Source organism: Malania oleifera, chromosome 7 (genome assembly GCF_029873635.1).
Source record: "Malania oleifera isolate guangnan ecotype guangnan chromosome 7, ASM2987363v1, whole genome shotgun sequence".
Taxonomy (NCBI): domain Eukaryota; kingdom Viridiplantae; phylum Streptophyta; class Magnoliopsida; order Santalales; family Ximeniaceae; genus Malania; species Malania oleifera.
Window position 1 is genome coordinate 87,223,127 of NC_080423.1, and position 72,089 is coordinate 87,295,215.

General features: G+C 36.2%; 3 protein-coding genes across 3 annotated transcripts; 2 read left to right on the top strand and 1 right to left on the bottom strand.

Annotated features, from left to right (window-relative positions):
* Window positions 1–10,253: 10,253 nt before the first annotated feature.
* Window positions 10,254–35,424, top strand: LOC131159516 (probable proteasome inhibitor). Its single transcript, XM_058114493.1, has 9 exons — window positions 10,254–10,645; window positions 11,721–11,892; window positions 12,006–12,152; window positions 17,601–17,690; window positions 33,575–33,652; window positions 33,792–33,826; window positions 33,917–33,977; window positions 34,092–34,169; window positions 34,935–35,424. Exons 1-9 carry the CDS (start codon window positions 10,468–10,470, stop codon window positions 35,005–35,007), a joined length of 912 nt encoding a protein of 303 aa, XP_057970476.1. The 5' UTR covers window positions 10,254–10,467; the 3' UTR covers window positions 35,008–35,424.
* Window positions 35,425–46,735: 11,311 nt separating this feature from the next.
* On the top strand, window positions 46,736–47,575 carry LOC131159517 (uncharacterized). The gene is made up of 2 exons (XM_058114495.1): window positions 46,736–46,954; window positions 47,300–47,575. The coding sequence occupies exons 1-2, from the start codon at window positions 46,816–46,818 to the stop codon at window positions 47,491–47,493; spliced, it is 333 nt and encodes a 110-aa protein (XP_057970478.1). The 5' UTR covers window positions 46,736–46,815; the 3' UTR covers window positions 47,494–47,575.
* A 3,249-nt stretch (window positions 47,576–50,824) lies between these two features.
* LOC131159518 (putative pentatricopeptide repeat-containing protein At3g08820) lies at window positions 50,825–53,103 on the bottom strand. The gene has a single exon (XM_058114496.1). The coding sequence runs from the start codon at window positions 53,060–53,062 to the stop codon at window positions 50,996–50,998; it is 2,067 nt and encodes a 688-aa protein (XP_057970479.1). The 5' UTR covers window positions 53,063–53,103; the 3' UTR covers window positions 50,825–50,995.
* Window positions 53,104–72,089: the final 18,986 nt, after the last annotated feature.

Below are 72,089 nucleotides of genomic sequence, written 5' to 3' on the forward strand. Positions count from 1 at the left end.
TATGTCCTACTTGCTTACAATTATAACAGGTAGGGGGTTCATTTTTTGTTTCTCGCATACTTGTTTCACCCTTATCTGTTTTTGACCCTCTAAATCTCTTAGCAAATCTTTTAATATTATTAAATAATTTTCCTAAACATCTAGTGAATAGGGCTAGATCATTGTTATCAGTTTCATTGTCTTCTTCCTCACCAGAGCTCTCCTTTGAGGCTTTTAGAGCTATTGTCTTTTTTTGTTTACTTCCCTCAGCAGTTCTTTCATTTATTGTCATCTCGTACGTGAGAAGCGATCCTATTAGTTCATCTAGGGAAGTATTTTTCAGATTTCTGCCTTCGGTTATGGCAGTGACCTTAGGTTCCCAAACAGAAGGAAGTCCTCTAAGGATTTTCCTAATCATCTCGTAGGTGGAGTAGTTCTTACCTAGTGCATTAAGGGAATTTATTATGTGTGTGGACCTAGTATGCATACTAGTGATAGATTCCTCAGGGTTCATCTTTAAAGGCCTCATACTCGCTAGTGAGCATGTCAATCCTTCTATCCCTAACATCTACTATTCCCTCATAAGTAACCTCTAACTTGTCCCAAATCTCCTTAGAGGATTTACAACCCATAATTCTATTGAATTCGTTGGCATCTAATGCACATTATAGTGCATTCATTGCACTAGAATTAACTTGTAGTTGTTTCATGTCTATGTCATTCAATTCTTTTTCTTCTTTAGGGACTTCTTTATTATCTACATTTTTTTGTAGGAATCAAGTCACCATGTGTGACTACTTTCCATACCTTCCAGTCCATGGTATGCAAAAATATCCTCATTCGTTGTTTCCAAAAGGTGTAGTTTACACCGTAGAATATGGGAGGTCTCGATGAAGATTGACCTTCACCAAAAGGGGATACACCTAAGTGTGCCATAAGGATCTTTATATAGCTACTTGTTAGGATTTACTACAACCTACGCTCTGATACCAATTGAAATTATGATGTATTTCCAAGAGGGGGGTGAATTGGGTTATTAAAAATTTATTTGCAGAATTTCTATTTACTTTAACCCTTAGTTATTTTAACTTTCTACAATTACACAAACAAGATATCTAAGCAGCGACCGTACTATACCAATCGGGAGTCCTAAATATGAATATGAATATGTATATGATATCTATAATTATATTACAAGATTAAGTTTCAATTTACTCAGCTGGATAATTTATTAGAGTGCAATTTACAGCAATACTCAATAACATTTTCAAATACAATCTTAGTAGTGAAGTAGGTGATGTACTTGGTGTATTTTCAAGAGAAGGGAGTGAATTGGGTATTTAAAAACAAATTTTGTCCTAAGTCAAATTCAAATCACATTCAGTATAGAATAACCTAGGGTCTTTCTAAGCAGTCTCAATTTCCCCAAGTAATCAAGTATGCAATTATTTAGAATAGATATGAAAATTAAATATTTGCATACAAACATCACATCATATCCCATTTAAATTTAAATGTGTGCATGTAAAAATAAATTTTCAATTAATGCAAACATACACGAGTGTAGCATATCTCATTTAAATTAAATGTGTCCATGCAAATAGTTTTATCAGTGAATAAACAAGCATACACAAATGGAAATTAAAGTGCAAAAGTAAATGAGATAAAGAGAAATAGACATATTGTTGACCTTATTGGTCACGCCCGGTTTTGATTATGACAAATACTCATTGTATCTAATGAGTGTTTGGGGTTTTGTGCAGGAACCAAGAGTGTTCAGATCAAGATGTGCACAAAGCAAGCAAAGCTTGAAGATCAATTTATAATTCAGCATTGTAATATATTTATATTGGTCTGTAATAGTAAATAGGTATTTGGTTTGTAATAAGCTCACACACATCACATGTATGATTTATTACGTAAGCTCAAACAAACCATGAATGAGAAAGGACCTTAGAAAGACCTTAGGGTGTACCCTTCGATTGACCAAAGGTCGACCGACACCGAACTTTTTTGGTGTCTTCAAATTGGACCCCAAGTGCCCCTAGGACACACACACTTTCACATATATTTGTTAGGCACTTGAATAGGGCTTGTTTGTTTTGATACGGGACTGAAATGCACACATAGTGCACTTTCGGTCGACCAACCAAGCCAGTTCATTTTGGCCTGGTCGACCGAAACTCCCTGGGGTCAAAAGTTTGACCACCTGGTCGACCGAACTAGATAGTTCAAAAGGCCATGGTCGACCAAAACCCCCTGGGGTCAAAAGTTTGACCACCTGGTCAACCGAACAAGGTAGTTCAAAAGGCCCTGGTCGACCGAAACGCCCTGGGGTCAAAAGTTTGACCATCTGGTCGATCGACCATTTTTGTACTACAACTACCTGGTCGACCGAAGGGTTCTTGGGAGAAATCCCAGCAGTCTGGTCAACTGAACTAGGCAGTTCAAAATGCCCTGGTCGACCGAAACTCAGAAAATTGGGAAATCGCCTCTCTTGGTCGACCATGCCCTTAGTTCAATATTTCCTGGTCGATCGAACCATTTGAAACTTGGTCGACTGAAACATTTCTGGTCGACTAGACCTCTCGGGTTGCCCTAATTTTTTACCGCAGTTAATATTTTTTAGACAGGGTTAAAATGCTTTAAACATCATTAAACTTTTCTAATAATACCCAATAGGTCCCCAACGGTCATATTTTCTCCCATGCCTATATATATAAGTTCATTTGAGAAAATTAGGGGTAATTAGCCACCTTGATTAGGGAAGAATTCTCTAAAAAATAAAAACCCTATACTACTCATTTTCTTACTCAAATCACTTAAGCTTACCTTCTATCATTGCCTACATCATTTGTAAGTGGATTGAGTGTGTTTGGAAAGGTTTGCTTTCCTTGTTCTATTTTGCTTGACACGATTTTATTTGAGAGCAAAACCTAAGGATTCTTAGGGGACTTTGTTGATAAGTCTATCCTAAGAAGACCTTGTTAGATCTTCTAAGCTTGCACCTTCATTGCAATATCCTGAGAAGATCGTAGAGTATTTTGTTTGCAAAATCTTTTCAAAATCATCTTCAAATATCTAGTGTGCTTTATATTGATAAATACATTTGAAGAGATATTTTTTTTTGTGATAGTGGTCTTTGTAGCAATATTCATTCACTCATATATTATTTGTCGAATACAAAGATTACACATCTTTTGCAAACCAAGCATATACATCATTTAATACTTACATGCTTGAGTTATCTTACTGATTGAAATACTGGGGACTTGACATCTTTGTGTGAACTTATTTGTCAAATATTGTGTGATACAAAGATTGCTTGTTTGCCACTCTCACGTACACATTACACATATAGAAAATACTTTTGAGAGTTGAACCATTTAGACCACATTGAGCTTACATAGTGAATCATATTGTGGTATATGTTATTGTGCGCATTTGGGTACATATATGCTTTACATAAAAGCACAATCACTATACCATTTGATTATATACACATTTGTTGTATATCCAGACACGGGCCTGAAGAGGGAGACTAGCCCTGGAATAGTCCCGGATTGGCTTAGACCCGGTTAGGAAAGCTAGGTGAGTCGTCCTGTTAAGGCCTGTAGGTTGAGGTCAGCCCCGCTAATTGACCTGATTAAGGTTGAGGTCAGCCCTGTGTTAATTTGACCTGGTTGTAAACGGTGACTCCACCCTTAAGTGAGCTTCTAGTGGAATCCTCCGACTTGCGAGTGAGAGGCGGGGACGTAGGCACAGTTGGCGAACCCCGATAACATATCGTGTGTTTGCTTATATTTATGCATTTTATATTTACCACACATGTATGATATGGGTGAATGATGCGTATGACTTAATTTCCACATTATATTTATTTACGCGTTTGGAAATTGTATAGACTGACCCTAGGTTATGTATATACTGTTGTTGCATAGATCAACCTAGGTGAAAAAGTTTTAAAATTCCAATTCACCCCTCCTCTTGTGAGTACACCAATTCTAACACATATGATATTTGTTATTGAGGTTCGGCCAAACCAGCCTACGTCCCCACTTTGGGCATACCCCCCAAGGATTCCACTAACCCTGCTCACTTAAACGGGTGGAGCAGAAACCGTTACAACCTCTCCTTACGGGGCGAGGTAAACCCCAGCTCAATTACAGGGTTAAGCCACAACCATACAACCTCTCCTTACGAGGCATGGAATACCCCAACTCAATTACAGGCTGAGTCCAACTAGTCTCCCTTACGGGACGAAGACACCCCAGTTCAATTTACCAAACTGAACCAAACCGGTCTCCTTTACGGGGCAGAGACTTCCTAGCTCAATCAACAAGCTGAGCCACACTGGTACATAAAACAATTTTTGTACATAAAAATGCTTCTAAACATAAGCAGAGATGTACACAATAAAGCTCTAAAATACACTCTCATATGATATGAAATATGCTCAAGAGAGTAAGGGTGTTTTTCTCAAAATAAATTTGCAATCTTTGAAAATGATATATTTGATAAATACTTCAAAGATTTTAACCCTATAAAATATTTTTCCAAAAATATTTTCAATAAGAAGTAGGAGAACCTAGGGTTTTTAGTTCAAAAAGATTTTGCCAATAAACACAAGTGAGCTTGTGAATTTTACAATGTATGTGCAAAGATTCACAACCTATAAAAAATTTCTCCACAAAAATATTTATCAAAACAAAAACAATGTGGAGAACCTTTAATCTTATTCTCAAAGATTATTTTTTTATAAGTAAAAGCGTGAGAGAGTAAGTGCATTTGAATAAACTAAATGTCTAAGTAAAATGCTCTCTTCTATAGGATTTTTCAAATGAATAGAAAGGAAAGAAAGTAGAAGAGTGTAAAAGAATTTTACCCCAAAGAATTTTTGGTAATAAAATGTGTTTGGAGGAACTTTGATTAAGAAAAAACCCGAAATATTTAAGAGAAAATTTTTGCCTAATCAAAGTTACTAATTTAGCTAATTGAAGGGGTATTTATAGAGTTTTTGAAAATATGACCGTTTGGGGGCACACTCGGTATTTTTCAAATTATTTAAATAAAAATTAAACGTGATTAGTGCTGAAAAATAATCGGAACCTGAGAGGTTCAGTCGGTTGACCCTAACGTCGGTCAGCTAACCTCGCACACCAAATTTGAATTTCTCAATGGGTTTAGTCGGCTGAGCAAAGGGCTGATTAGTTGACCTAAGGCAATTTTCCTTTCTTCGTAAGTTTGGTCGCTAGCTAAATAATCGGTCGGCCAAGCCTTAAAGGCCGGTTGGCTGAGGCTATTTTGATCTAAAAGGTTTGTCAGGCGAGGAAGGTAAAAGTCAAGTTCAGAGGTTGGTCTACTGTGGAATCTAAGTTCAAAAAATGGTCGATAGACTAAGCTTAGTCAAACTTTGACTTCTGGCCTAAGGTGTAGTCGGTTGACTAAGGCACTTTGAACATGCAAGGGATGGTCGACCGAGGTCAGTGAAAAACTTAAGGTTAGCCCAATTTTTGACCTTAAATGATTTAAAAACCTTGTATAGTTTTAGCTTTTTATGAAAAAGGTTTTTTGTGAAAGTGTTGGGTGCCCTAAGGTCAGTCTATGATTCGTCTTGAGCATTAAGTCATGTCATGCAAAGACATGCATTATTACATACCAAATATAAAAAATTAAATGTAATACAAATTAAAATAGATGTCTTCTTCTTCTTCTTTGCTTTTCAGTCTTCATGGAATACGCCAGATCGTATAGGTTTTAAGTCCTTCAGACTTTTATTTCCGTTCCCTTATGTGTGTGTTAAATTATGGACCTGTTCACATGCTAAATACACACATAAGAAACTTATGCTTTGTCAGCAATAAAAATAAGGTTCGGACTCAAAAAGTCAATAGTTGGTTTATCTTTGCATATATGCTTCAATTGAATGTTTGATTACAAAACCTTTTTCCTTAGCTCAATTATTCAAGAATTCAGAACTTTATACTTGTTTGAATTTTCAATCTAACAATCAAATCAAAATCAATATAGATTTAATCACAACCAAAATCAATATTTAGCTATTTTCCAATGTTCTACAAGTTTCAATATGCAACAAGAATCAATATTTAACAAGTGTCAATATTCAGAAAAATCTTAATGAAAATAAAATCATGCTCACAGTTTATATCTTGTGGAAATTTAAAAGAGTAAGGGGAGAAAAGCTGAACAACGTATTTTTGCAAGGTTCGACTGCAACCTATGTCCTTGCCTCAAGCAACCCACTGTGAGGATTCCTTTACCACTTCATTACCAGGTGAAGTAAACCTCTCTCCGTTCAAGGTGGAGTTCACCTCTCTAGTGAGAACACCCCTCTCACTAGGCAATAATTCAAAATCCTTGAATCGTCAAAAACACCACAGACAAAGCAATATTACTTGTACAAAAGAATACTCCTCGAAAGAGCATATTAGTACACGTTAGAATCACAATACTTCAAATAAATTAATACAGAAGTTTAAGCTCGAAAGTATATCACCAAAAATCTGATTAAAAGATTGTGAGTTTCGAAAGATCAAATCATAATTTCGTGAGTTTATAGCAAGAACATAGCAACCTCTTCAGAAAAATATTTTAGCAGTATAACCAGAAAGTTTAAAAAGAGTATGTGCGTGTCGTTCTCTCTTATTGCCCTAATGTGCGAGAATATTAAGTTTAAATAGTGCTCTAGCGTATCAAAAAGTTTCCCCTTAAAATTTTTTTCGATTTGGAAACCAATCATGCAAGTTTTTGAAACAAGATCAGCACTGTTAATCGTTTAAACATACACATCAGTTGACTAGACTCGAAGGGTTAGTTGCCTGAACTCTTTTAAAAGTAGCACATTTTGAAAGTCAAAATGGGGTCTGTCGATTGGTCCTAATAGGTTAGTCATCTGTGCCTATTCTGTTTGCATATTTTCAAAGTCAGTAACACTTCAGTCGCTTGATAAAATATCATCAGTCGCCTTACCTTTCAGCAATACTTGTTTTTTGATGTTTTGGTTCTAAACTTAAATTCATACCTTGGAAAACTAAATTTGGACTTTGAGAAAATATTTTCCATGTGTAAAATCAGGTATCTAAGTCCATGATATATCCTAGGAGCTCCAATCACCAGTATTGAAATTTGAAATACTTACATAAGACTTTTGACATGATAAATCTATCTAAGTTTCTAAGTTTTCATGTTGTGAAGCTTCCAATGTTCTTCTGAGCTTTAATCACGTCTTTAGTGAAACTTCATGTCCCTCATTACTTGATGCTTTCATATCCATCTTGACTCATAACTTTAAGTGTAAATATCATTCAAGCTCTTCAAACATGTCCAATTGATTTTATAACAACACTTGAGCCCTGAAATTTAACTCAACCAAACATGTTAAGTAACCTTGATTTGTTATCATCAAAACGAGATTAAGTCTTGTTAGGCCAACAATCTGCACCTTGAAAAAAAAAAAAAACGAAGAGTTCGCACAGTGCTATGTTTCATCCATTGGAAGGTGAAACATGGTGAAATTGCCTAATCTCCCAACTTTTGGTTGCATCTCGCTAAAAAGAAAAATAAAAATAAAAGTAAAGTTGTACATATCACATGTCACTAGTTGAAGGTAACATGTGACATCATTGCAGCGGGTTCTTGTCTGTTAGGTGAAGTCATTGCGACATCATTGACCATGTGGTAAATGCAAAATGCATTGCAAAAAAAAAAAAAAAAAGGTTTGGTGGGCTATATTTCACCCCAAATAAGTGGCACGTGGCATGATTTGGCGCACTAGGCACCAACTAGGGTGACGTTAGCATGGTATCACCCTGCTATGCATCCTGTTTTGATTTGATAAAAAAATAAAAAAATAAAAAAATTTTAATTGATTAATCTTGGCCGTCTGTAGTAGGTCACGTGTCATAATCTCGTGATGACATGTAACACATTTCTAGCAATTAGATTTGTGTTTTCTCTGAACAGTTAGATTTCTACTATGTTAGCGGCCTATATGTTGTATGAACCAAGCACCTTGCGCCACGTGGTGCACTATGGGCTTGGTTAGTAACGTCATGCTCATATCACCTGCCATATGTCATTTATGAGGTTTCAAAAAAAGTGATAATGTGACATGTGTCACTCTCTAGTTGTGACACATGGCAGGATCTTGAGCGCCCATTTTGTGTTTCCCCTAGATGGTTGAATCGTTATCTTAGCAATATAGGGAAGTTTTTTTGTACCAATCAAGAGATGTCATGTGGTGCCTTTTTATGAGTCAGAGTGACGTTACTTGTGTCATGCGACACTTTCCCTCACCTCCCTTTTTGACTAGGTTGACCTAGTTTGACCTGGGTAAACTTAGGTTGACCTTGACTAGTTTATCCGATTTAGACTAGTTTGCCTAGTTGAAACTAATTAATTTATTTTATTTTATTTTTCAAAAATGTTTTCAAAATTCTCAATAAATAATTAAAATTCATAAAAATAGTAAAAATTATAGAAAGAGTAGTAAATATTATGAAAAATTTAGGAATCATTTTGGGACTTTTTGAATAAGAAATGGAAAAATCACAAAAATAAGGAAAAATTGAAGAAAATTCTTTAAAAATCTTTTAAAATTGTAGAAAATTATCAAACAAATAGAGAAAAATTTAGAAAATTATGGGAACGCTTGTATATTTTTGAGCATGAGGAACTTAATAAATGAGAAAATGTAATTCTCAATCATCACATAAGGACGAAGAATTTAAGGGGTTGTTTCGTATCAATGTCAAAATTAAAGAAATAAAAATTAGAAATGAAAACCAAAAACTAAAAACATAAACTAAAAACTAGAAATGAACAATCTTTTTGATTAACATTTATAAAACTAAAACAAATTTAAAATTTAATTAAAAAATAATCATTTTCATCTTTAAATAAAAAAATATAATCAAAATATGATCAAAAATAATAAAATCACAAATAGTTCACATTAAAGAATGACTCTAATAAAAATAAAATTTATTATAATTATTTTACTTAATTATTATACTTTCAAAATTTACTTTACAATAAAAAATTTATTGAACATAACAATTAGAAAACTGTAAAAGTATTTTGTAATTGGATTTATTATTATTTTCTAGGAAGCTTGACCCACAGCTTGCATCTACCATCCATGGAGATATCATGGATGAGGATTACATCAACCCTTGATTCACAGATCCTCATATTGAAAGATTGGTTGCTTGCATCTACCATCCACAGTGTCTTCATCCTGCACAAACCGTATTTCTATAACTCCAACAGGAATCTCCTCTGGTCACAGAATTAGACCTATGAATGGGACACTCTTTATGACTTCCCTAGTTCATGGCCGAACTATAAACTTCCATTGCTCCAGTATCTCTGTGAGATGAATGATTTCAAGTTCTACTCTGAAATCCTCCATGCCATTCCAGACATCATCCCAACACCTGAACCACAATCGTACAAAGATACTATGCAAGACTCTCAAGATCCAATGGACACCAATGATTATCCTTTTGATCCACCAACATATCACCATCCAATTCATGGAGATATCACGGATGAGAATTACATCAACCTCAACCTCTCACCATCACATCATATGTAGCCCCATATGCCTCTTACTCTGTTTGATATTCAACATCCAAAGTCTATAATAGTGTGTTATTTGGAAGTTTGTGTGTAAGTCAAAAAGTTTTAGTGTGATTAAAGGTGGCGGGTCACTCCCGCACAAATGCAGCCGCCCATGTGCTGTCACTTTTTGTCGCGTCATCTGTCAGTCGTCACCACAAAGTCTTCACCCACTTTCATCTTTATATCATTATCTACTTTAAGTCTTTGTCTACCTTTACTTTATGTTATGTCAAGAGAAAGTTTTGCGCTTGTGCTTATCCCTGAGACTCTATATACGGGACTATCTTTCCATTTGTAAGAGAGAATGCATCAGAACAAGTTTGAGAAATAAAATCTCTTGTGTGCTTATCTATGACTTTTTAAGTTTTCTCTTTTCCTAGAGCTATTTTGTCCAAAAGGCTTTTAAGTCTCACTTCTATGAGTTTGTAATGTTCTCATGATTTCATGAAAGATAACTGAATACCCGTAACTTAGTCCTAAAATTTTGTAACCTTACTCCATTGTGATTTTATTATACTTTTTGATTATGATACGCTTATGTTATATATGTTTTGCATGTATGTTGGTATGCACTGGCCCACATGTTTAATTAAGGGCTATATGGTAATTTGAGGGCATTTTTGGTTTTAAAAAGTAGGTTCCCTTGCCAGCCCATGGTAGCATCCGGATTCCTTCAGTAGCGTGTAGAGCAGAGCATTCGTGGTCTTCCGAAGGTAGCTTGATAACCAAGTCACCGCTTCCCACTCCCGGTGCGCAGGTTAAACTTTTGAAAATTGCTCCCTTCGGATTCCGTAGGAACCCTAGTCGGGAATCGAAGAAAGAATCATCGGATCGACGGAGGAAATGAAAGCTGATGAAAAAACAGTGATGACCCTAATTAGGGCATCGAGGCCATCTTTCAGAAACGATCACGACAAGATTGCTTTCGCCGTTCATGCTACCTTTCTCGCCTCCGGCTACGTCCTCACGGCCACTGGAACCCCCGCTTTCTCCAATTCTGCTCTTTCTTCAACCTCTTCCGGTAACTGTGTCTATTCATCTTTCCTTCTTTTATCTTATGTGTGGCAAAATTTGGAACCAGGGAAAACATTGAGGCAGCTTTTGAAATAAAAAAAATTAAAAAAAGAAATTATGAAAAAGAACAGATATGGTGGATTAGGTAGAAAATTTAGTTTTTATACAGAATTGACATTTGATTTTTCTCAACAACAACTAACCAGGCCTTAATTCTCGATATTCCAAAAAGATAAAAATAAAAAATGAAAATGGATTTTTATTTACAAAAATTTGTTGTGTACATTTGGATTAAGGATTCTCTTTGGAGGAAGAATAAAAAAAAGTAGTGAATTTATTTTTCAACATATAATCTCTCTATCAAATTCTATTTAAGTTGAAAATTTTATTCTGATATAATTAAAAATTAAGAAATCATGTGTAAAATTAAATTTTTATTTTTTTGCTCACTTTTCTTGATAGTCGAACATAAAAAAGAGGATTCCTTTTTTTTTTTTTTTTTTTCTTAATGCCTTTTAAATTCTGAACTGGGCTATATAAACAGCCTACTGGGCTATATAAACAGCCTAGTAAAAGAAAGAAAAATAATGAAAATTCATTTTTTATATTTGGTTATAAAAAAGCAAGTGAATAACAAGAAGCCTTAAGTCCTGGGATCAATTACATGAATTCTTTTCGGCCAATTCACTCAAGAAGATTTTCCTCTACTAGATTAAGAGCTACCTCATTTTATGCCAGAAACAACAACTAACTCGCTCCTCCTGATTAGTACGCCACTAGACTTGCATTTCAAATGCCCAAACCATTCAAGCCACCCCTCCCGTATCTTGTCTTCAAGCAATGCTATCTCTCGTTTGTAAAAAAAGAAATGAAAATATTTGATGATGAGTTATTGTTCTTTAATTTTTTATTCTCACGTAACAAATTTTCATTCTTAAATGTATTTGATATAGAAAAAAAAATACATTGAAAAATTATTTCATTCTTATTTTATTATTTTTTTCAAACAAAAATGCTCAAATTGAGCTAGTGTGTGTTTTTGAATATGCATTTCTAGAAATTGATGTGTTTGGTGTGGGCAGATGAGGTGGGAATTGATCACTGGAACCAGCAAGATGGAGAGTATGCATTTGTCTACACAAACCCCGAAAAAGATTCAAAGAAAGTGTTGTTGAAGTGCATTGTCATGAACAATAAATTGCTAGTTGATGCTTTGTGCGAGGGTGGTTCTGAGCCTGTACATCTTGAAATCAAGTAGGGCCCCTCTCTTTGATATGTCCCTGTTTGTGCAATTGGTTAATTTTTTCTTAGTTAGATTTGTGTTTGTTGAAATTTTAATTGCGGATAATTTTTGGTGTATCTGGCAGTGTTGAGGACTATGTTGGGGAAAACAATGGGCCCAATTATGCTACACAGTTCAAGAATTTGGATAAGCTTGTGAAGAGCTTGCAAAAGGAAATATTTTCTAAAATGCATAATTTTTCAACCGGCCGTCCATCTGATAAACCTTCAAGGTATCTGTTTTTTAGCCTTGAGTTGAATGTTATATCTTTTTGCTATTTGGTACACTGACATTATATTGTTTTTGTAAGAGTACTGTTGGCCTTTTATATGTGATCATAAATGAATGTATATTCTGGCTAGAATTGTATTGGCTGAAACTGCGCTTGGGAGCATGGACGTGAGCCTTGGATTTGGATTTGGGTGGATTTGGACAAAATTCAATACAATTTTGTATCATATTTTGTCTAAATCTACACAAATCCAAATCCAAAGCCTCTCCCAAACGTAAGGTGGTAGTTATTTATTTCAGAGGAAAAAAAGGAAGAACCACCACAACATTCTCCATCTTTTCCTCCTCTGCCTTTTGCTGAACACCACTTGTTTTGTGTATGGATAATTGAGTTATTGTATTCTATAGGCATGCTATAAAGGAGCTGTGCTTTTCACACATGTGTAGGACTTGAATTTTTTTTGGCTCTAGGTAAATTTCAAAAAACACATTAAAAAGCTGGGGATAGGCCTTGTTTGCCCCCCAATATTCCAATTCTAACTGCTGTTAATTTTGGAAAAAATATTAATTTTAAGAAGATTTAAGAGGTCATTGTCTTTTTGTCAAACCTAAGGGGAGATTAGCATCTTTTGCCTTGTTTATTATAATTTAAAAAGAAGGCTTTCTACCAATTATTTGTTTTCATTTTGAACCTCTTAACAAATAAATTTTGGAGAATAATAATAATAATAAAATTTTTTAGCTTGAGAAGGTACGCATTCAAATTCATGCACTCTCATTGAAAGTTAATATACTTTCATTCGCTCTGTAAAGACTGCCTCCACCTTCTCAAACACGCAAAGCGATAAACTTGAATAAGAAAATAATAAATTTTAGCGCAATTGAAAATATTTTTTATTTTTTCTAATTTAAAATATTTGTTACTTGGGCTATGTTTTTGTTTAATTATAATTTTTTTTTTGTTGTAAAGTAGGAAAAATGTTTGTTTTGTGGTTTATGATTTATTATTTGGTAAATAGGTTTGACTTACAATATTTTGCGCATAAAACATGTGCTTACACTGGCATAGTTTGAGAAACATGCAAATGGTTGGTATTGACATTTGTGAAATTTGAAATTAAATGTTGCGGTTTTTGGGTGGATGCAAGATCTTAAATTTCAATTTCCAACTCAAATTTCGAAGCTCCAAGAGTATGGAAACTTCGATGTCAATTTTGATTTTGATTTGAAAAAATAGTGGAAATCAGTAGTAAAGCATGAAATTCTTTTATGAAACTTTAGAAATGGTTAATAAACATAATAATGTAAGCTTAAGGAGTAATATATTACAAGTTAAAAGCATCTATGTTGTGTATGAGGTGGAAAAGTTGTAATATAATAAGTGTTTCAAACATATTTGTAAGATAATGTGCATTAAACTATTCATTAATACAAATGAAATTCATAAATTATTTAAATGTTGTTTATTATACAAATAATGACAATTTAGACATGAATGGTTAAATGAAATGTTGTTGTAAGTTTATTTTTTCATATAATTTCAAAAGCCCTCATAATAATCTTTTGTTTCAATAAAAAAAAAATTAAGAGACAATCCTAAATCTCTCATTTCAATTTTGAGGAAATTTCATTCTATAGTTAAAATTTTGACAAGTTTGACTAAAATTTTGAAATTTTGACAAATTTCGAATGATTCATTCAAATTTCTAATGGAAATTATGTAAGATGGAAATTGACTGCTATTTTAATTTTGAGGGTGATGGAAACCAGAAATTACAATGGAAATTTCCACAATTTGGTGGAAATTTTAGACCATGGGTGGAAGTTAGGCTTGAATAATATAGAATTGTGTTTGAATTTTTGAGCTTAAACCATATGTGCAATGTCTAAAAAATTAAGGAGATACCCTAAAAATATTTTGGTAGCTCAATTGATAGTGTGGATTAACATACAATTGAATTTTCCTGTTTTAAGAAATGGTCTAGTGATTAATAAACTTCTTTATTACTTAGGGTTGATACAAGTCTGTGCTTAGCGTGGGGCACTGTTAGTATATTGATCACTTGACAATGTTCGAACACTTCTCTCACATACCATGGATGCATGAAACATCGAAGTATGTGGATTCTCATTATCTTATGTATTAATGAATATTTTTGATGAAGAAGATAAAGCAATAATAATGGTCAATGATGATAAAAAATCACTTCTTTACACGTGGGATGGATGGACTGTCTACAAAATTGTGTTGTGATATTGAATTGTAAAATAGAGTGATTTTGTAAATATGTAAACTAACATTCAGAAAATGTAAACACATTAGTAAAAATCATAAATAAGCTTTGTGAAAGCACTGTGTTATTAAGCATAAACTTAAAAACAGCTACCTTGAAAAGTATCATATCCTTGTGACTAACATTGAATAAGTAGAGAACTTAATATTAAGCCCTTGAGGCCTAGCTTACAGTAAAGGGTTGGGATGGGCTTGGGAGATCCAAGGTTCAAATTTTACCAATAGAAAAAACGTAACTTAATTGTTGATGCAGGTTGCTATGACAGTGGCAAAAGAAAAAAAAATGTGTAATTGCTTTTTAGCTTTTCTTTGGAGAGTGTCCTTTTCACCACAGCTTGTACTTTTCACTCAGTGATGAATTTATTTTCTTTAAAAACAAAGAAAAATGAGTAAGAAGAAGAATAGCAATAGAGTCTAAACCAATGAAATAGAGAGATTGCACATGCACAGGTGAAAACCCTTTTGTCCCAATCTACCTTTTTACCTTTTTTTTTTCTCCCCAGTACTCCAAGAAATAAACACTGTTAGTATAAAGTGTAATTTTGGCATTGGACAACTATTAGACCTGCAATACTGTATGTATCCTAGTTTTGAGCAACTAAGAAACAGCTTGTATTCTTTCTTTCACTCAGTGATGAATTTCTTTTTCTATAAAAAAAATGAAAAGTGAGTAAGAAGAATAAAAATAGAGTCTAAACCAATGAAGGAGGGAGATTGCACTTGCACTGGTGAAAACCCTTTTGTCTCAATCTACCTTTTGATTTTTTTTTTTTTTTTCAGTTTTCCAACAAATAAAACACTGTTCCATAATTAATATATATATTTGATAAAGCGTAATCTTGGCATTGGGTGACTATTAGACCCGCCATGCTGTATGTATCCTAATTTTGGGCAACTAAGAAACAACATATCCAAAAGTAAAAGTTTCCAAAATGAGAATTCTAAGGTGTATGAGTTGTATCACTCCATAAATTGAGGAATGAACACATTCATGGTAAATTAGGCATAGCGTGTGTAATGTGGGCCAAGTAATGCATGAGTGAGGAGTGAGTTGGCTATTGCTTGTGGTACTAGGTGGGGGAGGGGTAGATCCAAAATCACATAGATTGTGATTGTAGGAAGGATTTGACAGTCCTTCATTTTTAAGAGGATATTGCCTTGGTTTATGTAGAATGGTGGAAGATGTTCAGCTTGATTTGTTTGCTGCTTTGTATTAATTGTTTTGTTTTTCTATAACTTTTTTTAGAGGTTCCTTATGCTCCTGTCTTATACATCCTTCCTCTATGAATGTACTTATTCTTTTTTGATAAAAAAATGTAGAATGGTGGAAGAGGATTCATGACTCGGTGCTTGTTTGTTGTTGTATGTTTCTTGCATTGTGCTTCATTAGCCAAAAATAAAAAGTCATAAAATAGTTTAGAAAAGGCCTAAGAGAGCTTAAAACCTAAAACGATAAAAATATAAGTGGGTAGCAGTGTTGGAGTCAACAAGCAAGTTTAATGCAATTCTGCCTCTGGGGTGGGCGTGGGGGGTGGGGGGACTTATTTTTCACTTTGTTTGAAATGTTTAGAGTGTGTGGAAAGGGTCAAGGTTGACAAAATTGCCCCTTTCACATGGGATTTGGTGGAGGTTTATAAGATTTGATTGTCATATTGAATTGTAAAGTAGAAAGATCTAACAGACCACGTAAAATGAGTTTCAAGAAATACATAGTTACATACACTTGTAAAAAGTCATAAGGAGCTTTTTTGTGAAAAAATATACCCACAACTAACATCATTAATATGAAAATAACTTCTTATAACTAGTCAAAAACTTAATTCAAATTCTCTTAACTTAAAAAAAAAAACAAAAGAAAAAAACAAAAGGTTAATGACAGTTGAAAAGTGAAATGAAAAAGAAAGTGAACAGTTTCAACTGAAGACAGAGTGTGTGCTCATAGACATGCACACATGCTCTGACACAGAGAGAGACCACAACATCTTGCTTTTGGAAACAAGAAAAATGGCTTATAAACTAAACAATTTTTACAACTAAGATGTTAACTATATCAAGAGAGAGGTGCAGACAGATAGATAAATAGATGCGCTCATGTAGATACTGACACTCAAGCTAACACATGGTGGCCATCTTATCCCACTTTGAACCACAATAGTAGTGGTTTATAAATTAAATATTTTTACCAGAAACTGTAAGCTATGTCAAGAGTTTCTAGGGAGCAGGGGGTTATATGGCTATAATTGTGATCTATGTTGCATTGAACATGCATCCGTGCTTCATAGCCAGAGGTTGTGGGCAAAGTGACTGTCAACAGTACAATTTGTATTTGAATTTAATTTGTGCTATAAGAGTTTCTTAATTTATTAAGAGTTGTGTGATCCAATGACTCAGTATGATAGATTTCTAAATCAGAACATGGATATAGGTATTGAGATATACATGGTGATATAGATGTTGATATAGATTATCTGTATTTTCTTCCATCTCTAGTTCAATATTGGACTATTGGCTCATCAAACTTTATGAGTTGTATATAGATAGATAGCATAGGAATAAACACATTTGTGGAAAGTTATGTGTAGCACCTGTTGAAGATAAGATAAAGGGTAGGGCAGGTAAGATGGTTTGAACACTTGGAATGGAAGCCAAATAACGCGTATGTGAGGAGCTAGTTAATGTTAGTGTCACAAGGTGGTACAGAACAGCGGAAGATATTGCCCTGAACTTTCAGAGGATTTTTTCCTATATTGGACTGAATAGTGGAAGATGATTCATGTAGCTGACCCTACATTGTAGGACTAAGATTTGGTTGCTTTTGCTATATATATTGTTTCTAATTTTTTTTTTAAAATCTTTGCCCTGAATCTCTAATGCTTGATGATGATTCAAAGATGAAGGCAAGAGAAACTGCGGAATCTATTTTCTTTCTGTCCTTCACAATAACTTGACGGTGTATTGATATTGAAGTTTATGTATTCAAATTTCAACTATTTATATGATAGGTTACAGCAATGTTTAATAATGTGATATTTGCGGTTGACATTTGGAGTGGTTGAATGGTTTTTTATATTGATTTCTTGCATATTAAATTGTCCATTGAGGACAAAAAAAAAATCCCACATTTTTTTAATTGAATGTTCTGTGAAATTTCCCCAGTTCTAGAACAAGAGAAGAATCCAGACATAACCCAGTAGAGCCTGGTGTGGGACTTACTGAGCCTCAAGGCCCCCAAATTTATCCCTCAAGGTATTCCAAAGAAGAATGAATTCTTGTTTTAGTTGACATATACTTTTATAAATTACAAAAAACAGTGGTTGACATTTGGTTGACATTTTTTTTAGAGGAACCTTCCTATGCAATGCAAGTTTACATCATACAATATTTGTTCTAATTATTGTCTTCAGTAATCATATTTTGTTATAGCACTTACTCAACCCTAATAATATGCATCTTGATGAACTTGAATTCTCATTAATTTTATATGCCTTCTCTCTCTTCTTCTTTCTTTTTTTTTCATTTGAAAGTTTTTCGTTAGTGTTCTGTAAGCCCTTAGACGGACTGTTTTTTGTAACTTATGGTAATATTTGGTAATGATTATGTTGTTTCCTTGGATATATTAAACATTCACCATCTATATGTTCTGCTTTGTCTACAAGTAGGTAGAGTAGGCTGAGTAGCATATCCTATGGTAGGTCCCTCAGTAGGTCTGGTGATAGAGTGGCTTATCTTTGAATAATTAGTTCTTGTGTGGTCTATCATTCAGCAACAAGTAGAAAGTAGTTCTTTTGAGGTTTACCTGCAAGTTCTTTCTTCCCAAATGTGTCTACCTCCCATGGTAGATAGTAGTACTACTTCCTGTTCTGACTTTCCTAGATGTTAGTAGAAGCATAGCTGTTATTTCTCTGGTAGGCACAGCATAGAAGTTTTTGTTTCTCTTCTTTGTGGCATAGACATGGATGGGGAAGGCAACTTAAGCAAGACAACAACTGTAGATTGAAGTAATTTTCCTATAACACTATGTCAAATGGAAAGATGGGTTTTGTCATATCTCCTATGTTGAAGCTTTTGTCATTGAGTTGATATGGTGAATATCCATTGATGGCTATGCTTTTATGGTGTCTAGTTGATTTTGTTACCTTTCATTTTCTGTAAGTGTCAATTTTTGGGGGGGGGGGGGGGGGGCTAAAATTTTTGTTGGTAAAAAGAAAAATTTGTGGAGACTGGTGATTTTTTAAAATTACAAAGAAGAATGATTGTCAATTTTTCAATGTTTTTCTTTCATGGGAGGAAAGAAGATGGCTTTGAGAAGAGTTACACTTTTTTCTTTTCGCAAAATGCTAATCCATGTGTTAGAACTTTCAAAGTCCCAAAGCATTTTCTTTTGGTGAGACTGAGAGTGAATAGCTTCAGAAGGTTTTTATCTATGAAGAACCCAAACAGGGGTTCTATGATTTGTGTTCTGGAGGGAAAGGAGGCAGGGGTCCGAACGTAGTTTTTTGAGGCTATTAAGGTTAGTACAAAGTGCAACCGAGCTAACGATGATGATTGAAGGGTTATGCCAAAATTACATTGTGAAGATTTTGGCTCCACAAGTTTTTGTCATGGGGCAGTTTTCCTGACCAGCTTCCTCACGTCTGTCACGGTGTTAGGCGAGGCTTTGGTGCAAAGGAGATGGTGGAACACTAGGGAGGGGGGGGGGGTCAACGAAGGAGAGAAGATGATTGAGGCAGGGAATGAAGGGATTTGTGAAAGAGTTCCCCTAAGTTATCATCGAAATTTAAAGGGGATGTTTTTAAATGGAATAGGAACTTATTGGCCTAGAAGTGTTAATCAGGCTTGGCCCCAGACACTCATTTTCGCAAAAGTAAAAACTAAAATAAAATATAAAAAAAATTAAACAACTAAAAATTAGCCAAGGAACTGCTCTTTTAACTCTTTCCCATCATAATTCACCGAACACTTCAAATTAGCTAATTCCCTTTGACCCTTCTTCACCTTAGATTATCACCATCAAGCCTAATTTCATTTCCTCCACAACGAGGCCCAAGTTATGGAACAACCTCTGAAGTTGAAGGTCCCTTCCCATAAATTTCTTGATCTGGGGCGGGTAGAATTCCATCTCTTACCATTTGCTCTTCATTAGAAACATCATCCTCAGAAAATACTAATTCCATCCAAACCTTTTAGAGGGGGCAGTGACACATAAGATAGGTCCCCAAGGTGATCAGAAGGAGAGTTGAAGGAATATCCATACTGACCCCGAATTCGTCCAAAAGTAGCCCCCTGTCACATTCAAAATCACTACTGCCTACACAATCATCATCTGAGATGTCCACATCTCTTTCTATCCTTGTTAGTATTAGCCCTCTTACCAATTGGCTCCTCCACTATACTTAAAACACCTTTTGAATCTCCCTTAGATTTTTAAAATTTTTTTTTTCTCATATGAAGAATCTCAATTATCTTCAAGATGTTCCCTCATTTCAAAACCCATTTGCACTTGCTATGATGAACATGAACCTCGGAATTTACGCCCTTATCTGCTGAATTTCCCTCCAACCCAGCAATAAAATACTGAAGTTCATACCCACAAGAATTATAATTCTTAGAAGAAGCTCCCTCTATTTCATTCCTTCTCTTAGTGACTCCAAATTCTCTTGCTCATAATCACAAACTCCTTTATTAGTCCCAGCACGACGACAAGAGATTTGGAGAACAACCTTGTGGAATCCAAGCAGGGGTACATTGCAAATCCTGAAGGTAATTTTTCCATTTTTGTGCCTTTTCATTCTAACTCTGAATTAAGAATTTCATAAGGAGTTAGAACCTGAGGTTAATCTTAATACCTTTGACCTTTTTGGGGATGAGAGAGGAAATCAGGCTGTTTGGGAACTCCTTGATGATTTGGGTCTTAGTATGTCAATTCCTATTGGGAATAAGGTTAGGCTTAAAAAAAGAGGGCGTTGGGAAGAGGGAAAATACCACCAACAAACTGAGTAGAGAATTGATTGGATTAGCATCTTCAGTTAATTATGAGAAAGAGAGTACGTTTTTAGGGGCATTGATGAGTTTAATGAAAGCTTTTATCTTGGGAATTTAGAGGTTCAAGGGGGTTGATAATAGGAAAATTGTTAAAGAACTAGAATAGAGTCGGTCTGGATATTTTGTTTTTACACGAGACTAGGCTAGGAAATATAGATGCTCTTTTCTTTTCGAGTATTTAAGATTCTAGATTTAAAGAGTGGGTGTCTTTCCCTTTACAAAAACGTTTAGGGGGCCAAATATTGGCTTGGGATTCCAAACTTGCCTTGTTTAAAGATTGTATCTTAGGGTCTTTTTCATTGCCAGTTAGGGGAGTGGGGAGTGGTGGTTCACATCTTATTTCCTGTGCATGGTATTCTCAGAGTGAGTTTTTTCTTTTCTTTTTTTTTTTTTTTTGGGGAAGAATTGGCCAGCTTGTTTGGGCTTCATAGTCCGGGTTGGGTGGTGGGGGTGGTTTCAATGTTGTTGGAAACTTGAGGGGAAAATTTTTGGAGTTCAAGGGTGACTAATAGCATGACGAAATTCAATTTTTATTTGGGATTAGGGCCTTAAAGATGTGTCCCAGAATAAAATGGTTGTATCACTTGGGTGGCGTCTGGGGATAGACAAGCTTCGTCTCACTTTGTCATATTCCTCTACGAATGTTTGGGAAGACTTGTTGTTGGATGTTGCATAACTGGTGCTGGTTAGGCCCATTTCTGATCATTGTTTAGTTCTCTTGGACTCCAATCCAATTTGGTGGGCCCTACCACTATTTGGTTCAACGATGTATGGCTATCACATTCACGCCCTTCTTTTCAAAATAGTGTTAGAGATTGGTGGAAGGAGTGCCTTGTTCAGGGGTGGAAAGGTTTTAAAGTGATGAGAGAATTGTAGTTTGTCAAGAACAAGCTATAGGATTGGAATAAAGAGGTGTTTGGGAGTATGATGGAGAAGAAAAACAATATTTTGAATGATATCATTAGCATGGATGATTTATTGGGGGAGGAAGATAGTGTTAGAAACATAGTATTTAAAAGCGCGCCTAGGTGCGAGGCGCAGAGAGGCGAGGAGGCTAGCGCCTCATACCATGCAAGGCGAGGCGGCCTGCAAGAGGCGCAGTGAGGCGAGATGAGGCGCAGACGGGCGATAGGCATAGTGGGGCGCGCCTTGAAAAATTTGAGTCTGTTAAATGAAAGAAATAGCCAAAGCCAGAGTCTTAGCCCCCATTCAACTCAAACAAACAGGAGCCCTAGTCCTCTTCGACCCTTTGAAGCCTCACGACCCTTCTCGACTTCATCTTGCACATTCAAATCAGCAAGAGCCTTTGCGAGCCTTCGAACCAGCAGTGTGAGTTCGTATGCGAGCCTTCGAACCAGCACCGTGAGTTTGTCTTCGACATTTCGAACCAGAACGAGTCGCACGACCCTTCGTGTCTTCGTCTTCCACATTTCGAACTAGCAAGAGCCTTCGAGGGTTCGTCTGCGAGTCTTCGAACCAGCCGTGAGTTCGTCACGTCGTCGTCAACGTTTCGAACCAGCAGCGAGCTCATCTTCTTCTTCTTCTTCTTCTTCTTCTTTCTGCTGCCTGCATAGTGCTGCCTCTTTGCATTTTGCTTATGTCATGTGAGGGTGATGGTGGATTTCGGATATGTAACCCCCCAAATCAATGGATCACAATGGATTTCAAGCTTCTACGGTCTTCTTAGGATTGGATTTCGGATACAGCTTGCTCTAAAGAATTAACCCCCCCCCCCCCCCCAACAAAAAAAAAAAAGAAAAAGGATTTTCAAAAGGTTAATGATTAAGTAATTCTTATATGATCAAAATTTCTATGCCACTCATTAAAATAATATATATTCACTCTTCCCATAGTATTTTCAAGAAAGTTTTGATATATCAAATGTGACAATTTAAACTTAATTTTGATATTAAATTTTATGAGTATTATTTTAAATCATTAGAATCATTGTAATACAAATTCAAGTCGTGATTATTGTATGGTCAAATCTTCAATTATAATTAGTGCTGCTAAAATTTATCTAAGAGAATTTGGATCAATTATAAATTTGATCGCATGTGAAAATTAAAAGAGAAATGACTTAAGGGACGCAAGTTGTACTTCGGAGAATCACTTCAATGCTTATATCAAGGAAATCTTTTAAACCAGTGTCTCTCCTATGCAAACTATATTTTATTGTACTCTTTTCTTTTATACTTTGAAATCTTTCATTGTACTCTTTTCTTTTGATGTTGAACTATGTTGAATTGTCCTGGCAATTTTATTAAATTTTCAATTTTTTTATTGAATGTTTTAATATTTTAAATTCTAATATTACTAGATATTCATATGTTCTTATATCAATTACCCCAAATAGTTTTTTTACACTATTTTAATAATTGTGCGCCTTCGCCTCGCGCCGTGGCTTCAAATACCCTTTGCGCCTCGGCTAACCTCATGCCTCTGACTGCTATGGTTAGAAAGGGTCCTTCTTGCAATGAGTTGAAGGTGCTTTTGCTGAGGGGAAAGAGTAGTTGGCGCCATAAATTGAGGGTTAGTTGGGTTAAAGGGAGTGATTGTAATTCGAGGTTGTTTCGCAGGGTGGCAAATGGAAGGAGGATGAAAATTCTCATTAAGGAGTTGGAGTTAAGATTCAAGGCCACATGCAGTTTAGGGATGATATTACTAATTGTTGTGAATGGCTATATACTAGTGAATGCAAGAAAAGGTTGATGGTGAAGGGGCTTGATTGGAGCCCTATTGGGGAAGAGGCAGCAAATTAGTTGGAGCGGCCTTCTGAATTCGAGGCAGTCAGAAGGGGATGTGTTTGAGATGGATAGGGATAAGTCACTAGGCCTGGATGGTTTTAAGATGTTTTTTTTAGGATAGTTGGGAAGTTTTGATAGATGATATTAGGAGGTTCTTTGTAGAGTTCGATAATAGTGGGGTGTCAACTGTATAAGAGTATTAACTGCACTTTCATTATTATCATTCCCAAAAAAGAAAGGTCTTGAAGGTTGAAGGATTGTAGGCCAATCAATCTTGTGATTAGTGTTTATAAGGTGTTAACTGATGTTTTATCAAAAAGAATCGGAAGGGTGTTGGGGGATACGGTGTTGATGGACCAATGCTTTTGTTAAAGATGGACAAATTTTAGATGCAGTTTTGGTAGCTAATAAGAAAGTGGAGGATGTGAGGAGGAGTTTTGCAAAAGAAGGGTTTTGGGATGCTATTGTATAACTGGATTAGAGATTGCCTTGCTGTGCTAATATGTCAATTGGTTGTTAAATGGTCATCTTAGGTTTAGAGGTACTTGGGTGTTATGACAAGGGGATCCCTTATCAATTTTTTTGTGCACTTTGATGGTGGATGGTTTGAGTAGGCAGTGTTCTTCATGCTTAAGATCTAGGGGTGAGTGGTGGCATTTTGATCTGGCGGGAGGAGATGGAGGTGTCTTATCTTTGGTTCTTGAATGTCACTATTTTAGTGTTGAGAAATTCCACAAGGTCCTTACTTCGTTAGGATTTTTGAGAAGATTTCGGCATTGAAGATAAATTTGTCGAGGATTGGTTTGGTGGGTATCAATTTGAGCAATAGGGAGTTAGAGTGTTTTAGATCTCTTCAGCTTGACCTTCCTTTTGGGGGTTATCTTTTGTTTGACTCACATGAATGGTTGGGATGCAAATTTGGGTATTTGATGTTTCTTTTGAGAATCCTTGGAGGTTTATTTCACAAGTTTGTCCTTTTTTTTCCCCCTCCCATCCACTTTTTGGGAAGATATTTGGTTGGGGGATTTTGCCTTACCTAGTATTTTCTTTTGTTTTCATCGCCTTTCCATTGTCCATGATGCCGGTATCTCATCTTTTTTGATCTCTAGTGATAATAATTCTACTTGGAATTTCATTTTTGAAGAAATTTTGATGATTGGGAGGTAGAGGAGATCTATTCTTTGTCTCTCTAATGGAGGAGTCTCACCCTTCAATGAGAGGGATGTTTGAGTTTGGAAATTGGATTTGTTGAGAGTCCTTTTCTTGTAGACCCTTCTTTGATCATCTGATTAGATCTAACATGTCTTTTTTGAACTGTTGTTGTATTTGGAAGGTGAAAGTTCCTTTGAAGATTAAATCATTGATTTGGTTGGTGTTTCCTAATTGAATCAACACCAACTCCATTGCAGTGTGGGAGCCCTTCAAAGGCACGATCTCCTTCTTTTTTATTTTTTGCGCCTTAACAATTTAGAGAACCTTTCATATCTTTTTTACACTGCTCATTTACCAGGCTCATTTACCAGGCACGTATGGAGCAGGTTGCCTGGACTCTCTGAAAAAATTGGGTTTGTCCGAAGACAGTGGAAGGTCTTTTGATTATTTCTTTCTAGGTTTTTGGAGAAGTAAGAGTAAGGATGTTTTTCATTCGTGTGGATATGCTTTGTTTGCTGTTTTGTGAGGGGTTTGATTCAAATGGAATCTGTGCATGTTTAATAGAATTAGGTTGAATGGATCTTTGTTTTGGGATAGGATAGATATATCAAGTCATTTAGGCTTTTGCAGCAGGTTGTTTTTAGGGAGACCTGTTTTTCGGATGTCCAGTGGGTTGGTAGGCCTTATTATCTTGATTGTCTTTTGTACACCGTTGGCTTTTATATTGTAGGAAAATTTCGTATCCATTCTTCATTTACATTCCTTTTTCTTCTAATAACATATTTTCTTTTTCTATCAAAAGATAAAAAAAAAGTTGTGAGATCTCTTTGTTATTAGTCAAATTCTTAAACATAAACAAATTAGGTTGCAGCGCAATGGGTGGGATGCTAATGTTGGAACTAGAGTTTTTGTGAAAGTCTCTAGAAGTTCATTGTGCAAATTTCATCTCTTCTTTCTCTCTCTGTATTAAATATGAAGTGGAGAACGGTTCGCAGGTTTGTTTTTTAGGAAAATTTGTGTAGGAGAGTGTTTTATTTTTATTGCTTTTTCCTTCTCCCTTTTGCCTCCACATGTCAAATTGCACCTATTCATCCTTCTGGGGATTGTGTTTCTGGGTATTTTGACTTCAGAAGGAATATTAATGATGGGAAGACTGAGCAGCTTTCTTTGCTTAATGGATTCTCTTCGACCTTCCTACACAGTGGATGTTAGGATTTGGACTGTGGACACTTTTTACTCTCAGGTAAATATTTTTGTATTTGATTTGTTTGTCTTATCCTTCTCCTCTCGCCAATTGTCATGGAAGGCTAAGGTAACCTTTAATGTTTAAGGCTTTTTTGTGGACAGCTAGTCTTAATAGGTTAGCATAAACAATCTGTTGCAGAGTAGAGGATCTTGTAAGGTTTTGACTCCTGGCATGTGTTGTGATAATGATGAGTCTCGTGCACACTTAGTTTTGCATTGCTCTGTGGCTTGAAATTTATGTAATATTCTTTTTTGTTTGTTTGGTGAGAGTGGAGTATGCCTAGTTTTAAAGGTCTTATTATTGATGCTGTTTAGAGGTTTTTGGGAGGTGTAAGGATGCAAGGAGATTGTGGGAGAATGCAATCTTTGCTGTTTCTTGTGGTTGGAGTAGAATGCTTGCTTTTCTCAAGATCATTATTAAATTGTTTATTTATATTTATTGTTGCCTCAAGAAAAGAAGAGAACTAGTTGGTATGCTGCAAGAATATGTAGATGTGTTAGTGGTCATATCAAGATATGCTTGGAGTGAGTGCTGATATTGTCGCACATAGCTTACCTCTTAATCCAAGATGCTAAAAAGTTGAGCATGAGTTGAGAAGAATAAAAGTGGATATGTTGTTGAAAATCAATTAGGAGGTTAAAAAGTAGTTTGAAGTCAGATTGTTTTTTGAAGTATCCAAATATCCAGTGAACTTATTCCCGCACTAGAGGAGGATGGGAAGGTTATAATATGTGTTGATTATAGAGATCTAAACTGAGCAAGCCCCTTTCCCACAGATGTCCTGGTAATCAGCTCAACAAAACATTCTATATTTTTGTCTATTATTGGATTCTTTTGGTAGATCAAATTGGCATGATTGGGAGAAAGCTACTTTCATCACACTTTGGGGCACTTCTTGTTACAAGGTAATGCCCTTTGGCTTAAAGAATGCAGGGGCAGCATATTAGAGAGCTATGGTCATACCTTTCCACAACATGATGCATAAAGAATAGAAGTATGTATGATATAATGGCAAAAATATCAGTTTGGTGAAGATTGCATTGTGCTTTTAAGAAAGCTTTCAGAAATTCGAGCTCAAGCTCAATCTGGCAAGATGCGTATTTTGGGTCACCTTTGGAGAGCTGTTAGAGCTTGTGATTAGTGAAAATGGAATTGAGGTTGATTTTGATAAGTTGACAGCTATCCAGGAACTGCCCATTCCACAAATTCAGGAGGAGATTAGATATTTCTAGGGAGACTAGACTATATTGTCAATTCCTTTCACAAGTATCTGCCCCTTGCTAACCCATCTTAAGCTCATGAAAAAATAACCTAGAACGTTAGAATGAGGAATGCAGACCATGTAGCGTGACCTGTTCATCAATGAATTAGTGTCTTGAGTCAGTTTGATAACTCTAGATGAAGAGGGAAGACATTCTATTGTGTAAGCAAGAAATTTACAAACTATGAAGCCAAGTATTCATTTCTAGAGCAAACATGTAGTGATTTGTATTAATGAATTAGTGTCTTGAGTCTGTGTGATACCTCTATATGAACAGGGCAGACTTCTACTATATAAGCAAGAAATTTACGAACTATGAAGCCAACTATTCATTTCCAGAGCAAACATGCTGTGTGCTGGCATGAGCAGCCAATTGATTGAACATCAGATGGACTCGATAAAGTGTGTATTAAAGAAACTTGCACCATCAAGAAGGGTGGCTAGAGTCGCTAGATGACTGGTATTGCTCAAGAGGATAATATGATCTATGTCACATGGAAGGGCATGAAGGGATTGATTGTTTAAAGGAAAGGTAAAAAAAAAAAAAAAAATCTTAAAATGAATGCGACAATAGAGCGTGAAAGTAAAGACAATTTAATCCTTTCAAGTTTCTTCTGAACTTTGAAAGCTCGTAAAGAATTCTATTCAATTTTTAAAGGAAAGGTAATATAAATGAATTTGAACAATACTTAACATACATTTGACGACTGAGCTGGGAAGTGGGTTTATTGCTTTCTTTTGGGATTTCTTGAGATGAGATGAGATGAAATTTGTGTGCTTGTGTTGCCAGAGGATTCAATGCAAAAACAGGAGGTAATTAAAATAACTTGAGTAAATTAAATTTCATCATGATTGACTTTGAGATAATTCAAGCCTAATTAGGTATTTGTGGAGTCGGTTTGCAGGGGATACTAATATCTTTCAGTAGCATAATTGTACTCCTGAACTCAACTTTGATTGCATAGGCTGATGGGCTAGCTAAGTTTTTAGTTAAATGGTAGTATTTGGTGAAACCAATCCCAGGACATATAACAAGTTATTGGCGACTCAATAGAACTATAATCTCACCACTATTTTCTATTGTCCTCGATTGCCTTTCCATTGAGGTGTTGGAAACCCTGATTCACATGTTGCGTCACTCCTCCAGTTGAAACATAACTTGACCTTGAGTTGCCAAGCAGGCAAAACACTAGCTAACATCTTCTATCAAAACACACACGCACACACTAGCTAACATTACTTGAATTGAAGTAGACACACACATCAGATTACATTATTCGAGTTGAAGCTTATTTATGATTTTTTGGATTGGATTTTAAGATTGGCTCATAGAATCACAGAATAATATTTACAATCAAAAGGGGCTGTCAGTCTACCTTTTTAAGAATCTATGTAATTGCAAAGCTGACAATTGGATAGAAATTAGGAAAATGAAAATCTTCTTAATGATATTATCTAACTGCATGCCTAAATTTTAGGGACTAAAAAAAATATTATTGAGTTATGCCTTTTTATTGTAAAAGCTATATTTAATCAATAATGAAGCAAAGGTGCTTTTGTGATTACCTTTTTTAAAATAAATGAGGAAAAATATATTTAAGAGAGCTAGAAGAAAAAGAAGGATTGAGTAAGAGACTGTGTCAGAGGAAGAAACGATTATGATTGAAGATATGTGAAAATAAAATCATACCAAGCTTTGATCTATGAGGGGGTGAAATTGATGGACTGACATCAATCCAAAAATAGAGAAAATTTGGAAGAGAAAAGTGATCTTTGATAAAGTGAGGTTGTATGAGTTTATCTCTACTATGTTCTGATAAAAGGTTTTATTTTTCCCTGCCATGTCATGCTACCCCAATTTATGCTTTTATTAAAATGGGCATTTTTTCTTTATTTTTAAGGCACATATTTTGACTTAAAATTTTTATTTGGTTGTGATTTTGAAATAAATAAAAGCAGTCTACCAAGTGAAATCTTAAGAGATTCAATTTGTTATATTTTTTATTGAAATTTTATGATGCGTAGAGGCATATGATCCCAAAGATCGCATGATCCTAAGTCTCAAATTTAGATCCCATAAGGATTTTATTGTTGAAAGATTTATATTGAGTTTCGAATCTCTTTTTAGTTTTTTTTCCCCTCTGATTTTCTTTTATTTTTCTTCTATGAGGATCTTGCCATAAAAGAAAAAAGTGAGTCAAGTAATCTTGTGATTTCTGGATCGTATGTTAAGATCCTGAAATTTGGATTTTCTCAACATTGATTCAGACTGGTCTGGTTTTTTGTGATCTTTAGCTTTCAGCTGGAGGTTGCAATGAGGAGGGCTCAATTAGCAACCCTTCCTTTTTTGTTTTCTTGCCTCCATTCCCCTGCTTCCGCTTCTGGAGGAGTGACGGTAGTGACTTCTTCTTCTTCTGTCGCCGCAACCCCTTTTTTGTCCTTTTCATGTTTCTGTTTCTGCTCCTGCTCCTCAGGGCAGAACATTAAAAAAAAAAAAAAAATCAATTTCAACTTTCTGAGTTTGCAAATTATGGGTTGAGACATTGAGTGGCAAGGAAGGAACTGGCAGTTTGATGGCAATGGAAATGGTTAAGGCGGTTTTAAGTTTAAATCGTGAACACAACATTAATCTGGAGCTCACAGACAAAACACTGACAGCTATGTAAAATTAGAGTTTTGTTCCGGCACAACTTGATGTAAGACCAAAGTCCAAGAATTTGCTTTTTATTCAACTCCTAACAAAACTAGTATAGGGAAGCCATTTATAGACTTGCAATGCTTGAGCAATATGAAAACTAATTTTGAAATTTGGAATACATGAAAATACTGCTTACCAAACTATTCAAATCATAAAGACATTATCCAAATAAATGTACCCATTAAATTAAAAAAAATTAATTCCTGTTCAGACTATATTGCTAGAGGCTATGCTAAATTCAGCCAACATTGTTGCTATCTTCAGCTTTTTTTTTTTTCCTTGTGAAGCATTTTATTTAGTTATCTTCCTTTTCTAGACTAAAGTTCCTAAATTCTATCATATCTTATGAACTTGTACGTGAAAGAATCACACGCCATAATCAAGATTAGCTTCTTTTTTTTTTTGTTTTCTTTTTGGGGGGTTGGGGGAGGCTTAACCTTTGCATTTTTGATAAGCTTCACAACCATATTTCACTATATTTTTAACCTTTCTTTGAGAGAGAGAACATTCAAAGCCAAAAGAATGCTAAAACTTGTATTTGTAAGTGAAGCTATTTGAAGGGAGGGAGGCTTCACCTTCGCTTCAGAGCCAAAAGGATGCTACATAGCAAATGATTGACCAAAACCAGTTAAAACTTGTATTTGTAAGTGAAGCTATCTGAAGGGAGGGAGGCTTCACCTTTGCTTGCAACCATATTTGCTAAACTTATATTTGTAGGTGAAGCCATTTGAAGGGAGGGAGGCTTCACCTTTGCTTCAGAGCCAAAAGGATGCTATATAGCAAACGATTGACCAAAACCAGCTAAAACTTGTATTTGTAGGTGAAGCTATCTGATGGGAGGGAGGCTTCACCTTTGCTTGCAACCATATTTCACAATTTATTTAGAGGGAGGGAGAGAGAAAGCCTTCACCTTTGCATTTTGAAAAACTTCACAACCATATTTCACTTTATTTTCATCCTTTCTTTCTAAAAATAGAGAAAAATGGATAAGAGCAACACAGAGGAAAAAAAAAAAAAAAATTCAAAGCCAAAAGAATGTTACATACTGAATGATGATCTTTATTAGTTAATTTTGTTTGAGCAAAACTAGCTAAACAACAAGAACAAGAAGTTTTAAGTCCCACTAGGTGGGGTCGGTTACATGAATTCTTTTCCGCCTATTCACCAGATCTAGAGCATTTTCCTCTATTAGATTAAGGGCTATTAAATCCTTTCCTCACTACCTCATTCAAAGTTATTTTAGGCCTACCCCTACCTATTTTCATGCCGAACACAATAACTAACTCACTCTTCTTCACGGGTGCTCTACTTGGCTTACAATTCAAATGCCAAAATCATCTAAACTGTCCCTCCCTTATCTTGTTTTCAATTGATGCTATGGATAAATTATTACGTATATGCTTATTTCTTAATTTAATCTTTTAAAACCACTTATCCACCGTAACATTCACATCTTAGCAACTTTTATTTTTTGTACATGCTATTTCTTAATTTCCTAACTTTTTGAGCCATAAAACATAGCTGACCTTATAGCTGTCTTATAAAACTTTTATTTTAATTTTAAGGGCATTCTTCGATCACACAACATACCTAACGCACTCCTCCATTTTTCTCAGCCTGTTTTAATTCTATGTACTACATCTTCAATTTCCCCTTCAACCTGCATAATAGATCCAAGATATCTAAATCTATCAGTGATTAATCTCTTGATTATCAAGTTTAATCTTCTCTTTTTTGCTACTCTTTACATTTCTTAAAATTAAAGTTCATATGTTCAGTCTTATTCCTACTTATCCTAAACCCTTCAAACTTTAATGTGGCTCTCCAAAGTTTTAGCTTAGATTCTACTCCGTTCTTACTATCACCAATCAACATACACCAAGGGATCTTATTTTGGACAGTCTTAGTTAGTTCATTTATTACTAAAGTTAAATGATAAGAACTCAAAGTAGAACCTTGATGTACACTTATTGTAATTGGAAAATCTTTAGATTCACCTCCTACAATGCTAATGCTACTCACAACTCTATCATATATATCCTTAATGACCTCTGTATATTTACTGCAAACTTCCTTCTTTTTTGTAAGACCCACCAAAAAACTTCCCTAGGTACTCTATCATAAGCCTTCTTTAGGTTAATAAAATCATATGCAAGCCTCTCTTCTTTTTCCTAAACTTTTCTCCATTAAACTTCGTAAAAGATAAATAGCTTCTGTTGTTGATCTCCCAGACATAAAATCAAATTGATTTTTTGCAATCTTCATTTCTAATCTTATTCTGTGTTCAATTACCCTTCCCAATAATTCATTGTATGACTCATAATCTTAATTCCATGATAGTTATTACAATTTTGAATATCGCCTTTGTTTTTGTACAAAGGTACTAAGGTAGGTACTTTTCTTCCATTCTTCTGGCACTTTCTTGGTTTTTATAGTAGTGTTGAATAGATTAGGTAACCGAATAATTCCTTTATCCCCTAAACATTTCCAAACTTCAATTGGTATTTTATTTGATCCTATAGATTTCCAAACATTTCCAAACATTTCATCTTTTTAATGCCATCTTAACTTCAAGGATTCTAATTTTGCAAAGAAATCTTCTATTTTTTATGTTCTCTTCATTTGCCACTTCCATGTTCAATCTTTCGTTTAACTTTCATTAAACAACTTATCTAAGTATGCCCACCACCTCTCTTTTATGTCTTCTTTTCTAATTAAGACATTATCATTCTCGCCCTTTATAAAATTTTACATCACCTAAATCTTTGCATATTCTTTCTCTAGCTCTAGCAAGCTTGTAAATGTATTTTTCTCCTTCTTTTGTATCTAGTTTAGTATATTTAATATCATAAGCTCTATGTTTAGCTTCGCTAATAGTTTTTTTTGCATTTTTTTCTCACTTCTTTATATTTTTCAAGATTTTATATATTTTTACTATTTTGCCAACTTTTATACCAATTTATTTTTGTCTTAATGATTTTTTGAACTTCTTGATCCCACTACCAACTTTCTTTACGACCCGAGTATCTATCTTTGGACTCACTTGAAACTTCTTTTGCTATGCTTACGGTAGAATTTGCTATTCTATTCCAAATATTATTTACATCAACCTTATCCCCTATTGTCTAATCACACTCTTTGTTCATTTTATCTTTAAATTTTACCATATTATCTCCCTTCAAGTTCTACCATCTAGTTCTCTTGTGTTGATTTATGCTACTCATTTTCTTCCATTTTTTATTAAGACTATATGTTGTGTATCCAAACTTTCACTTGGAATAACTTTACAGTCCTTACAAGATAGATCATTTCTTTTCTTAGTTAATACATCTATTTGGCTTTTATTATACCTACTCTTAAAGGTTATTTAGTGTTCTTCTCTTTTTATAAAGCAAGTATTCAACATAATCAAATCGTAAGACATGGCAAAATCTAAGATTGTATCACCGGCCTCATTTTTATCTCCATATCCATGGCCTCCATGTATCCTCTCATATCTTAAATTATGCTTTTGAATGTGATAATTCAAATAAGCTCTTATGAATGTCTTTTCAGACATTGGTATCTCTCGTAAAATATTATCCATATCTTTTCAAAATTGTCTTTTAAGATTTTCTGCTAAGCCTATTTGAGGAGCATACGTACTAATGATGACGTTCGCTATCTCCAAGCCTAAAGCTATCCTGATTTTAATAGCAAAATTAGCTAATGTATCTGTTTCTTTAGTTTACATACCTGGACACACATTCCCTATCTGTCCAGAATAAATGTTACGTCATGAATCTAGCAATTTTCGTGGAAAGCGTTGTGATTTATGATCTATACTGAACTGGTCATCTGTTCAAATTTTGTGGACATCTGTGATCCATTAAAAATAATTTATTGATTCACACTGCTACTAATCTGATCTCCACTATTTTATGCCATATTGGAACTTATCTGTGCAACTGTTTGAGTCGCTTTTGTGTGGTGTTGTTGCTGTAGAGTTGTATATCCTCCTGTTTATCCACTTGGTAGCAGTGATCTTTTACCTGGTCCTGGCGCTGGGATGTACCCTATCAGGTTCTTTAATATGACCAAGAAATTGTTCAGCATTTTAACCTTTTATTCAGTTTCTTTGGTTATCCAGATTTTTTTTTTTTTTTACTAATCGCAGTTTCAAAATGTGTTGATTTCTACATTTGTTTCAACTGTCTTATAGGGGTGATTTTGGCAGGGGAGGTGGCATGCTTCTAGGTGCGTGATGTTAGCAGGTGTTTTATCTCTGAGGATGACCACCTGAAACATTTTTCTAATATTGAAAAGGTTTTCATTGTGTGAAAGCAGGACCTAATGATCCTAGTTGGTTTGGAGGGATAGGTGGAGGACCTACTTTACCTGGACCACCGTGAGTCTCTCTCTCTCTCTCTCTCTCTCTCTCTGAAATGTGCACAGAGAGTCAGAGACATTTTGATGAGTTATATTAAGACGGTCCTAATTTTGATTGGATGGACTGAAACAGAATTATCCCACCAGGCGTTCGTTTTGATCCCTATGGTCCACCTGGTGTTCCTGGTTTTGAGCCTCAACGATACACTAGGTATTTGAAATGTTAATTTTTTTTTAATTTCTTTATTTCTGCTAATTAGACTACTTATCTGTACTAAATGAGAGAATGTGAGACTTAATGACCTTGATGTTGCACAATACTCGGTATTGTGATTACTAGATGCTTTAGAGGCTCTTTGCGAAGCCTAAAAATGTGGTTAGTGGCTTTGGTTCTAGTGAGATGATTGTGGTTGGTTATGCTCATTAGTTATACATTACAAATTTCAAATTCTCTTTCACAAAATTTCACATCTTTGAAATCCAAATTTCTCTGGTTGCCTGTATATAGTGAGTATCTTTTTGATTTTTTGGAACTTGCATTCTGTGCTTGCCTCCAACTCCCCATAATTAAATTAATTCCTGGCATATCGGATGGTGTTTGAACTCATGAATTAGTTCACTGCAATCACTGGAAAATATGAAGTTCGAGTGATGTGCTCTATTTCATCTCTATTTCATCATTCAGGTTTACAGCTTTGGCTGTTGAACAAGGTGAACTGCTATAGCTTGGAACTATCAAACCTTTGCCAATGTTTTGGGTGAATATGATAAATGTGGTTTTGAAAATATTAACCTGGGTAGTAAGGGATTTTCCATGGAGCTCAACTTTCTTATGCATATTGTATGTGAACTAGAATTTTGTCCTCAAGATTTTGATCAGTCACCAGACCTGCACACACACACACACTCACACACGAACGAAATCATTCTTAGTTCCTGCATTTGACTCTGTTTTCTTGAAATATTTGTTGTGCAGGAATCCACAGAGACCTGCAAGGGGAACTCATCCAGACTTGGAGCATTTTGGTAGTGGGTCTGATTATATATAGTGCTTCCCCTTTCTCTCTCCCCTCCCTGCCCTGTTGCTTTTTTTTTTTTTGACCTTCCGTTCTTCCCTGCACCCCTCCATGTGGAAGGAAAAGGCAAAAAACATAAAGAATGGCTGGTTCTTCTTCAAAGTCTCTTGCTTATAGGATGTTCGATATATATGTATTTTGCAAATAAAAAAGGTGTTCTATTAGCCATTTTAGATTGGGTGCAGCATTTTGATTAAGGGTTCTGCCGCAAATGGAGCATCTTTGTGCTGAAAGCCTCTCTTTCTGCTCTCGTCTGCTGCGGCAAATGCAGAGAGGCTGCTTAGCAGGATAAGTTGAGGGCTCTTACGCTTCTGCTGGAGTCGGGAGGATGTAAATTTTAAGCCTTCAAATTTGTGACTTGTAAATTTCTATTTTAAGCGTTTATTAAAATTTGGTGTGCAGTGGTCATCAATATTTTGGTTGAGGTTCTATTGATATTTTGTTTTGTTTGATGCAATAATAACTCCACATTTATACGGGATTTTTTTTTTTACGATGACTGCTGCTCTCTTGTAAATTATAGAATGTTAAAAGAGCATTTTTTTTTTTTTTCTGTACTTCTGCACTATTGATTTATTGATTTGGTGAGTGATTTTATTTTCATAATATGAGTTTTATCATTTTTCAGAGTCTTGCATTTTCAATGCCATGCGTTTTTATTTTTATTTTTCCCATTTATTTGTTCTTATATTTGTCCAATGCTATGTTGGATGATTGGCCACTTTAGGTCCCATTTGTCAAATGGATGTTAAGGTAACATTTGGACTAAGGATTTTATTTCAGAAAAAAAGAGCATGTTTTTAACATTAAATGTTAGAATTAGGGATTTGATAAAAACTATGGGTCTTTCATGGATTTTAAAAAATTCTAGAGCATTTTTAGGTTCAGTTTGGATCAAAACAAAGCAAGGGTAAAATTTGTTTTTAATTGTACTTTATTTTTCTATATTAAATCTTAATAAATGTTTTAAAATGATTAAATAGGAAAAAAATAAATATTAATAATATATAAAATTAAAATTTTCTTTATGAATTTGATATATATATTTTTTAAAGCCATATATTTTTTTTTTATAAGTAGACATGAGAGTGGATTCTATTTTTTCTTTTTTATAATATTTTGAGTTTCAACTCTCAAATGGGCCTTTAAGGTTTCAAAAATTTTGTGAACATATATATATTTTAAGGTTTTCTTAAAATACAGATTACACTTTATATTTTATAGGAAAGACACCTGTTAACAGTATTAGTATTTCAAAAGTAAATATTAAAGAAAGTATGTTCGATTTTTTAAATTTGAAGGGAGATTTATGTTGTTTTCGATAAATTTGATCCACATCTTTTGTCCTAAATATTATTAGAATTGAAATTTTATTTTAAAATTGCAAATAAGAAAAAAACTCCAATGTCAAAAAATAAAAATTTTAATAAATGTCAGTCAATTATCAAATAAAAAATATATATATATATATATATTTATGCATTATTAATCTTCAATTCTTTAACAAAATCTAATTTTAAACACATTGCCATAAATTTTCATTGTAATAGAATGTAAATTATATATGCTGCGTGTAAATTCTTAATCAAAAACTGAGACTTTATATATATATATATTGAGATGGAATTTCCAATATCTAACTTATAATTCATACCCTAACCTTTGAGTTATTTTAGCAAAAAGGTAAGGTCATAAACATTGTTCGAGTAAATCTTGATAAATTTTTAATGAATTATAAAAATAACAACCTAGTTTTGAATTCTTTGACATTTTATTAAAAAGGTGCAAATAAATAGTTTGTTTAGTTTTGAAAAATAATATAAATTTTATTTATTTAAAAAAAATTTAGATAGAATAAAAAACACTTTATTTTAAAATTTTTTGAAATATAAATTTTGAAAATGATAAAAATATTTTCTAATTTTTTGTACAAATTTAGAAAATTAAAAATAAGATGATATTTTTATAATTATTTAAAAATTTTAAACACAAAAATCATTTTTTGCTGGTGATTAATTTCGACACTTTCTAGTATGTTCTAATTATATAAAAACTAAAACTATGACTCGATCTTTTTTCAAGCAATTCATAAAAAAGCAAAAATAAAAAATAAGAACTGTATTTATATAGGTTCCAATATTTTCTCCTTTCGCCGGAACCACCTAGAATTTAAGCGCCGGTTGATTACTCTTTGGAATGGAGTTTTTTACCATTTTAATTTTATTATTTAATAAAATATTAAATAATACTTTATTTGGGAAAAAAATTCACATTTTAAGGCTTACATAATTTCGCAGGATGGTCTTATGAGATTTAAACAAATATCGCAAGGCCATCCTGCGATACTTAAAGCTTGGAGCATGTGGGAGAAGAGCGACTATATCACAATTTGGCAGCACCTGCTTGCCTCGTTATTTTCACATTTGCTGTTCTCCCATATGCTCCAAACAAATGTCCATACTAATCTTGCCCGAGCATACTGTGAGATTACGTAAGCCTTAGATTTTTTTTTTTTCCAAATACAATATTATTCAATATTTTAATACAAATCTCGTACGAGCAGACGCAGACGGCAGCCACCACGACCCCGGAGACGATCTCGCTGCGGCACCGAGTATTTTAGCATTATTTTCATTGCATTTCATTTGTATGTATATCATTGATTATTTTTATTTCATTTGTACAGTACTGATTATTTTTATTTTATTTGTATATCATTGATTATTTTCATTTCACTTGTATAACATTTGATTATTTTCATTTCATTTGTATTGTCATGTGTCTTGTGCACACTTCATACTCTTGAACTTGGTATTAGAGTTTATTTATTTATTTAATCTGTCTGCTTAGTTGTTTGTTTCTTTTTGTATGACTAGTTTTTATTTTGGTCCAATAAAAAAATTTATTTCGCACGATATTTGACTTGCCAACTACCGTACAAAATAATGGATTTCAAAATTAACTCAAGTGAATATAAAATCAAATTAAATTGAGATGAATAAAATAACTTTTATTTAATTAAATAGTGAAAGATTAGACATTTGCTCAAAAAAATTAAATACTGTCAAATGTAAAAAATGACACATAACAGTTTTATGTTGTAACATGTAAAGGGCGGAAACCTTAACCCAAAATGACAATGGATAGAAAATTTTTGTTATTTTAAGTTTAAATGGTATCACAACATCTAGAAGTATTTGAAATTGTTGGAGGTTATAATAATAACTTTGATTTCATAAAGTCGGTACCAACCTATTATTTTCCTAAGTGTATTTAGTTCACTTAATTATTACTTATTGATTGGTTTGTAGACTAATTATAAATTCGGTTTTAATTTATCTTGACAATATAAAATAATTAATAGTGTGAGCTTTTAATGTCACTTTTGTATATATATATATATATATATATATATATCTAGTGAAGTATTGTTTTTAAGGATTTTACCCACTCAGATAAGTCGAAATAATTTTTTTTTTTCATTTTTATTTAACTAGGGGTCAATTTTTAAGTAAGTAAAATTTGATACGTAAATATCTATTAATATCTTTTAATTTTTTTTTAAAAAATGCTTGTAATTAATACTCAAATTTTATGATATTAGTTTGTAATTATGAATAAATAATTCTAAAAATTCAAATTTTATAAATTAAATAGGAATATTTTAGAAAAGTAACTCATTGAGGTTTAAATAACTTATGCTCCAACAATTCAATTGTAAAGAATACTTAATTTTTTGAATTTTTTTTCCAAATAATCACTAATTCAATTGTCGAAAAAATTGAATACATTCAAAAGCCTTCCTTGAAAAATATTTTATAATTTCTTTACAATTATAAATTAAAAGGCATTTTGCATTATTAATGTGGAATTAAAATATTTTGTTCTTTTAATTGGTTATAAAACATTTTTTTATTATATATATATATATATATATATATATATATATATATAGGATAAATCTCGTAGGAAGAATATGAGACAATTAATTGGATAAAGTCATCTCGCAGATTGGTCCTACAAGATTTACTCTGCCATGCGTCACCTTCCTACTCGTTGGAGCATTAAATCTCGTTGTTTAAAATGAGAGTACCAGTTTGAGAAATTTTTTCTCAGTATTATTTAATATTTTATTTTATTTTAATAATAAAACGGGAAAAAACTGGAAAAAACTCCTTCGGAATGTGCAGACGATAAATATTCTGCGGCGTCGTTTTCGAACCACGTGATTCCACTTCTGGCAACAAATAACAATGCACCGAGTTGATGTGATGCATTTCTTGTCAGTTGTATTGCCCAGTAAAAGGGGTTTGGATTTCTGATTGACTCGCACCGCGTTGACACCTCTCCCTCCCTCACGTTTAGTTTCCATTTTTAAATTTAAATTTTGAATGCGACTTCTACCGTCACGCCTCTCTCCCCTCCCAATTTTAAACTAACTTTCTACTATATTTTATTCAAATTCAATGTATGTTATATTTGAATAGCCTTTAAATTTAAATTTATATTAAATTTAATAAAAAAAATTATTTAAATTTTTTTTTTTCTTTTTACGATCATATGGAAGGAGAGGAATAAGAGAATTCTCAAGGAGAAATATTCCACTGTCTCAATTGCGATAATCAAATTTGTTCCATTGGAGTAGGTCTAATAGCTTCCTGTGCAAACTAAGTTGGGAGAAGTTTTCATGCGTTTTATCCGATCTGGGAGGATGATACTTGTACTCTTCCCCATATTAGTTTCACCAAATTTTATTGTTGTATTTCCTTATCGGAAGTAAGCCTCTTGCTTGTCTCTTCTCTTTTAATGAATCTTACCTTTCATCAAAAAGCTTTGATCACGTTGTATATGAAGAAAGTTCAACAATTTTTTATAAAAATAATAAAAATTTATATTTTGAAACGACCGATTCAACTCTACAGCTTGCATTTAAAAAAAAAAATTTTGATGACAGTAAGCAAATATGAACAAGGAAAATGCGATTCATAATTATTCTAATGACAAAAATCAAATTATATTACACATACGAGAATTATACAAAGAAATTAAGAAAAAAAAATCGACCATAACTTTGACATCCCTCAAAACTTCACTATTGACCTATTTTCTTCACGATCTTTGAACTATTTACTACAATTTTGAAATTTTATATTTAAATTATTGCCTAAACATGTTCTAATATTTTTGTTGGTCTAATATTTCATGCATTCAAATGCATAAGAGGAGAAAAAAAATCTAATATGTTTATTCGCAGAAATTTCAATACTAAAATTTTATATTTAAATTTTGAGAAAAATGAGAGGGAACGCTCTGTCGGGGAAAAAAATAAAATGTCAAATATATTTGAGTGAGCCCTCTGGAAGGATTTTTTTTTTTTTTTTTGTCAAATAATAATAAAAAAAGGAGGCTTAGGAGTCACGTCAAAATCAAACCCTACAATAATCCATGCACGTTGTTGATCGTAAGAAAATTCAAATCCCAATGAATAAATTTCAACATGCAGTCAAGAATAATATGTACAGAATTTGCATCAAGGGGATGCACCTGTCTATTTAATTGTATTTGTGGTCTCATTTGATCTTTCCTTCTAATCGGGCTTTCGAAAATAAAATAAAATAAAAATTAAAATGATAAGCATGACAAAATTAAGTGATCATTTTATTTTATTTTGTTTTACTTTTATGCACAAGGGTTTAGTTAATTCATCATTCTTTTTCCTTTATTCATATATATATATACATCTTTTATTTTATAAGGTTATGTGTAGTTTATAAAATGTTTGTTTTTAAGAATAAAACAGTAAAAATTAATAATCTGTAAAAAGTTATATGTGTTGTCATTATAAAATAAATGATGAAGAAATATAATTAATAAAATAAAAATAAATGATTAATATTGAATTTTACCATAAAAATGTCCATTCTTATCTTACAATTGATTAAAAAGAAATAATTCATGTTTCCATAAATTGTTTCGGTTTCTATAAAAAATTGTTGAACTTTCTTCATATATATACGACACGGTAGAAGTTTTTTGAGAAAAGGTAAGATTCATTAAGAGGGAAGAGACAAGCAAGGGGCTTGATACTTTCGAGATGAAAATATAACAATAAAATTTGGTGAAACTAAGACGGGGAAGAGTATAAGTATCACCTTCCCCGATCGGATAAAACACATGAAAACTCCTCCCAATCTAGTTTGCACAGGGAGGTATTAGACCTAGTCCAATGGAACAAATTTGATAATCTATAATAAACAATTAAGCAGGTAGAATATTTCTCTCTGAAAATTCTCCCATTCCTCTCCTTCTAGATCTCCCAACATATAGCTGTCGGAATTGCTACTTGAAAAGTAAGGTGTAGTCCTAAGAGGGGGGTGAATTAGGTTTTAAAAGTTTCTTTTAATTCTTTTATGGATTCACCACTTATTGTAGGTTAAATATTCAAACAAGGATGATTTGAATTACGAAATCAACTAAAAATCAATATTCACTTTTAAAACTTTAAGAATAAGTAAATTGATCTTGCAATAATGTCAATTAACACCCAACCAAAGATTTTGATTCAATCAACACAAACCAATAATTCAAAATACAATACTCTCAGCTTTTGAATAATTCAACCAATCAATCAAAACACAAAATGCTTAACCAATTATAAGAACTGCAGCACTTCCTTGATTCAGCGTTTGCAAAAACTCAGCTTAGAGTTTTAAATAATGCCCTGTATGAATGAATATTGGTGTACTTCTTTTAACTAATATTTTCGCAAACGATTAATCAACGTACTCCCTTTAAGATTTTCGCAAAAGATTAATCAATGCACTTTCTTAAATTAAAAGTTTTCTCAATCTCAAACTTTCAGCTTCCTACACTTGAACACACAACCACACAATTTATAAATGTAGCAAAATTAAAGAGAAAGGGTAGAGAGTGAGACCGAGTTTTTTACGAGATTTGGTTTATTCCCAGCCTACGTCCTCGCCTTAGGCAATACCACCTAAAGATTCCACTATAGCGTTACTTTACAGGCGGAACAAACCGTTACAATCCCTCATTCAATTAGGGTGAAGCTCCCTCTCCAAGCGATACCCCACGCTCGGTACAACAATTCAACCAACCTTGAACCGTCAAAAACTACAAGAGAAATAAGAAACAATTTGACATACAATGACACTCTCAAAAGAGTAGATTAGTACAACTGAAATCTATATACTTCAATTTAAATCACAATATATATAGAAAGATGAAGCTCAAGTATATATATCACTAGGGTTCTTTCTTAGGTTGAATAATTCAGTAAAAATGCAAAATCGATCTAATTGACGAGCAACGCTTGCGAGATCAAAAAACTTCCCAACAAATGAGCACAACTCATTAGGCAAAATCGACCCAACTGACGAGTAACGCTCGTGAGGCTAGAAGACTGCCCAACAAATGAGCATAGTTCATTAGGCAAAATTGGCGCAACTGACGAGTAATGCTCGTGAGGTCAGAAGACTGCCCAACAAATGAGTACAACTCATTAGACAAAATCGGCCCAACTGACGAACAATACTCGTGAGGCCATAAGACTACCCAACAAATGAGCACAGCTCATCAGGCAAAATCGACCCAATTGACGAGCAACACTCGTGAAACCAAAAGAGCTATTCGGCAAGAATTCTCCATGAAGGTCAGTTCGAAAAGAATGCCCCCACTAAGGGCAGCTTGGCAAAAATGCCACTAGAAGAGCAGCTCGGCAGCTCGGAAGAATGCCCCATGAGGGACAACTCAAAAAAAAAAATACCACCAGAAGAGTAGCTCGGTAGGTCGACGATTCGGTAAAAATGCCACCAAAAGAGCAGCTCGACAGCTCAAAAGAATTCCCCACGAGGAACAGCTTAGCAAAAATGCCCACAAAGAGCGGATTAGTAGCTCGGCATGTAGAGCCACTCGGTAAGAATGCCCATGTAAAGTAGTTCGGCAAGAATGCCCATAAAGAGTAGCTCGACAAGAATGCCCATGTAGAGCAGTTTGGCAAGAATGCCTATGAAGAGCAGTTCAATAAGAATGCACATAAAGAGCGGCTTGACAAGAATGCCTATGTAGAGTCGCTCAGTAAGAATGCCCATGTAAAGCAGCTTGACAAGAATGCCTATGAAGAGTAGTTTGTCAAGAATGCCCATGTAGAGCAGCTCGGTAAGAATACCCATGAAGAGCAGCTGGGCAAGATGCACATGAAGATCGGCTCGACAAGAATGCACATGAAGAGCGGCTCGGCAAGAATGCTCATGTATAGCAACTCGGCAAGAATGGCAATGTAGAGCAGCTCAGTTAGAATGCCCACGAAGAGTAGCTCGACAAGAATTCCAAATGAAGAGCAGCTCGGCAAGAATGCCCATGAGGAGTAGCTTGACAGAATTCCCATGAGGAGTAACTTGGCAAGAATGCCCATGAAGATCAAATTGGCAGCTTGGCAAGAATGCCCATGAGGAGCAACTTGAGAGAATTCCCATGAGGAGTAGCTCGACAGCTCGGGAAGAATGCCCACGAATAGCAGCTCGGGAGCACGACAAGAATGCCCCATGAAGAGCATCTTGGCGGCTTGACACGAATGCCCCACGAAGAGCTGCTCGGCACGAATGCCCCACAATGAGTTGATCGGCATAAATGCCTTATGGAGACCTACTTGGCACAAAATGCTTGACAAAGACCTGCTCAGCCACCTGAACCGAAAAAACCTAGCTCGGTACAACTCATACACAGAAGCGTTAGCTCGGATGAGCCGACATGTTAGTACATTCGGCTCGGGAAGCCACACCCAAATCTGGCTTGGCAAATCGGCTTGACAAAGCCGTGTACGCCTCCACCTCGGCTTGGACTAGACGACTCCCCCTTGAGTTCGGCTCGACAAAGCCAGGAGAGCGCAAGATCGGCTCGAGTACGCTGAGCATGCCCTAAATCTAGCTCGACAAGCTGTAGATAAAGAAGTAGCTGAAGAGGGTGTTGAAAAAATTTGGACTAAGCCGCAGCACTCAAGGACTAAACCTGAGTAAGAAATCTCCTATTAAGAAACCACACATCATTACTTTGGATCGGTTCATCACCAGGATCAAACACAACTAGGCTCCACAAAAAGCCCAATAGGAACAACTTTCGAACTTTGGGAACATGGTTCAAAACTTCGAAGTTAGGGGGGGGGGGCAACTGATATACCCCAAATGTATCACCTACCCTAAAGAGAAGGCATGTGCACAACATTTATGGGGAAAAGCACCTACAAAGTCAATTGCTCGACCAGAGTTGTTGACGCCGGCCATATATTGACCAGAGTGATCCACGCCCGCGCTATAATAATCAGAGTGATCCGTGCCAAGCGCTATAAATGACAGATCTACTAGGGTCAAACCTGGCTAGTATAAAAGGGGTATTACAGAGAGGCTAAGATATCTCATTCTAAACCCATCTTTGTTGTTGCTTACAACCTCTTTGGAGCAATCCATTACTTAGGCATTGGAGTGATCTCTTAGAGTACACCCCGGATCCTCCAAGCCACGTTTGTTTTCGTCATTTTCAGGTGATTGAAATTGGAAAGCTCGCAGGAGGTCAGATCGACATTTTTGGCAGCAATAGTAACGATTTTATACCATCACTAGTAGCTAAAATATTTTTATATTTATCTATTTTGTAAGTTGGAAACTATTAGTGACGGTTTTGAAAAGTGTCACTAATGTTCTTTTTAGTGACGAAAAGAACATACATTTTTAGCTATCTCGTCATTATCAATGATGAAGAGTAGCTGATTGAACAATATTCTCCTGATCTATATATGGCCCTTGATGTTCCATGATTTGATGCACCAATTTACAAGTGCATGCAAATCGTTTAGGCTATCGTCAAAACTTTTGACGAGGAATCCCTTCAGAAATTGCTCTATTCTTTGTGAAAAGGGGTACATATAAGATGGATCATATTCCATTATATAGTATAGATCCAATGCAAGCCTTCATGAGAACAAAAAAAAAAAAAAAATGATTGGCCTTGTGTAAAAAAGAAACTATATGTGAAAAAAAAAATTGTAACTAACGCTTGAATTGATAATCTATAATATTTTTGAAAATAAAAATACTGGTATAACAAAAAATAATTCTTTAAAAATTATTGACTTTTAGCTTTAAAAGCTCAAAATGGTAACTTTCAAAAAGTTATTCACAAAATGTGCTTCTTTTTACTCAAAGAAGTTTTAATGCAAGATAGGAAAGCCAAGCTCATCCATATTTCATATAAACTAATACACAAACTTTTGCATAATTGACTTTTTTTTTTTTTCTAAATTATGAAATTTCTATATAAATTTTATTGCATTTATATAAATCTCATTCCCTTCTATTTCTAGGAATAGATATTCTCAAACTAATGAAACCTAAGAATTTATCTTTGAGTAGTTGAGTCTCATTTTTAAAAAATTCTTAAAATATCCCTATAACTGTCTATTGTGAAAGAATCTAATGCTAAAATAATGATATATTTACTTTTAAATTTATGAAATATAGCCTAAGGGAGATTCTCTTCTTGGTAGTAATGTTTAGCTCACATCTTTAAGGTTACGTTTGGTTTGCAGAATGCAAATTCGTAACAATAAATTATTTATAATAAGTTAGTTTATTTTGCGATATAAAAAAAACTATGTTATTTTCATAGAGTAAATAACAAAATGAACTTTGTATAACTTTATAACAATGAATATATAAGGAACAACTATTCCTAAATTTTATCTTGGGAATGTTCATTTATTTCTTATTAAGTACTGAACTAAATAATAAAGAATATATAAAAAATATTTATTCCCTCTATTTTGAAAATTTAAAGGCTCATTTGATTCTCGAAATTGTTATTTTTTTGGAATAAGATAAAATATAGTGAAAATTTTGAGAATATAGGTATTAGCTATTCCTTGTGTGTGTGTGTATATATATATTTTGATAAGTTGGAAACTCTAGCCATCATCGTGCTACTTTGGACACTATGTTGCGGCACCAAACCCGGGAGGTGAAAGCCACCTGTCCATTGACGCACATCCGGTAATTCACCGGCATAATGCCTAAAGGGGAAATCGAATCCGTGATATTGGGGTCACCAAAATCATAAGTCACCCTTACCACTTGACCTGGTCTGAGCTATTTTTCATTATTTTTATTTTTGTTTTTTTCCTGGCCGCCCTACAGTCAAGTCCAAATTCTACGAATTAGGTTGACTAGGGGACGCAAAAGGACAAAAGGAAAAAAAAGAATGAAAATACGAGAATATGAGAGGGTTGCTATGTGTGTGTGCGCGCCGGGGCGGGGAGGAGAGGGGGGGGGGGGGGGGGGGGGGGGGGGAGAGAGAGAGAGAGAGAGAGAGAGAGGACGTGAGAGAAGTGGCAACATACATTTTAGCACTTCCCCCACGTTTGGCCTAGGTTGACCACTTCATCCTCGTCTGCTTCAATTAAAGTAAGATTTTTTTTTTTGTCTTTTTTTGCTATAGATGTGAAAACGTGAGGGAAGTGCTAAGATGTATGTTGCCACTTCATTCTAGAAACCTTCCTCTTCACATAAATATGAACAAATGAAGGCCAATCTAGGGCACGTGATCATGCACTTGTACCTGATGGATGCTTCCGATCCCCTCCCCTCTCCTGTTCATCCTATATATATATATATATATATGTACGCGCACACACACACACATATACCCAAACCTAGCTTATAAGCTTGCTAGCTCCGCATACAGCTTACCTAATTTACAAACCAAAGGATAAAAATGGGTCCGGCGTCGATTAAGTGTTTTTGCTCTCTTCTGATCATAATGCTGCTTCTTGCCGGCATTGCTCCGGCCGCTATATGCCGTCAAACGCCACAAATTTCAGAAGCCACCCTAACTTCCTTCCACCCGCCGCAGAGTAAGCACTATTAGTTTATAAATTCATGATTAAAATCATCACTGCCCACTTATATTATTTATTTATTTATATTTATGTTTTTTGGTCTATTGGAGATGCCCGTTGGTGGCCTCGGAGGTAACCCTTTTGTATCCATAATCTTTTCTATTCCTGTCAAGATTCGAACACGTACAATTAGACTGATTGATCTCCAATATGGAAGTGTCGAGCCATTGGGACGTCGGTCCCATATTACTAGCTATTTATTTATCTAGAGCTATTTTTATAAGTTTAGTTTGCTAATTAATTTATATAATTTAGGGTATATATATATATTGTTAATTTATATATATTGTGTGGTTGCAGGGTATGCAAAAATATATGCGACTCTGGGGGTAGTGTGCAAATGTAGGGATGAGAACAATAATGAAGGTGAACAACACATGAGCAGAAGGATTGCTACTACTGCTGCTGCTACAACTACAACTACAACAACAGGGAGCAAGAAGAAGAAGTATTCTTGCTCTAACCTCCAATGCCTTCCTTGGAAAAAGCACTAAATTTTCTCAAACACACCTATATTGCTGCGCTACCTGGTGCTGCACACCCAATTATCTATATATCTATCTGTCTATTTATATATGTACTCTCTCTCTCTATCTACACACAGAAACACACACATATATATATTTATTTATATATATATATATATATATATATATATATATATATATATATATATATATATATGTAGCAGCTGAAATGATGCGTGGGTGTTCTAGCTAAAGCCCGAGTTTTCTTGTCTTCAAAACTTTCTGCATTTTAATAAACCTAGATTTCTACCTGTATGAAAGTTCCCAGCAGGACATTAATATAATAAATTGACCACAATTATTAAAATAATATAATGCAAAAATATGTACATATATATCTCTGTGTGTGTGTGTGTGTGTTGTTGATACCAATTTAGCATTGCACAGGCTTTTAGTTTTAACTTCCGCATTTGAAAAAAAAAATAAAAATGAAAAGGAACTCATATAAACCAGAGCCATAGTGGTTATATGGTCATCAGATATGATAAATGCTGCTTGATCTGCTAACTTAATAAAAAGAACAGCCGCGCAAAGCAAGAGGAATTAACATATAATTAATATTGCAGTGATCTTAGCAATAAGGTAATTGTGGGCTACGTTCAGCTTGTTACCTTTTTGTTGAGTGCTGACATGCATGCATGAGACGAATTAATTAACTAGCTTGGAAACCAATGAGAGTATGATTGAACAAACTCAATTGGGCTGTTCCAAGGTCGATCAAAGAACAGATGCATTTTGGAGTAGAGGTATCCACAGAGACTCTATCCCGACAGTCATTGTGTGGGAAATCTGGAATGACAGAATTGAAATTACAGAATATTTCAAAATAAAGCATCTTTGGTTAACTCCGAAGGTTATAAGGTTAGAACTCCTCAAAAAGTAGTTTAGGAAAAACTTCCTGTAGGTTGGTTGAAACTTTGAAGAGACAATCCAGGTTCTTGTGGTGGTGGTGGTATCATCCGTGACTCTTCAGGTAATATTAAGACCGTTTTCATTGAAAAATTTGAGTTGGTATTAAAAATGGAGTGAAGTTGTAGGCTCTTACTAGTGGTGTTTGGCTCCATAAAGAGTTGAGATATCATAATATTTGTATTAAAAGCAAGTCGGAATTGGTGGTGAGATGGATCATATCTGGAATTTGCTCTTCCTCGTACTTATGATACTTTTGGGAATTGTAAGAGGAGGAGCTACAAGGCATTCAATTTTCAATAAAACACCAATTTAGAGAAGGTAATTAGGTGGCGGATTACTTGACTCGTCAAGGCGAGGGAGGCAACACGAGGAGATATTTTGTAAGTGATGTGTTGTCAAGTAAAATGAGAGGTCTAATTTGTATAGATAAGATGAGTATTTCAAATTTTTGTTTTTAATTATTATCATTTGGTTCTCTTACGTTTTCCTCAAATTTTTGTTTTATAGGTAATTGTCATCAGTTTGCGAGTATTTTGTTTATGTTTATGTTTGCTTTGTTTTGATTCATATGGTCTTGTTTAGTTTGTTTTAGTTGGATTTTGGGTCGTTCTATTAGGTTTGTTTTGTTCTTGTTGCCTGAGATGATTTTGTTAGTTTAATTGTAAATCCCTTGTGGCTTGTTTGTAACAACATTTTCCTCTGTCATGAGCGAGAGCTGTCAATAAATTTGGAATTTTTGTTAAAAAAAATGGGAAAATTTACTTTATTTAAAGAATTAGTCTTGCTATCACATCAATTATGTATAGCCACAGGTCGTTGGTATATCATTTCTATATTTTATTATCTATTTTTATATTTGTACTGTGAAGAAAGAGGTCACGACGATGTGTTTGTCTACGTTCCTAGTGTTTTTTTTTTGGCTACTGATTTTTAGTTGTTTTCAAGAAAATTAAAAAAAAAAATCAAAATTTATGAATTTCATTTGTTTTACCAAACTGTTAATTGCCACAATACTTTTATATTCAAATTGATTATTTAGATTAGATCATACATTTTATATTTAATTTTTAATTAAAATAAAATGATACTATGAATTTAAAATATAACTACCATAATTTTTTTAAATTGAAAAATAATACTTTATTCAGAAATGTCCCCCCCCCCCCCACCCCCAAAATTTTAATTGTCATGCTGTCATGTTCAATAGAATCCTTCTTCTATTTGTTATTGTGATATTTTCAATTTGTATTCTTTTTTATTTTATTATTTTAATCATATTTTTAATTGTTACTTGATTGTAGGAAAAAAAACGAGACTTCGTTTAATTAGAAATTTAATTTTTTTTAGCTTTGGAAATATATATTAAAAAAATAGGCTGTTAGTTTTTGGTATTCAATTTTTATTTCTTGTCTATCTTAAGTTTTGATGGTAACAATATAAAAAGAAGATAAAAAAGATTTTAGTCCCTCTGAGATAGCTAAAGTCTCCATAAACAGTAACCCAATGATTTTTTTTTATATCACCATGAGTATATTTACTCAATTTATAAATTATAAAGGCAATGCCTAGGCAATTAAGTACAATTCATATATTAAGTACATTAAATCATCAATTATTTTCTTGTGGCTTTGTTTGCATGAATGCATAATTATGAAATTACTAAATTATTAGAGATGTTTTTAATTTTGTGACCAGTTAATAAATATTTTACAATTGACAAACACAACTAATTACTATGTTATATGAAATAACTTTTCCGAACAAATAGTAAAAAGAAAATCATACAAATGATGAATTATTTGTCATCTACCATGATTGTATAATTTGAACATCACTTAATTTTAAATATGATAATAATTTACTCGCTCAATTATCCGCTTAATCTACCTAGATTATTTGATCCGACTTGCTTTAACGGGTCTATTTCTTTGGTTGTAATTTCATTCATGTCATGACTATGTACATGCTGCTATTGTATTGGATGCGATGTTTGTGAATGTGGCAGTATGAGAAGTAGAGAAGATTGGCGGGGGATCCCACAATGTGGTTTTCACAAGGCTTGTGATGACCATGTGACCAATGAGATCTTGGCTTGAAGAGGATTATCTTTGAACAAGAAGGGAAATTTCCCTCTTGAAAGAGATGCAACATGGAAATATCGTTAATATGTATTTTCATTACATTCCCTTATTAATCCGTCTCATTGTACCAAAAAACTGAAGAATGCAGGTAAAAACCCTTCTGTGTTAATTTCAAGGGAAATCTACTGTCGCCAGCTAGATGGTTTTAGAGGGGCTCAGTAACATAGGTTAAAATCAAGGGTTGAAAAAGTGCATTATAATATTATATCATGCAACTGTTTTTCTGTGAGAGAGAGAGAGAGAGAGCAGGCACAAGTTTATCTTTCATACATATTCACATAATGTCTACTTGGAATGGCCGGCTGGGAGTTTTATGGAATGCTACCTTCAATCAACAAATGTATTAGCTGTTGGGAAAAATGCAATTACAAAATTCATTCTACACAGTATCACTCAAAGAATAAACTATTACTGAGTCACCAGTAATCTTTGCATGAGCATGATCCCTCAATAAAACAGTGGAATCTGTTGTTATCCCTAACAATAATCTCTCTGCCTGTAATCCTCGAAATGAGCTTCATTGCCATATGACAGTCACCACACACACGGAGATTTTTCACTATTCGAATAACATCCTCTGGTTTCGTGCTAATTAAACCAAATGCAAGCGCCAACTTCTCACTGTGATAACCTAAGAAATGCTCTTTCTCCTCTTCTTCTATGTCAAACAAGACAAAATCTGTTTTTGGGATATAACCCACTGATTTCAGTTTTCTATTCAATTCATTAAGTTTTGCATATATCTTCTCTGAGAGGGGGTGAGACTTATCTCCCACAAGGAACTCTTGAACAACCCCATCTACTTCAATCCAACTACACCCAGGTGCTTTTAGGATTCCTTTCTCATTCATCCGTGACCTAAGTTTTTCTGCATTTTCCCATCTATGACTTGCTGAATAAATGTTTGATAAGAGAACATAATTTCCCGAGTTCCATGGTTCTAACTCAATCATTCTCTTTAATGCACATTCAGCCAATTGGACATTCCGATGTACCCTACATCCAGCTAACAAGGCTCCCCAAATTACAGCATTAGCTTCCATAGGCATACTTTTGATCATCTGATGGGCCTCCTCTAATAAACCAGCTCGACTGAGAAGATCAACCATACATCCATAATGCTCAATGGTGGGAGTCAAGCAAAAAATACGATTCATACTGTAAAAATATCGACGACCTTCATCAACAAGACCAGCATGAGAACACCCACATAGCAGGCCAATAAAAGTGCTCCCATCAGGTTGGAAACCAAGCTTCTCTACTTGGCCAAAAAGTGCAAATGCAGTCTTGACATGGCCATTCATGGAAAGTCCAGATATTGCAGCATTCCATACCACAACGTCCCTCTCCCTCATCCCTTTGAAAACTCTCCATGCCGAAGCCATGTTTCCACATTTTGCATACATGTCAATCAATGCTGTACCCAAAATGGGGTTAGACAAAATTTCATTTCTATCTATCAAGCCACTGGCCCAGTCCCCCAATTGCAGCGCTCCTAACCTTGCACAAGCCGATAGAATGCCAACCATGCTATAATGATCGGGTTTCACATTTTCTCTTTGCATTTGGAAGAAGAGGTCCAAGGCTTCTTTTGGAAAACCATTCAATGCATATCCCTGAATCACGGTACCCCAAGAAACAATGTCTTTTTCAGGCATCCCATCAAACACACTACGAGCTTGCTCCATTTTTCCGCACTTTGCATACATATCCAATAAAGCAGTAGCCACAAAGACATTCCTTCCCATCCCAATCTCCGCAATATATCCATGAATCCACTCTCCACTGCGTAAATCACCTACCTGTGTACAGGCAGACAGAACCCTAACAAGGGCAAAACTATCAGGCCTCAAATCCAGTTCTAGGAACCTCTGAAACAGATCAATTGCTTCCCTGAACCGGCCAAAATCTATATACCCAGTAATGATTGCAGTCCAAGAAACAACATTTTTCTCAGGAATATCATCGAAAACCTTATGGGCGTACTCTAAAATGCCACATTTTGCATACAAACAAACCAAGCTAGTCTTAACAAACACATCAAAATCAAAACCTGCTTTCACCACAATGGCGTGGATCTTCACACCCAGCTGGAGATCAGAAAGCCTCGCGCATGCCTTTAAAACAAAAGGAAAAGTGAAATTGTTGGGCAAAAATCCCCCTGTTCGCATTAAACTGTAGAACCCAACGGCTTCATCAAAGCAATCGTTGGTAACCAAGCCCCGGATCAACGTGTTCCACAAGAAAATGTTGGGTTGGAGAGTTTGGTTGAAGAGAATTCGAGGGTAGGATGCGTTACCAGAATCAAAGCTAGAGCGCAGGATCATGTTGAGGAGATAGTTGTCCTGGTCGAGGCCGAGGCGGAGAAGCCGAGCGTGAACATGTTTAAGCTGTTTGAAGGAGCTGAATCCTTGAAGGAGGCGCTTCTTGATCTCCAATGCTTTAGGGAACAGCACAGAAGTTGGGTTGGCCAAGATGGTCATGGCCTTGCCTTCTTCCCGCCCAAACTTCACATACTATCATTGGTTACACTAACGGTCACCATTTTTGTTTTTGTTTTGTTCTTTATTTTTTGTTTTATTATTATCAAGAAAAAAAAAAAAAAAAAAAGAACAAAAAACAAGCGGGGTAAAATTTTCTAGGATGCTCCTTTGACTTCCGTTGACCTGAAAGGGGAAGAAAGGAGAGGCTTGGAGGACCCGGGGTGTACTCCGGGGGATCACTTCGATGCCTAAGTAAGATGAACGCTTTTAGAGAGGCTGAATGCAACAGTAGAATGGTGTTCAATGACTTACCTTGACATTTTCTCCAGATCCCTGCTTATAGGGGCTTGAGTTGACCGTAAGTTGGCTCAAATTTATTGCGCGGGGGCGTGAATCGCTCCCCAGTCATAAGTGCGTGCACCTATTACTCGGCTATTAAAGCCGCTGGCGTGGATCTCTCCTCCTCTTTATTGGGTTGGAGCCGATTACTCGTCAGGATGTCAGACCCGAGGAAGGCGCAAGATAGGCGTTGACCTGCCCTCATTGGCTAGGTTATTTTGGGCGTATCAGTTGTCTCCCCCTCAGTTTCAAATTTTTAGTTAGAATTTTGAATAAATGTTTTGTCTGCATCTTTCCCTTTAGATGGTTTAATGCTCCCATTCTTTTTTTTTTTTGGGCATGTTACCGAATGAGTTGCTGAGCAGTCCATGTCGAGCTGTTTTTCAGAGTTGTCCGAGTTGTTTTGAAGAGCTGTTTGTGCCGAGCTGTTTTGTTCGAGCTATTTTGAAGAGCTGTTCTTACCAAGCTGTTCTGTCCGAACTGTTTTGTTCGCACTGTTTTGAAGAGCTGTTTGTGCCGAGCTATTTTGTACGAGCTGTTTTGAAGAGCTGTTTGTATCGAGCTGTTCTATCCAAACTGTTTTGTCCGCACTGTTTTGAAGAGCTGTTTGTGTCGAGCTATTTTGCACGAGCTATTTTGAAGAGCTGTTCATACCGAGATGTTCTGTCCAAGCTGTTTTGTTCGCACTGTTTTGAAGAGCTGTTTGTGCAAAGCTATTTTGTACGAGTTGTTTTGAAGAGCTGTTCGTACCGAGCTATTCTGTCCGAGCTATTTTGTCCCCACTGTTTTGAAGAGCTGTTTATGGCAAGCTGCTCCACGTAGGGAGGTTTGACGACCTGTCCCATGGAGGGAAATTGGCTGAGCTGTGTGACTTGTTCCATGAAGGGAATTTGTCCGACCTATCCGAGCTGCTCCACGTAGGGAGGTTGGACGACCTGTCCATGGAGGGAAATTGATTGAGCTGTCTGACTTGTTCCATGAAGGGAGTTTGGTTGACCTATCCGAGCTGCTCCACGTAGGGAGGTTGGACGACCTATCCATGGAGGGAAATTGGTCGAGCTATCTGACCTGTTCCATGAAGGGAATTTGGTCGACTTGTCCGAGCTGCTCTATGAAGAGAATTTGGCCGACCTACCGACCTGCTCCACGTAGGGAGGTTGGACGACTTGTCCCATTGAGGGAAATTGGCCGAGCTGTCCAATCTGTTCCATGAAAGGAAGTTGGCCGACCTGTACGTCCTGCTCCATGAAGGGAATTTGGCCGACTTGTCCGAGCTGCCACACGTAGGGAGGTTGGACTACCTGTCTCATGGAGGGAAATTGGCCGAGCTGTCTTACCTGTTCCATGGAGGGAGTTGGCCGACCTGTCCGACCTGCTCTATGAAGGGAATTTGGCCGACCTGTCCGACATGCTCCATGAAGGAAATTTGGCTGACCTGCCCGACATGCTCCATGAAGGAAATTTGACCGACCGAGTAGCTTCGTGACCTTTTACGTCTACTAAACCGTGCTTATCTGCTGGGCTGTTTTTGGTGTTCCGCTTCATGTCCATTCGTATGGCCTTTTTGCAAATGAGTTGTGCTCATCTGTTGGGCTGTTTTGGCTTTACGAGTCGTGCTCGTCAGTTTGGCCTTTGTGCCTGATAAGTCGTGCTCATTTGCTGGGCTGTTTTTGGCCTTACGAGTCGTGCTCGTCATTTTGGGCCTCTTTGCCTGATGAGTCGTGCTCATTTTCTGGACTGTTTTTGGCCTTTCGAGTCGTGCTCGTCATTTAGGCCTCTGTGCCTGATGAGTCGTGCTCATCTGCTGGACTGTTTTTGGCCTTATGAGTCGTGCTCTTCATTTGAGCCTATACGCCTGATGAGTCGTGCTTATCTGCTGGGCTGTTTTTGGAGTCGCGTTTGACAGTATCGCCTCTACCACAATGAGTCATACTTAGTGAGTCGTGCTCCTTTATTAGTTGTTTCATCTACTCATTTTTTCGAGGCATCGTCACATCCTTCTTTTTCTGCGAAAGATTGATAAATGCATGTTTTAAATACGCCATACCTTGGGAAGTGGGTCGGATGAAACATTCTCATTTATGGTCGCCCTTTGGACGTTGTGTCCGAGGTGATGTGGTCTTTTTGAGGCACCGTTTGTCCTCGGGAAGTCGCGGTTGTGCATATGCCAAAGATCTTCTGTGGGTTCATGGATTCTCTGTGTCTTTTTTCTTCCTCGAGACGCAATCCTTTTTTACAGATGAGAAATTTTGAGATTCCTGCCTTAGGGATTCGTGCCGTCCTCTCTTTATAAAGGCCAGGAGACTCCTTCATTCTGCACACATCTTCAGTCTAGAGGGCTCCTTCATTCTCTTCTCTTCTTCAATCCACAGGGTCCCCCATCTGTCGTTAGGTACGCTCTCCCTCTCTACTGTATGTTTGTTTTGTTGTTCTTCATGTTCTTCACTGTTCTTACGTTAACTTTGTGCGTTTGATCTTTTCTTGTAAGACGGCCTTGTTGTTTGTGTGCGGAATTTTACTGTTTTGATATGCTTGGGCATCTTTTCCTTTTTGTTTTTGTTGGGTGCTTGCCCGTTTGATCTGTTGGTAAGGGTATTTTTTCGTTCACACTTTGTTTTCCCTATGGAGTCTTCTTCACAGCCTTTAAGGGTTCTTACTATAGTGAGGAACGCTCGTTGTGGCCTCACCCCCTCCGACTTGCAGAATGTTCGTTATTTTTTTGCTATACCATAGGGTATTACTGTTAGGTTATCCTTTGTTTCCAAGTCAGCTCTTGATCCAGGTTCCGAAGAGCTCTGCCTCTATACAGATTACTTAGATTTGGGTCTCAGGCTCCCTTTTTCCCCCCTTTGTCTCTAATGTATTACGTTTCTACCGGATAGCGCCTTCCCAACTTGTTCTGAACTCCTATCTCTTGCTCACCTGTTTTGCCGTCCTTCTGCTCTGCCTCGGCCACCATTCAACAGTTCCTCTCTTTAGGAGTTGTTTCCAAATGCGAACACATTCTGTAGAGAAGGAGTTATACTATTTCAACTCTCTATCAGGCTATAAACTTTTTTCGCCAGGCAGTTGTTCCATACATAACTGGAAGTCTCGGTACTTCTTTGCCTTGGGGGAGTTGAACTACACGGGGTCTTTGGTCTGGTCTTCTCCTTTTGATGGTAACGTTGTCTATCCCTTATCCACCTTTTTCTGCAGGGCTACCAGTAGGATATCCGCTGACTCACCTTTTTTCCTTTCATCCCTTTTCCTTTGTAGTTCGAGTGCGCCACCTTCTTCCGAGGCTTTCGCCCGACGAGCAGGTTATCCTGAAAGAGCTTCGAGCCCTTGGCGAGCAGGGTATTATCCCTCATGAGGAGCTGCTCCAAGAGTGTGTCCTCGTGCAGTGGGGGATCAGCACCATTTCCTCAAGTCTTTCCTCGCCTCTGATTTCTATATATATGTGTTCAGATATTATCTCTATTGTTAGTGTTTTTACTCCTTTTCTCTCTATCCTTGCAGATATGGACTTCACCAGATATGAATCTCTCATGGGGGAAGCCAGGAAGCAAAGGGTGAGTAGGAGTAGGAAGAAGAGAAGGGAGATTGAGGGGGAATCCTCTCAAAGGGATGCATCTGCTACAGGTGATTTTGGTGCCCTTCCAGAAGAGATCAACGCTGCTCCTCCTCTGATCCCTCAGCCTCTAACTGAAGCGATTTTTCACGAGCCGACCCGTTCTGCCTCTACTCTCCGTCGGGCAGTACACACTAAAGATTTTGCGCAGGTCCAGTGCACTATTCCTGACGCTCTTTCAGCAAAGATCCGCCACACCTCATACCAGGTGTATATTCTTCAACTGGCTTTATTCTTCTCCCCTTATACATAGTTTTGTTGACTGTTCTATATTTTTGTATTCTTCCTCAGCTGGCGATGATGGCTTTGGCCCAAGAGGAGAAGGTTGCTGAGATGTACCGGCAGACCTTGGACGCCAGGGAGATGTACGTTGTTGCTCAGAACGAACTACATGAGGCTGAGGTCCATGAGTGGGCTCTACAAGTCGAGGTTGAGAGCCTTTGTAGGGAGGAGTTACCTGCCAGGGAAGCTGCTGCTGCTGCTGCTACTACCTCTCGAACTGCAGTAAGGGAGTGCAAGGACTCCAACCAGTTCATCATTGATACTTCCAAAGCTTACCGGGTGGGATTCAGGAGGTGCCGGGACCAAGTCAAAACCAAACACCCTGAGCTTCCACTGGACGGTGTGAGCTCACATGGTTATGGCAATAAGAGTCCTGAATCCGCCAAAGATCTGGATGAAGATGAGGAAAGGGAGGAGGAGGAAGCTGGAGAGGGGAGTAAAGCAAACTAGTTTGTAGGAGCTGAACTTGTAATATAAATTTTTCAAACTTTATTGACGTAATACAATTGTTGTAATTGGTACTTCATTATTGCACTGTAAGAAGCACTTTCAAGAATAATATTTTTTTAACATACTCACTGTACTGACTAGAGGATATTTGCCCCTTACTTCTATGTCCTCCACCGTTAGGGTTTCTCTTGCCTCCATCTTTCCTTTTAGAGCCGTTACATAGCAGCTCCGAGCAGCTGCTTGATCTCCCTTGACAAACCCTATCCGGTGTGGTGTAGGGAATTTGATTTTGAGGTGGTATGTTGACGTTACAGCCCGAACCGCATTAAGGAAAGGGCGGCCCAAGATGACATTGTACACTGAAGGTCGGTCGACCACAAGGAACTCTGTCAGCGTCGTAACTTGCTGCGGGGTCATCCCTATTGTCACCGGTAGTGTGATTGTACCCAAGGGGTGAACAATGTCTCCACCGAATCCGACCAGGGGGGTTGAGACCAGCTTGAGTCATTCCTTATCGATCTTCATTCCGACCAAAACCGACTAGAACATGATGTTAGCTGAGTTCCTGTTGTCTGTCAGTACGCATCTGACCATGTAATTCGCCACGAGTAGGGAAAGCACCAGTGCGTTATCATGTGGCTACCGCACCCCTTCTTCGTTTCCGCTGTCAAAGGTTATGATATCGTCTTTTTTGTTTCTTTTGCTACTGGTTTCCCCCTTCTCCACCGATAGCACCTATTTAGCATATCTTTTGCGGGCACTCCTGCTATCTCTTCCACTAGAGGATCCTCCGAAGATCATCGCGATCTCCCCTATGACCTGTTCTTCTTTTTCTTTTGCGACATGCCTCCTCTGCTCGAGAGGTTCCCTTGTTGGATCTTCTTTCTTTACAAACTTTGACAGGTGTCCTCTTCTTATTAGGACTTCGATTTCTTTCTTCAGCTGAAAGCATTCTTCTGTGTTATGGCCGTGATCCCTATGGAATGCACAGAACTTGGACATGTCCCGCTTGTGAAGAGGCATTCGCATGGGTTCAAGCCACGAGATGTAATCCTTCTTTCTGATTTGCATCAGTAATTCCGAGCGCGGTATGTTCAGGGGTGTGTAGGTGGAAAACTTGTTGTGCTGTCCTTTCATCTTTGGACCCGCGTGCAGCGCACTAGTCTTGTGTCTTTTCGCGGATCTATAGGATTCTTATGTTTCTCTGCTATTGTTTTTCCTTTTTCGCTCTATGCGAATTCCTCTCGTATCCATCATGTCCTCCGGGTTGATGTATTTCTCTACTCAGACCATCAGTTCCCCCATATCTACCGGCAGTTTTTTCCCTAAGGAGTATAAGAAGCTTCCAGGTTGAAGAGCCGTTGTCAAGGTTGCCAAAGCCACCCTTATGTCTAAGTTGAGAATTTCTAGGGTCGCCGTGTTGAATCGATGCATGAAGTTCTTTAGAATCTCCCACTCCCCTTGCGCCATACTCATGAGATGACCCGTTGTTTTAGCAATTCTTTGGCTACTAAGGAAGTAGCTGGTGAACATTTGTTCCATCTCTTGGAAGGAACCAATGGATCCGGGTCGCAGAGTTCGGTACCAATCTCTGGCAGTACCCTTAAGGATAGTTGCGAAAGCTCGACACATGATGGCGTTTGGAGCCCCTTGCAACTGCATCAACATTTTAAAGTTATCCAAGTGATCAATTGGGTCAGACAGACCTTCGTACCTTTCAAAGGCGGGCATCTTGAATCTACTTGGCAATGGAGCCTCCACGATTTCTTTATTGAATGGCGGCTCTGAGGACCTCAGGGATGCTTCCCTGTAGTAGGGTTTGGTTCTGTCCTCCTTCATCATCCTCTCTATATGATCTATCTTCTTGATTATTTCTTCGAGCTCCGTGGATCTTTGCTGGTTGATGTCCACGCTGTTTGCATCTTCTACCTTTTTGTTGAGGTAGGTTTTCCCCTCGTTCTCCACTGGCTTGTTAGCTTTCTTGTCTGTGATGGGGTTCTCTTGCGGTTGGTGGAGGACATGCCTTTCTTGACTCTTTTGTTGTAAGAGTTGGTTGAGAATATCCTTCATTTCCTTTTGGAAAGCGAGGAACTCCTCCCTACTGACACATGATGATTCTGCAGGCGTGGAATGGATGGACTGGGACGATTCTTTCGCAGCAGGGATGGAGGTAGAACTGTGTGAAGTCGGCATTGCTAGAATGTCAAAAGTCGAGAGCAAGATATGATCGCCTCTCAAAAGCAGGTTCCCATAGATGGCGCTAACTGTTGCGGGGTAAAATTTGCTAGGATGCTCCTTCGACTTCCGTTGACCTGAAAGGGGAAGAAAGGAGAGGCTTGGAGGACCCGGGGTATACTTCGGGGGATCATTCTGATGCCTAAGTAAGAAGAACGCTTTTAGAGAGGCTAAATGCAACAGTAGAATGGTGTTCAATGACTTACCTTGGCCTTTTCTCCAGATCCCTTCTTATAGGGGCTCGAGTTGACCGTAGGTTGGCTCGAATTTATTGCGCGGGGGCGTGAATTGCTCCCCAGCCATAAGTGCGTGCACCTATTACTCAGCTATTAAAGCTACTGGCGTGGATCTCTTATCCTCTTTATTGGATTGGAGCCGATTACTCGTCAGGATGTTAGACCCGAGGAAGGCACAAGATAGGCGTTGACCTGCCCTCATTAGCTAGGTTATTTTGGGCGTATCACAAAGAAGAAAAAGAAATCTAATGAAATCAAATGCCAAATGAAATTAATCAAAATGTCTAAGTCTATAACCATCCTTTTCAAAACTCATTTTGATTTCTTTAACCAAAGAAGAAAAGTGTCAATTGTCAAGTTGCTTTAAGGGTGAGTTTGAAACTTATAACTACTTATAAAATATAAAATTTTTTTAAGGAGTCATATTCATATATAATTCGTTGAATGTCTTCCCTTTGTTCAAGTTAAAGACTATGTCTTATAATCGATAATTTAGCTATTATATTAAATGTCATGTCAAGAAATTTTAAAGAGCATAATTTTCATTCATCAAAACAATTACATTGTCTACTAGAGTGATTTGAACTTTAACTCCTTGCACAGGATGACAAAATTTACCAATGCCACAAATGTCAAAATTAAATGGTGAAGTCATTTCACAATCCCATAGACTAAGGCTAAATATTTGATCATGTGGATGAAGTATGAAGAATAGTTCAAATTCAACGAGTTGTTCAGATTTTCATTAGGAGTTTCCTTTTCAATAGTTTTGACGTTTGGAAAGGAGTTTAATTTTTATTTTATAAAATTGTCTTTGAATTTTTAATTGTTCAAAAACTTTGTCAAAATTTTGAAAATTTTACGACCTTCATAAAAAAAAACTTTGACTATAGAACTTAATTTCTTTGACATTGAAATTCCAAATTTAAAAGCCCTTCACTATAAAATAAATGTGTTGACTAGCATGGAATTTCAAGAGTGTAACTTGATAAATCTTAAGCATACTATAAGTTATCTCAATTAAGAAAATATATTCTTTTTCAAATTTTGGACTCTTTTTATTACTGTAAGCAACCTTAACTCTATAAATAAATGGATAGTTTTTTGTTACTTAAACATGTAAGAGATAATTTTCTGTTACTTGAACCTGCAATACGCCTTTTTGACACTTACTGGGCAGCACATATGTATCGAATACTTAAAAAAATGTGTCCACACTTTTAAAATGTATTTGTAATATTAGATACTATCTTAATGCTTTTTTAATACACATTGGGCAGAAAAAGCCAAATTGGGCACATATGTTTCTTTTAATTTATTCATAAAGCTCATAATCATGAAGAGTAAAAGCAAAAATTTTGGCTTTTAAAAGTATGAAAAAGACTTACAAGTCTTTCTTTAAAACGATGTGCACACACATAGATATATCTAAATATAATTTTGTTAACATTTAGTAAAACAATACTCACAGAATGGAAACTCTCGTACAATTGTTGTCGAGAGGAATTGTATATATATATATAGTAGCTTACAAATTTTATAAAAATTTCAAAACTTGTGTCCTAGAGTAATTACAGGAATTGACAAAATTATAGAAAAGACTAGCGTATAGCTATAATTACAATCTTTACATAAATGGAATAGCTATAATTAAAATCTTTACATAAATGGAAAGAAGTAAATGAAAACAATTCCTCAAATCATGGAATAAAATCGAGCTTGCTGTCTTCTGTTGACTTAATCTTGCTGTCATCTGTTTTGGAAAGTGTTTCCTTAATACGCCCCTGCAAGCTCATCGGGGAAGGCTGCACGTTGAGTTTGGACCAAAGATAGGAAAACCTTGTAGAGACTAATGCTTTTGTGAGGCCATCGACTAATTGGTCCTTGCTTGATATAAAGCGAACTTCTAATGATTTCTGCTGAACTCTTTCACGAACGAAGTGGTAATCGAAACACTGGGTTTGCTGTGAGATAGGTCGCCCCTATGTTGTCATACCAGAGAACGGGGCACTAGGAAAGGAAAATACCGAGCTCACGTAGTAGAGATTGGAGCAAAAAAGAATCAGCCGCGACATGGACAATTGCTCGGTATTCAACTTTGGTGCTTGAGCAAGCCACAATCGGTTGCTTTTTAGAGTTCCATGAGATTAAATTGTCACCAAAAAATATGCAAAAACCATAGGTTGATTTCCAATCGTCGCGGCAACTGGCCTAGTCGACATCGAAATAAATTGAGAATTGTGTAGACATGCCTTAGCCGAATGAGTAATCCAAAATTAATGGAAAACTTGAGGTAACATAGTATCCTTTTCACTGCTATCCAATGTTCATCAATGGGTTTGTGCATGAATTGGCACACTTTATTTATGGCGAAGGAGATATTGGGTCGTGTCAAAGATAGGTACTGCAAGGCTCTAACTATGCTTCGGTAGGTAGAGAGATTAGAGTATGGAGCACCCGAAAACAATGATAGCTTCTGGGAAGAAGACATGGGCGAAGATATATACAAGCTTGGCATCGAGCATTTTCTTGCGGCTGAGTAGATTATATATGTATTGACTTTGAAATAAGAATAATCCCTCTTTCATGTGATGAGCTACAATGCCCAAAAAGAAACTTAGAACACCAAGGTCTTTGACAGCGAATTCACTGGCGAGAGTAGAGATCAGTTTAGATATAGCTTGCGAGGTGGAGCCAGTGATGATTATATCATCAACGTATACTAGCACAAAGAGAGTAACTGAAGCTTGCCTAAATGTGAAGAGAGAAGTATTAGAGCTTGAGTTGACAAAGTCAAGTGATTGAAGGTGCTCATGTAGGTAGTGGTACTAGTCCCGTGGTGCTTGTTTCAAGTCGCAAAGTGTTTTGTGCAGTCAACATACATGATTTGGAAAATTGGGGTGAACATATCCAAGAGGTTGATGCATAAATACCTCCTTCGATAGATTCCCATGAAGAAATGTGTTTTGTATGTCAATTTTATGGATTAGCTAGCGTTTGGAGACAACAATTATTAGAACAAGCCATATGGTTATGGGCTTGACCATTGGACTGAATGTGTCATCGAAGTCAATTCCGGGCTGTTGGTGGTAGCCCTTGGCAACTAGCCGTGCTTTAGGGTGTTCGAGAGTGTCGTTGGCTTTATGTTTGGATTTTAAAATCCACTTGGAATCGACAATGTTCATGTTCGGTTTTGATGGCACTAGAGACCAGGTACCATTCTTCATGCTGCAGGTGCATTAGTCAAACCAAAAGGCATAACCATAAATTTGTAATGGCCATTCTAAGTTCGCAATGCTGTTTTCGGAATGTCCTCTGCTTTCACCTTTAGCTAGTGATACCCAGATTGTAGATCGATCTTAGAGAAAATCTTTGTGCCCTGTAGCTGGTCAAATAGATCATCAATCTTAGGTAGCGGGTATCTGTTCTTTATCGTCACCTTGTTAAGCTCTCTGTAGTCGATGCACATCCTCATCAACCCATCTTTCTTCTTTACAAATAACACCGGTGCTCCCCAAGGTGAAACACTCGATCGAATATACCCCTTCTTTAGTAGCTCATGTAACTGCTCTTTCAGCTCTCTCAATTCTGCTGGAACCATACGATATGGAGCTTTCGATATTGGCGCCGTACCTAGAACCAACTTTATAATAAACTCCACCTCGCAATCTGGAGGTAATCCCGACAAGTCCTCTAGAAATACGTTTAGGAACTCGCACACTATAGGAATCCCCTCCAGCTTACTTTCTTCTGGGCGTGTCCTTCATAAACGCTAGGTATCTTTGGCATCCTTCTAGGAGTAATCTTTTAACTTGCATAGCTGAAAGGATCTATGGTGCAGAATGCACACACGAACCTAAGAACTTGAACTCCCGCTCCCTTGGAGGTCTAAACACCACCTATCTCCTGTGGCAATCGATACTGGCATAACTGACAGATAACTAGTCTATACCTAGGATGATATCGAAGCCATGCATGTTAAATATAATAAGGCTGACTGGTAGTACCCTTTCCTGAATTTCTACTGGGAAATCACGGACTACTTTGCTACATAAAACTACATACCCAGATGACATAGCCACTACCAGTTCATAATTTAATCGTTGAACCTCTAATCCACACAGTTTAATGAATCCCCGGGAAATAAAGGAATGCATTGCCCCATAATTGAATAATACAATAGCTTTATGAGAAAGCATGTAAATGATACCTGTGACTACATTACCAGCATTCTCTATATCACCTGGAGTCAAAGAATACACCCTAGCCTGGGTTGTACCTCCCTATTGACCACCACGCTGCGCCTGTGTATCTCTTCTATATGGTTGTTGTAGGGCACCACTGTTTCCTTACATACAAAAATCTTTCACCCGATGTCCCTACTTACCACACCGCATACAAGCTCCTGTAGTTCTCCAACACTGCTCAGAGTGTCTCTTACCACATGTAGGGCAACCACGATAGGATGTGGTGCTCTGAGATGTACCACTACTGTTCTTCTTCCAGTTACCCAGCCTTACCTTAGAAGAAGAACTGGGAGGCGCTGGCCTCTTTTTTGGGACCTAGACCTCTGTGTCCTCCAGCAGACTCTCCTCTGCTACAGTGGCTTTGTCTACCAGTGTAGCAAAGTCCTACAACTATAAGATTGTCGTCTGCCTCCAGATTTTCTTCTTTAGGCCCCTCTGAAACATCCATGCCTTCATTGCCTCATCTGGTATCATGAATGGAGCAAATCGGGATAGCTCATGGAATCTGGTAGCATACTACTACACTGTCAGCGCCTCCCGCGTCAAGCTCATGAATTCCTCCATCTTCGTGTTTCTGACTGTGGCCAAAAAGTATGGTTCAAAGAATAATTCCCTGAAACAGGCCCACGTCATAGCTACTAGTATTGGTCGGTGCTCCTCCATTTTCTTTACCAACACCCACCATCTCTCTACCTCCTCTAACAACTTGAATGTTGCAAAGATTACCTTTTGCTTCTTTTTGCAATTCAAAATATCTAGGATGTTCTCGATCTCCTAGATCCAATTCTCAGCTCGAATCGGATCTGCACTTTCTATGAAAACCGAAGGCTTCAGTCTAGTGAACTGATCAATGGAGCATCTTATCTCAATTGTGGGACAGTCCTGCCCCCTATTCGTTCGCACAACCTCAGCCATAAGTTGTTGTGCAAAATCCCACAATACACTCGTGGAGTTATTGCCAGCCTCATGGCCAACACCCTCACTACTACTGCCTCCCACATTGGCAGCATTTTCCCTGGATTCCATCTTGAAAAGCAATTGTGAACATCCATTAGAAGCTTAATAGCCTAAGCATAAGCTAATACTACAATGCTATAGACTCAGTTCCCTAAATCCACATTTTTAATATTGGCGTACTCCAATAATTTAACATTCTCATTCTAGCTTAAGTTCCACCCTTCCACTCGGAAACAAAACCATCAATGGATTGCCATGATTTTCTGAACCTTTCGATTGATCTAGAAAAACACAGAAGTCTGTCAATGGAATTCTGTCTCTAGGTATACAAGGCAAAACTCAAATATCTTATTTCCATCCTAAACTCTGGTAAAGTCTAATCTACAGAACTTGACAACCTAAGTTCCAAGCATTTCCATAACCAGGCAGTGTGAACCATTTCACACTTCTGGCTAGTTAAGGGCTCTGATACCAATTGTAATGTCTCGACCCGTTATACGGCCCCAGAGTGCTACTATACCTATATAATACACTTGTTTCTGATAAACATACATATACAACCCGCTCTGAATAGAGACATAAATGTTTTTCATACTGATATGAAATCTCATGCATAGCGGAAAACATAAACATCCATATGGAAAATCTAAAAGACATACCAGAGTTTCTAACTGTTTCCTCAAATACATATATCCATACTTAAAACATAACCTGTTCTTATAATCTTAAAAAATGTTTTGAACTAAGTTTATTACATATACAAACACTTACGTAAGCTAAAAACAAAATGACCCTTCAAGTCCCCCTAGCAACTAGGACCAACATCCTGTAGGACCTGAAACAAAGGTTGTATGTTAGGGTGAGACACTTCTCAGTAAGGTGGAAGATATTACATCAGTGTGAGACTACATGCGTTTATTTCAATTGAAAGCAGATACATATAAGGCATATTCTCAATACTGTAATATAGGAGATATATAGACATAATTCCTACGATAGATAGTTTAGTATCATAACAAGCGAGAGTTCTCGAGGTTAGGGTAGAGTACATGCCCATACACTGTACAATCCCTTTGCCTGGTACTCAAACCTGTGACTTTGCCCATTTTTAGTTTTCAAATCATAAATATGCATATTTAGAACACTTTCCATCTGAGATACAATAATAAAAAATGCTAACACTACCCCTTGGTTTTGGGTTATGCAATTTACTATAGTCCGACTGGTACCACTTGGTCCATTAATCCATTAGTGGCCACTCCAATATCCAGCCAACTATCATGATACCCATACTGAAAATCATGTGTGGTTGCACTATATCTAATATATATATAAAGCAACAGAACCGCGCTTAACGTTGAGCTTTTTAAGGCTCTCTTATTATGGTGAGCTTTCTAGGATTCTCATATAACAATGAGCTTTTTAAGGTTCTGATATAGGTGAGCTTTTTTAAGGCTCTGATATAACGGTGAACTTTTTAAGGCTCTGATACCACAAGCTGCGGTTTCAAATATCATATATACAATTTATGATAAAACAAATTAATTTGTTTTAAATTCACAAAATTACTTGTACAGTTCCAGTATTTTCACAAATTCATTCAATCGTACTATGGTATAAACCGGCACACACCCTTTTGGTTTAACCCTTTTTACATACAAAGCTCAATATCTAACTGACACCTATCTTTCACATATTTAAATAGCAAAATGGAACTCCAGTTCCCATAGTTCATATACGTATTTAAACAGATTCTTATATTCCATTTCATATCATATGTCACACTCGTTTGGTCAAAAATCCGTTATATAGTATATAACTAGATAAATATCATTTAAATGGAAAATAAGAGGTTTAAGCATCTCCTACGTTAATATTAATAAAAATAAAGAAGTTTTGAAAAGTTTGGAGATCATACGCCAAAATCCTCATTTTTACCAAAACCGTAAAATCGTAAAACTAACATTTTTACCTGGTAAAACTTCGCAAATAAGCAGTCATATCATATATATAAACATAAACTAACTTTTTAGCGATTTAATTTTCTAAAAATATTGATGTAAACAAATCCCCATACCTATTTTTAGAATACAGAAATACGAGCTACCCGATTCCAAAACAATGAACTGAGTTCTCAAAACCTAAAAACCATAGAACAACACTTCAACATAATTCTATTTATAACAGATCTACCGAATTAGAAACTAAATCAGACCCTTACCTCGATTTCTGGATAAAACCCGAAATTCCTCAAAACAAAGATCCAATCCGCTATAATCATAGAGGTTTTCCCCCTGATCCACGTAGTAACGTCGGATCGCAGATTCGGGTGATGAACAACGAAGAAATGGAAGAGGGGGGGGGGGGAGAGAGAGAGAGAGAGAGAGAGAGAGAGAGAGAGAGAGAGAGAGAGAGAACGAACTTTTAACCGATATTTTTCCTGTCGGTCGGGATCTCTTTGTCACCGAGACTCTAAATTTCGACGACGAACCACAGAAGGGCCTTCGTTGACGAGAACCTTGGCTTCGTCGACGAAGCCAGCTAGAATTACCTTTTTACCCTTTTTCTTATTTTACGAGTTCGGGTCTCTGCACTTCACCAAGACCATCTTCCATAAAATTCTCTATCTTCTCAAGATTCCAAGATCCTCTACTAGCTAGAAAAGGGAAATCACTTGGCTATCTTCATTGGATTCTTCTCCTTCTATTGTTGTTAATAAATTGACTTGGGCAATTTAAGTTTATCATGTTTGACAAAAAGCGACTATGTTTGAAGATGAAAGCTCTCCTAAGATTGATTATATTGTCCAAATGTATTATTTTTCATATTAATAGCTCTTTGTCTTGGTTTGAGTAAGCATAAGCATTAAGCTTGCTCCTTTATGTACTATTTATTTTCCTTCTTTTGCTAGTATGCTTCTTACATTCTCCTAATTAGTCATCAAATCATCACGAGTGAGGTGTCTGGGAGCAGTGATGACCTTTTCTCATGAAACTAAAGCTACACCTTTTTAACAAATTTTGTGCATCATTAAGACAAGCAATTCCTCAACTAAGTGTTGGCTATTCCCTTTTAAAAAATAACTAAGATTCTCTAGTATGAACCTAAAATAATTTGGAAAAGGTAGTGAAAAAAAGACTTAATAGTTCTTAAGCTAACGAAAGAAAATGTCCTAAATCAAATAAAATTGACAAAAAAAGATTTATGTAGTCAACCCCACTTAATGGGGCTTAATGCTTATGGCTATCGTTGTCATATTCTCTAATATGAAAAGCAAGAAGATCAGCAAGTTTTGGTTGTGCCTTACGAATTAGGTAGAGACCCCTTTCATATAGGCTCCTATGCCCAGTCACCAACACCAACTCTAAGATCTTCCGACCCATTCCACCAATAGATAACAAGACTAAGGGGCTTAGCCCCACTCCTCTATGGGGCGTAGAGGACCATCGTCCTCTGCCCCCTTTGCTCGTTGTCATATGGAGACACTAGAATTAGAGGGATATAACTTAAAAGAGTGTCTTAAGTTATTAAAACAACAGAGCTTTGGGATTAGCACCGTTTCAATTTTCCTTCCAATCCTTCCTTATCATCTAGCTCCTTGATTTTTGGGAAGAGGGCATCTGATCCTATACATTGCATAGGGTATAGGATCAAAGAATTTGTTCCCACTAGGAGAAATCATTAGCTCCTAATTTCTACCATGGTCATTTCACGAGCAAAGTAAGGACAACGGGGGCTAGGGTTTTGCCTCCATTTAGACTTAAAAAATTTTCCCATTTCACAATAAGTTAAAAAGATGGCGATGATATTAATTAGGAATTAAAATAAGAAGAGATGGTGATAGGAATCGGGGTAATTGAAAGCAGCAGACAGGAGAGAATTCTTTGACGAGGCAGCTTATGTCCTCAGAGTTCTAGCGATGGCGATAACAGTGAGGGAGAGCACTAGGCATTTGCACAATGGGGGTTGTAGGTGGTTAATCTTGGTAGAGTGAAGAACGACATAGAAAGCACTCTGACGAGGCCCTCATAGCGAAATTCATGGAGCTGGATGATGAGGAAGAATTGGAAGGAGAATTGAAGCAATGCTTGTGCCAAAGCATTGTCATTTTGATAAGTTAGGATTCTCTTTAAATAATCTCTATGCAATTCCCATGTTTCCACGTGTCAACAGGTTGAGGGGGCATAGGATGATGGTCCTTTGCACCCTATAGAGAAAAGGGGCCAAGTCCAAGATGAAGCACCTAGAATACTTGGCATAATATCTTCATAAATATTCTTTTCATATGAAATAAATCAATAAATATTTTCATTCTTCAAACTCACAAGAATCCTCTAAAATACTCTACAATTCTCTACAGAAAAAAATAAAAAACAACTTTAGAAGAGTGACCCTATACCCTAAAGCCTTTTTTTTTTTTTCACTAAAGGAGGGCGACACCTCTATTTATTTATTGATATACCTTCACTTTTGAAGGAAAAATATCATGATTACAAGACAAGTATTGAGAGATTACAGATAAAAAAAGAGAAAGATTAAAGGTCTCCCAAAAATAACACCAACAACTAACCAAAACATGATCGCAAATCCAAATAAAGGTAAATAAGAAACAATTTTAAATAGGCCCATCAAAAACAAAAATAAAAAAATAAACAAAAATAAAAAAAGCAAAAAATCTAAACCAACCAAACAAAAATAAAGAGGATGAACTAATGACGAAAGAAGTGAGACCCAACTTATCCATCCAAAGGATACCTTTCAGAGAATGTGTAAAAGATGTTTTTCTTCGTAGTTGACATTGTTTCCCATTTCTCATTCTCTAGCGAGAAAATCAACCGCACTATTGTCTTCCCTATATTGATGGATCACCATGAAGTTCACTCATTTTAGCTTCACCACGAGGTCCTCCCAAAAATCTCAAAGAGACCGCAAGGTACATCTACCTTTCCGAAGTCAATCAACAATAATTCGTGATTCACTTTCAATAATCATATTAAAATAATGAAGTCGTTCGCATAAACGAATTCCTCCTAGAATTACTTTTAATTCTGCACTAGTGTTCATACCACTGCCAAAATAGCTTGAAAAAACCGCTTTCACCATGCCATGGCAGTCCCAAATAATTTCTCCACCTACTGAAGTATCTGGATTGCCCCTATAGCTTCCATCACAATTAAGTTTTATCCACCCTACTGGGGGTTTAACCCACGAAATAATTTTTCCAAGCTTGGCACAAACTCCCTGATGCTGAATTTGAAACTCTTTCAAAATCGTAATGTCCGATATCTTCAATTTTCGAAAAGAATTAGAGCTCTCAGCTAAAGAACTAACCCAGTATCGAACACTTCTCCACGTCTGATCTGCACTTTGATAAACTCTTTCCATTCTCGCTTTGCATCTTCGATTTCAGAGGCACCACATAATCAAACATGGAATCAGATCGATTAAAATACCTTTAATAGATGATTTTTTTAGCATAATGGAACCAGTTTGCAATTTTGTTTTTCCAGGAAAGGAACCGTTGGAAAGGAATCCCTAACACCACACTAACCCGATGTCAAACCTCTGAAACCACCTTGTCTAAAGAAAGAATGTGATCAGTGTTTTCCTAACTTCTCTACACGCAGCAATCACAAGCCGAAGCCATCGATATTTTTTTGGCCTAAATTCTATCATCTACTTCCAAGCATCTAAACCAAGTTTTCCATAAATACATTAAGATTCTTCTCAGTAATAAAGAATGTCAAAACCAGTCATTCCACTCAAAATTATCACTTCTGCACCTCACTGCCTCCCATGCCATTTTTGTAGAGAAATTGCCGTCAGAGGCAGGCTTCCAGATGAATATATCTTGACCACTTTTACCAACTGGCATATTATGCACAATTTTCATTGTTCCGTCGGCCCCAACCAATTCCATTAATAAATCAAAGTTATAGTTGTTATTCAGCCAGCAATCTTTAATACACAACTTTTTGTTCGAAATATCCTCAGTGCACACAGCTAAAGGGCCTAATGTAAGCCACCTATCAAACCAAAAAGAAGAGTTCCCACCTCTCACCAAAATTTTAACATTATCCATAACTTCCGGAATGGTGGCCATCATTGATTTTCAGAACCGAAAGTCATTTGGTCTCCCTTCCTTATTAATAAATGATCATTTTTGCAATATTTAGCCTTGAATAAATTTGACCATAGATTGTTAGAAGTGAGCAGTCTGAAGGGCAAATTTCACGAGAAGCGATTTTTGGACTTCTTTGAGATCTCTCAAACCCATACCCTCTTCCGAGGTAGGTTTACAAATTTTCTCCCAAGAGCACTAATGAATCTTCCTTTTACCTTTCGTCTCTCCCCATAACAAATTAGCAAGAAGAGAGTTGAATCGAGAAAATGTGACTTGCGAAACATTAATAACCAACATAAAATGTATCGGCATGTTAGACAACACATGTCTTAATAAAATCAATATTCCACCTCGCGAGAGCAACTTAAATTTCCACCCTACAATTTTCTTCCTAATCTTCTCCATTATAGGCTCTAAGATCCTAGAAGATAATTTTCTAAAAACTAAAAGCGCACCCAAATACGTAAGTGGGAATTTAACTTTCATGAAACCCGTGATTCTCAATAAATCACGTTTCCGAGCAGAAGTAATATATTTCGAAAGG

Coding starts and splice junctions, on each gene's coding strand:
- LOC131159518 (XM_058114496.1), bottom strand. CDS start 53,062: ATGACCATCTTGGCCAACCCAACTTCTGTGCTGTTCCCTAAAGCATTG.
- LOC131159516 (XM_058114493.1), top strand. CDS start 10,468: ATGAAAGCTGATGAAAAAACAGTGATGACCCTAATTAGGGCATCGAGG. Junction 10,646..11,720: donor TCTTTCTTCAACCTCTTCCG/GTAACTGTGTCT, acceptor TGGTGTGGGCAG/ATGAGGTGGGAATTGATCAC. Junction 11,893..12,005: donor CCTGTACATCTTGAAATCAA/GTAGGGCCCCTC, acceptor TGTATCTGGCAG/TGTTGAGGACTATGTTGGGG.
- LOC131159517 (XM_058114495.1), top strand. CDS start 46,816: ATGGGTCCGGCGTCGATTAAGTGTTTTTGCTCTCTTCTGATCATAATG. Junction 46,955..47,299: donor TTCCTTCCACCCGCCGCAGA/GTAAGCACTATT, acceptor GTGTGGTTGCAG/GGTATGCAAAAATATATGCG.